Source organism: Sciurus carolinensis, chromosome 11, assembly GCF_902686445.1.
Source record: "Sciurus carolinensis chromosome 11, mSciCar1.2, whole genome shotgun sequence".
NCBI classification, from domain to species: Eukaryota; Metazoa; Chordata; class Mammalia; order Rodentia; family Sciuridae; genus Sciurus; species Sciurus carolinensis.
In genome coordinates, this window is record NC_062223.1 from 15,959,094 (window position 1) to 16,031,182 (window position 72,089).

Sequence of the window (72,089 nt, forward strand, 5' to 3'; positions counted from 1 at the left end):
TATCTGGAAACTCCCCAAATTCTACATCATACTTCTGAAGACACCGTGCTTCCACGCCACAAGGAAAATTAGAAAATGTTCAAATATGTTGCCGCCCACAGCAACAAACCTGAGGAAAGGAATCGGAGGTGGACTGGGAATGAACTACTTCTATTTCTGAGCTGCTTCCTTGCTTAGTTGCTTGTTCGCTAGTTTATAGAGGAAGAGAGGCTTTGCTTAGAGGAAGAGAGGCTTTTAGAGGAAGAGAGGCTTTGCTTAATTTTAGAGGTGCTACGCTTTCAGAAAGGCTATTTCTTAGAGGTCTGCTGCTTCTTCTTAGAGGTGCGTCCTGCATCCTGCATCCTAAAGGTGCATGCTAGAGGTGCATTCTTAGTTCCGTGTTCTGCGATCTGCAATCTGTGACCCAGAGGTGTGTTCTTAATCCTGCATTCTGTGAACTGCGATCACCTCCCAGGTGAAGAGAATGTCTTATATACACTAAGGCAGCCAATCAGTTTAGGATTAAGTAGCACGGTTGGAGCATGAGTCACGGTACCAAGAATGAGGAACATCTGTTGACCACTAGTGCAGAGGAGACATTAACCAATTAGGCAAAAGTAGATCATGCCGTGTTAACACTAATTATGCGCCACCTCTTGGCCCAATGCCAGTTGCCATTTTAGGGCTACTTAAACATGTTTCTGCACAAATGGAATGACAATGAAAATCCAAATGATTAAAATACACAGGATGCAACTCACACAGCGATAATCCGAAAATTCATAGCATTGAGTTCATGTGCCAAAAGAGGAACAGTCTCAAACCAATGCTTTGTGTTTCTACTATAAGCATTAGAAAAACCACAGTAAATTAATCCCAAAGTAAACAGAACAAAAGAAACCGTTAAAAAGAAATCAATGAATGTGAGTAGAAAAACATAAAGAAAATCAATAAATCAAAAATCTTTCAAAAGAAAGATCAACAACATTGATAAACTTGTAATCAAACTGACCATGAAATAAAAAGAGAAGACATAGTTTACTGACATCAGGAAGGAAATAGAGGACATTACTGCAAACACAGTAGACACTAAAAGCATGAAAAGGACAAATATCATCAGCACTGAACTCATACATTTCACAATTTGTCCTGTGACAACTCCAACTGACCAAAGGACACTGAAGAAGAGCACGTGACCTACAGTGTCATTTTTCTACTAGAGAAATTGATTTTGTAACTTAAAGTTTTCCAACAAGGAAAACTTGTCACCCCGATGGCTTCATTGGCCTTCTCTATAACACACGTAAGGAAGAAATAATAACAGTCTTACACCAACTCCTTCAGAATTGAGTCAAGAAGGGAGCACTTCCTAGCTTATTGATGAGGTCAGAATGATACTAATATCAAAACTGGATGTAGACATTACATCAAGAATGTCGTGGGAAGACCAGGAATGTCGCAGGAGCAAAAACAGCCTTCAGTTCCAGTGTTCCCTTCTGGCAGGATTACTGATGGCTCTCTTTCTCTCACACACACACACAAGCTGCTAAACATATCAAGGTTTACTGAAAGCAAAAGTACATTGGGAACAGACACCAGGTCTGTGTTCCTTCGGGGTCCTGCCTGTATACCTCTTTAAGAGTTCCTGATTTTATCAGGCCTGGGACTTAATTGAGACAAGCAAGGTGTTGTGGTGTGTTGATAAGTCCCTTTTTGTATGCTCAATTTCCATGGGGGTATTTGCTGATTGGTTTCTGTTTTAAGGACTGTTCTGTAGGTGGGAGGACGAGGGGTGTCCTCGTACTTCCCTGGTAGTTTGCAGGCTGCCCTGTGATCAGGGTTGAGACATCCTGTTCTCTTAAGAGAGCTGGCTGCACATCCTCCCTTCTTGAGAAAGGTGGTTTTATTCCCTTCTGTGACTGTTTCCCTGTGACTTCCCTTCTCATCATTTCTGCTTACCCCTATCCCTCCTACCTGCCAAAAACTGCAAAACTAGACCTCATGTGGACATAGATCCAAAAAATTCTCAAAAAAAAAAAAAAACACTATAAAGTGAAACTCAGTAATGTATAAAAGAAATGATACATTATAAACAAGAAGGATTTATCTTGCAAATTCAAGGCAGGTTAACATTCGTATATCCATCAATATAGTTCATCATATGTCAACAAATTAAAGAAGAAAAACTATATGATCTCTTCTACATTGGTGCAGAAAATGTGCTTGATAAAATTTAATATTTCTGACAAACATAAAATTCTCAGCAAGCTAGGAATAGAAGGGAATATCTTTAACCAGATAGTTTACCGGAAAATAAATAAATAAAAGGAACAAAACATTTATTGGAAATGTCTGCACCTAATATCACACTAAAGAGTGAAGACTGAGTTTGCCCTATACGATAGATAGCAAGGCAAGGATGTCCACCCTTACCATTCCTGTTCAGTATGGTAATCAACGTCCTTATCTGTACAAAAAGCAAGAAAAGGAGTTCCTGCTGTGACAGGTCTCCCTGACGCATCTGATTGTCCTCCGCCCGGAGGGCTGGCTGGGTGTGGGCGGTCAGTCGGCCCTACCTTTCCCAGTCTGACCTTGTTGGGGAGTGTCCCCTTCCCTTGTTGCTGGTCAAGAAGATCAAGGGGGCTTAAGACCCCGACATCTGGCGCCCAATGTGGGGCCCCTCAAGGCTGAACCACAGCCAAAGCGAAGAGGCAACTTCAAAACTGAAAGTACCAGAAGATCAGGCCAAGCGAGTTCTGAGGTAAGGGCATCCCTGCAAACATGGGGCAAACACACCACACATGGTGACCCTGTGCTCTCAGCTCTTAGACTCATGCTGAAGAGTAGGGGTCTTGAGTTGTCTGATAAACAGTCGGAAAAAGCCTGGGACACCTTTATTCGGGTGGCCCCTTGGCTTTCTGCTGCTAATCTTTTTTTGTTTGTTTGTTTTTGTTTTTGAACAGAAGTTTTAATTTTTTTAATTTATTTTTTTAAATTTATTTTTATTGTAAACAAGTGGGATACATGTTGTTTCTGTTTGTACATGGAATAACAACATACCATTTGCATATTCATACATTTACATAGAGTAATGATGTTTGATTCATTCCGTTATTTTTTCCTTCCCCCACAGCCCTCCCACCTCTCTTTTCCCTCTATACAGTCCCTCCTTCCTCCATTCTTGCCTCCCTCCCACCCCCCATTACATGTCATCATCCACTTATCAGTGAGATCATTCACCTTTTGGATTTTTGAGATTGGCTTATCTCACTTAACATGATATTCTCCAATTTCATCCATTTGCCTGCAAATGCCATAATTTTATTATTCTTTGTAGCTGAGTAATATTCCATTGTATATATATACCACAGTTTCTTTATCCATCCATCAATTGAAGGGCATCTAGGTTGGTTCCATAGTCTGGCTATTGTGAATTGAGCAGCTATGAATATTGATGTGACTGTATCTCTGTAGTCTGCTGATTTTAAGACCTTTGGGTATAGACTGAGGAGTGGGATAGCTGGGTCAAAATTCATCTGGAAGAATAAGAAACCCAGAATAGCTAAAGCAATCCTTAGTAGGAAGAATGAAACAGGGGGTATCGCAATACCAGAACTTCAACTATACTACAAAGCAATAGTAACAAAAACAGCATGGTATTGGCACCAAAATAGACAGGTAGATCAATGAATGAATTCCATTCCAGATGAATTCCATTCCAAGTTTTCTAAGGAGTCTCCACACTGCTTTCCAGAGTGGCTGCACTAATTTGCAGTCCCACCAGCAATGTATGAGTGTACCTTTTTCCCCACATCCTCTCCAACACCTATTGTTGCTTGTATTCTTGATAATCGCCATTCTAATTGGGGTGAGATGGAATCTTACGGTAGTTTTGATTTACATTTCTCTTATTACTAAAGATGGTGAACATTTTTTCATATGTTTGTTGATTGCTTGTAGTTCTTCTTCTGTGAAGTGTCTGTTCATTTCCTTAGCCCATTTGTTGATTGGGTTATTTGTATTCTTGGTGTAGAGATTTTTGAGTTCTTTATATATTCTGGAAATTAGTGCTCTCTCTGAAGTATGAGTGGCAAAGATATTCTCCCACTCTGTAGGCTCTCTCTTCACATTGCTGATAGTTTCCTTTGCTGAGAGAAAGCTATTTAGTTTGAATCTATCCCAGTTATTGATTCTTGCTTTTATTTCTTGTGCTATGGGAGTCCTGTTAAGGAAGTCTGATCCTAAGCCAACAAAGTGAAGATTTGGACCTAATTTTTCTTCTATAAGATGCAGGGTCTCTGGTCTGATTTCAAGGTCCTTGATCCATTTTGAGTTGAGTTTTGTGCAGGGTGAGAGATAGGGATTTAATTTCATTCTGTTGCATATGGTTTTCCAGTTTTCCCAGCACCATTTGTTGAAGAGGCTATCTTTTCTCCATTGCATATTTTTGCACCTTTGTCTAGTATTAGAAAATTGTATTTATTTGGGTTTGTGTCCGTGTCCTCTATTCTGTACCATTGACCTACCTGTCTATTTTGGTGCCAATACCATGCTGTTTTTTTTACTATTGCTTTGTAGTATAGTTGAAGTTCTGGTATTGCAATAACCCCTGTTTCATTCTTCCTACTAAGGATTGCTTTAGCTCTTCTGGATTTCTTATTCTTTTAGATGAATTTCATGATTGCTTGTTCTATTTCTGTAAGGTACGTCGTTGGGATTTTAATTGGAATTGCATTGAATCTGTATAGCACTTTGGTAGTATGGCCATTTTGACAATATTAATTCTGCCTATCCAAGAACATGGGAGATCTTTCCATCTTCTAAGGTCTTCCTTAATTTCTTTCTTCAATGTTTTGTAGTTTTCATTGTAGAGATCTTTTACCTCTTTGGTTAGATTGATTCCCAAGTATTTTATTTTTTTTTTTGAGGCTATTGCAAATGGAGTTGTTTTCCTCATTTCCCTTTCAGCTGTTTCATCACTTGCGTATAAAAATGCTTTAGATTTATGCACGTTGATTTTATAGCCTGCTATTTTGCTGAATTTATTGATGAGGTCTAGAAGTTTTCTGGAGGAGGTTTTTGGATCCTCTAAATATAGAATCATGTCGTCCGCAAATAGTGACAGCTTAAGTTCCTCTTTTCCTATTCGCATCCCTTTAATTTCTTTAGTCTGCCTAATTGCTCTGGCTAGAGTTTCGAGGACAATGTTGAATAGAAGTGGTAAAAGAGGACATCCCTGTCTTGTTCCCGTTTTTAAAGGGAATGGTTTCAGTTTTTCTCCATTAAGAATGATGTTGGCCATGGGCTTAGCATAAATAGCCTTTACAATGTTCAGGAATGTTCCTGCTATGCCTATTTTTTCTAGTGTTTGAGCATGAAGGGGTGTTGTATTTTGTCAAATGCTTTTTCAGCATCAATTGAAATAACCATATGATTCTTATCCTTAAGTCTATTGACATGATGGATTATGTTTATTGATTTATGAATGTTGAACCATCCTTGCATTCCAGGAATGAACCCCACTTGATCGTGGTGCACAATTTTCTTAATATGTTTTTGGATACAGTTTGCCAATATTTTGTTAAGGATCTTTGCATCTATATTCATCAAGGATATTGCTCTAAAATTTTCTTTCCTTGATGTGTCTTTGCCTGGTTTGGGTATGAGGGTGATATTAGCTTCATAGAATGAGTTCATTGACTACCACCTTAGCACTTCAGGTGGGCCCCTCAGGAGGAGCAGGGCTTAAGGGAGAGACACTTAGACCCCAGTGTCCTGATATGAGTGATCCATGATCCTATAGATGTCCCAATCATTATTATGAAGGGTGGTATAATGCTGTTGGACTACCATTAGCTGCACAGACTTAGCCTGGCTTTTCAGGAAATGGATAAGCTTATTGATTATGCAAGGCCCAAAGGTGAACACAAGGATAATGGTGATTAGCAGCCCCCTAAGTGGGAGGAGGTAGGGGAGCCACCCATATAACCCAGTCCAGAGGAAATTAGAGTGGAGCTCGCTCCTACAATGTTCCAGATCTCCTTGTAGGTTTTTGATTTTATCTTGTACAAGACCAGAGCGGTTGGCATAGAAACAGCACTCTTCACCAAAAGCCCTCCTTCCTTCGCTGTTGCAGGTTGACAGTGACCAAGAAATCAAGTTGAGCTTGTAGATCTAAGATGGTAGAGCTGCAAAGTGCAATGTTCGGAAGTCAAGGAAGTCCACTGTCCAAAGTCATGAGGTCAGAGACCCTAATCTTAATCACTGTTGTCCTATTTTCGCTACTGCACATTATACTCTTTCTTAAATGTCATTTAAAGCAGTTTACATATATTGACTCCTGAGTCTATATGAACACTAGTTAACACAATTTAGCATTATATCTAAACCATGAATTAAAGAAAGGCTGAGAGTTTTTAACTTTCCTTTCGTGTGACAAAGTGGCAAAATGCTTTCATGCTTAACCTTTAAACAAATCAGGCTCTCAATAACTTTTAGAAATACATTTAACAAATTTTACATATACCCTACTGATGACAGGTCCTACATACAATATTAAATGATAGGTTTACCATTACAGACAAGTTTAATTTGGAGACTCACAACTTGATGAATTTTCTGCTTTAAAGGCTTGTATACCTGGAAAATATGAACACATTTAATATACAAAAAATAATGTTTTTAAGTATGTTACTCCATGGAATAACTTTGTAAATTAATCAGATGTCTCTAACAAATATGTTTGAGTAATCCCATACATGTCAACTCTAATTCACTCATCTTATTGTAAAAAAAAAACCAAGATATCAGACAAGTGTAAAAAAAATAAGATATCAGACAAGTGTAACAACAGTATTTGCCATCTCTTTCCTGTTGAAGAAAAGTCCTAGAAAAATTGATGTTAGACATTTTATAAACATCAACATTTTATTAGTTTGACCACCTAGAGACTTGTGAGTTAATTTTAAAGACATTTTACTTCTATTAGTTTACCCAATTTAAATTGAAGCTTTTTAAATCACTTGAATTAAAAATATTTGGATCCATTTTTAAATTTTAATTTTAGGAGCGCTCAGTTTTGATACAGACAAAACATGACATCAGACAGCATGACATACAAATAACACAAAATCAAAGGCCTTGTAACTTTATAGGTGAATCTCCATTGCAATGTAACAGATGTTCAAAAACTCTAGTTAAATAAAAAAATAGAAATGATCAAAAAGTCATGAGCTCAAAAAAAATGTAGAATTCAAAAAAAAAAAAAAACAAGAGTCCTGGAAAAATGATATGGCCATTAATTACTTTAGTAAAGCACCATAAAATTTACTTTTGCTGGAATTCAGGTAAGACTCTTTTTGCTCTTTTTTTTTTTTTTTTCCTTTTTTTTTTTACCCTTAGGTTTGAGACGGTCTCCTACTGAGCCTTCAGGCTTTCTCTATTTACATTTCAATGTAAGCCTTGACTGAGATCTGGATCTGAAAGGGGCTAAAATGTTCTAGCAGAAACTTGATGCCTAAGGCATTTTAACCCTTATTCCTGGTTAGTAATCAATTCAGGATTGGATGCAGAATATTGTGAAACAATTATCTCCCAGTACTTGTGGGAACTGGGGCTACTATATCATACTCCTTACTGGGACATGTCACTGATGGTTGGGCTGGTTATGCCCTCCACACCGGCATATGTGGGACCTCGTGGCAGGAGGACTAGGTGGGCTGGGCTGGGGAATGGAAGCAGAAACAGCTGAGTTGAAGTTGGAGGAGGAGGAGGGATTAAGAGGGGGAGAAGAAGGAGGCGTTTGAGTTTGCAGGAAGAGCATAGAAGTGCAAGAAAGAAGAGAATTGAAGATAAGGAATCCCTTTCCATCTGCCCACTCATTTGAGGAAGCTGTGTGCCAATATCTTTGGTAGCCACAATCCAATTTCCCATGGAGCGATCTTTCATCCCTGCACAAGCCAATTTGTGATCAGTAGTCATTCCTTCCCAAACTAACATTTTAGCATTTACCAGGAAGGCCATAAAGGGAGTGGGGAGGTTAGAGTCAGTGAATTCTTGCCCAGTATCATAAAATGGTCACTGGGAAGATTTCCCGCCATCCGGAAGCAGCAGCTCTTTGGGGAGAAACTTGGAGCCCCCTTTGGGAGGTCCTGGAGAGAAGCAGGCCTTAAGGGTGGATAATGTAGGGCAGACTCCCAGTGGGGGACCCTCCCCTAAACTGATTTCCCTCTTCCTATCAAGTTGTTCTACACGATCCCATGTGGAGCAGTCAGGCAGCCAAGGGGCTGCCTTAGTGAGGGCCTTACAGGTCTGAAATGCCTGGCTATCTGAGAGTTCCAATCCTCTACATCTAAGGAGAATCCTAAGGGAGTCAAGGGAGGGGTCAGACTTGGAATTGGACTGTCCCATATTTTATGGGAGTACACTCACCCGGAGTCCCTTTGACCTGTCAGCGACTTTGTTGTTCCTCACACAGGGCACCAGTTGTTGCTCCCTGTCTGGCAACAAGGTCCAATGTACCTCCTCAGGGCCAGCCTGAGGAAAATACGGGGGCGAACAGGATGATGAGTATCAGTGGCAAAGGAAACACACCAGAGCTGGGAGATCTGTCAGCACACGAGGCACAGCAGGGATCTCATTTATTGAGGAAGTCACACAGCTTTTATGTAGGGTGGAGCTAGGTGGGAACCAATCTGCTTAAAGGTCAGCAAGGCATGGGGGCGTTCACGCAGGTGAGAGTCCCATAGGACTATATGGCAAGCACAAGCTGATCACATCCGCAGAACTCTTGTTAACCAATCCCTGACGGTGGTCCGATTGATCGTCATTAACTATTGAAACCGCCTTTGAGGCCTTAATCTAACTCACTTGCCAGGGAGTAAGGAGTCAGCCTGAGTTAGTTAACGTGTCATTAGTCCCAACACAATATGATGTAAAAATGTGCAAGAACATACAAAGGCATTCCTGTTGTTTTAAGTGGTGATTCTTATTTGAAGAGAATGCAAGTTCCCATTTTAATATTTTGCTTTGAGACAGAAGAAAGGGCACCAGTGCAGGGAGCCATCCACAACTGTATGAGAGCCAGGCAAAGTTCAAGCCATTAACACGAATGCCTGACCTCAGGAACACAGTCAGATATCCACGGTTCGAGGTGGCCCGAGTCATGTGGTATTCTGCGTTAGCTCACAGGTCAGGTTCAAGTACAACGCTGCAGATGGGAGTGACCCGCTAGAGCCATATGGCCTGCTTACCTGCACCCCTGTCTTGTCTTATGATAGTTTTCAGGATAGTTAAGTAAATACCCCTCTCTGTAGAGAGTGAATTTCGTGTCACATGATGAAAGATTCCTCTGTCTTCTTTCTCTCAATGAGCTATTCACACGTGTGCTTTCCACAAGAGAGGGTCACATCCTACCTGTAATTTTCCTCTTATGAATTCCGCACAAGCAGTCACTGTTCCAGGCCCCAATAGTCACTCATGATCCACGTGGGCAAGGGAAAGAGTTCCTGTCAGAGGGGTGGGCTGACAGCAAAATAAAAGCTATGAAATTTCTCCCACTTCTCGATTTATACCCAAAAAATTTAAAATTAGCATACTACAGTAACACAGTCACATCAATGTTTATAGCAATTCAATTCACAATAGCTAGGTTGTGGAACCAACCTAGATGCCCTTTAACAGAAGAATGGATAAAGAAACTGTGGTCTATATACACAATGGAATATTACTCAGTTATAAAGAAGAATATTATGCAGAAAGGCTCTCACTGGGTGGCCTGCTCCAAGAAGTTGGCTGTGGAAGGAGCCTACCACCAGAGGGAGCAGGGCTAAATCAATTTCAAACAATGAAAAAGAAGAAGTCATCAAAAGCCTACCAAAAAAGAAAAGTCCGGGCCCAGATGGGTTCTCAGCCGAGTTCTACAAAACCTTTAAAGATACTCCTCAAAGTATTCCATGCAATAGAAGATGAGGGAACCCTTCCAAACTCATTCTATGAAGCCAATATCATCCTGATACCTAAACCAGACAGAGACACATTGAGGAAAGAAAATTTCAGACCAATATGCTTAATGAACATCGATGCAAAAATTCTCAACAAAAGTTTAGCAAATCGCATACAAAAATATATTAAAAAGATAGTGCACCACGATCAAGTGGGTTTTATCCCAGGGATGCAAGGTTGGTTCAACATCCGGAAATCAATAAATGTCATTCACCATATCAACAGACTTAAAGTCAAGAATCACATGATTATTTCAATAGATGCAGAAAAAGCATTTGATAAAATACAGCATCCCTTCATGCTCAAAACACTCTAGAAAAAATAGGGATAGTGGGAACATTCCTTAACATTGGAAAGGCCATCTATGCTAAGCCCATGGCTAATATCATTCTAAATGGTGAAAAACTGAAAGCATTCCCCCTAAAAATGGGAACAAGACATGGATGCCCTCTTTCACCACTTCTATTCAACATTGTCCTTGAAACTCAAGCCAGAGCAATTAGACAGACCAAAGAAATTAAAGGAATACGAATAGGAAAAGAAGAACTCAAACTATCCCTGTTCACTGATGGTATGATTATACATTTAGAGGAACTTGGAAATTCCACCAGAAAACTTTTAGAACTCATAAGTGAATTCAGTAAAGTAGCAGGTTACAAGATCAATGCTCTAAATCGAATGCATTTTTATACATAAGTGATGAATCTTCAGAAAGAGAAGTTAGGAAAACTATCCTATTCACAATAGCCTCAAAAAAAAAAATACTTGGGAATCAATCTCACAAAAGAGGTGAATGACCTCTACAATGAGAACTACAGAACACTAAAGAAAGAAATTCAAGAACACCTTAGAAGATGGAAAGACCTCCTATGTTCTTGGATAGGCAGAATTAATATTGTCAAAATGGCCATACTACGTAAAGTTCTATACAGATTCAATGCAATTCCAATTAAAATCCCAATGATGTACCTTACAGAAATAGAGCAAGCAATCATGAAATTTATCTGGAAGAATAAGAAACCCAGAATAGCTAAAGCAATCCTTGGCAGAAAGAGCGAAGCAGGGGGTATCACAATACCAGATCTTCAACTCTACTACAAAGCAATAGTAACAAAAACGGCATGGTATTAGTACCAAAATAGAAAGGTGGATCAATGGTACAGAATAGAGGACACGGACATAAACCCAAATAAATACAATTTTCTCATACTAGACAAAGGGGCCAAAAACATGCAATGGAGAAAAGATAGCCTCTTCAACAAATGGTACTGGGAAACTGGAAATCCATATGCAATAGAATGAAATTAAACCCCTATCTCTCACCGAGCACAAAATTCAACTCAAAATGGATCAAGGACCTTGGAATCAGACCAGAGACCCTGCATCTTTTTTTTTTTTTTTAATTCTTTTTTTTTCTCATTTTTTTTTTATTGTAAACAAATGGGATACATGTTGTTTCTCTGTTTGTACATGGCATAAAGGCATACCATTTGTGTAATCATAAATTTACATAGAGTAATGTTGTTTGATGCATTCTGCTATTTTTTCCCTTCCCCCCACCCCTCCCACTCCTCTTTTCCCTCTATACAGTCCTTCCTTCCTCCATTCTAGCCCCCCTCCCTAACCCTAACTCTAAACCTAACACTAACCCCTCCCCCCCATTATGTGTCATCATCCACTTATTAGAGATATCATTTGTCCTTTGGTTTTTTGAGATTGGCTTATCTCACTTTGCATGATATTCTCCAATTTCATCCATTTGCCTGCAAATGCCATAATTTTATCATTCTTTATGGCTGAGTAATATTCCATTGTATATACATACCACAGTTTCTTTATCCATTCATCAATGGAAGGACATCTAGGTTGGTTCCACAATCTGGCTATTGTGAACTAAGCAGCTATGAACATTGATGTGGCTGTATCTCTGTAATATGCTGATTTTAAGTCCTTTCGGTATAGGCCAAGGAGTGGGATAGCTGGGTCAAATGGTGGTTCCATTCTAAGTTTTCTAAGGAGTCTCCACACTGCTTTCCAGAGTGGCTGCACTAATTTGCAGCCCCACCAGCAATGTAAGAGTGTACCTTTCTCCCCACATCCTTGCCAACACCTTTTGTTGCTTGTGTTCTTGATAATGGCCATTCTAATTGGGGTGAGATGGAAACTTAGGGTGGTTTTGATTTGCATTTCTCTTATTACTAGAGATGTTGAACATTTTTCCATATGTTTGTTGATTGCTTGTAGATCTTCTTCTGTGAAGTGTCTATTCATTTCCTTAGCCCATTTGTTGATTGGATTATTTGCATTCTTGGTGTAGAGTTTTTTGAGTTCTTTATAGATTCTGGAGATTAGTGCTCTATCTGAAGTATGATTGGCAAAGATTTTCTCCCACTCTGTAGGCTCTTTCTTCGCATTGCTGATAGTTTCCTTTGCTGAGAGAAAGCTTTTTAGTTTGAATCTATCCCAGTTATTGATTCTTGCTTTTATTTCTTGTGCTATGAGAGTCCTGTTAAGGAACTCTGGTCCTAAGCCAACATGTTGAAGCTCTGGACCTACTTTTTCTTCTATAAGATGTAAGGTCTCTGGTCTGATTCCGAGGTCCTTAATCCATTTTGAGTTTAGTTTAGTGCATGGTGAGAGATATGGGTTTAGTTTCATTCTGTTGCATATGGATTTCCAATTCTCCCAGCACCATTTGTTGAAGAGGGTATCTTTTCTCCATTGCATATTTTTGGCCCCTTTGTCTAGTATGAGAAAATTGTATTTATTTGGGTTTGTGTCATGTCCTCTATTCTGTACCATTGATCCACCTTTCTATTTTGGTACCAATACCATGCCGTTTTTGTTACTATTGCTTTGTAGTAGAGTTGAAGATCTGGTATTGCGATACCCCCTGCTTCACTCTTTCTGCCAAGGATTGCTTTAGCTATTCTGGGTTTTTTATTCTTCCGAGACCCTGCATCTTATAGAAGAAAAAGTAGGTCCAAATCTTCAATATGTCGGCATAGGATCAGACTTCCTTAACAGGACTCCCATAGCACAAGAAATAAATGCAAGAATTAATAACTGGGATAGATTCAAACTAAAAAGCTTTCTCTCAGCAAAAGAAACTATCAGCAATGTGAAGAGAGAGCCTACAGAGTGGGAGAAAATCTTTGCCACGCATGCTTCAGATAGAGCACTAATTTCCAGAATATATAAAGAACTCAAAAAACTCTACACCAAGAATGCAAATAATTCAATCAACAAATGGGCTAAGGAAATGAACAGACACTTCACAGAAGATGTACAAGCAATCATCAGATATATGAAAAAATGTTCAACATCTCTAGTAATAAGAGAAATGCAAATCAAAACTACCCTACGATTCCATCTCACCCCAATTAGAATGGCTATTATCAAGAACACAAGCAACAATAGGTGTTGACGAGGATGTGGGGAGAAAGGTACACTCATACATTGCTGGTGGGGTTGCAAATTAGTGCAACCAGTCTGGAAAGCAGTGTGGAGATTCCTTAGAAAACTTGGAATAGAACAACCATTTGACCCAGCTATCCCACTCCTTGGCCTATACCCAATGGACTTAAAATCAGCATACTACAGAGATACAGTCACATCAATGTTCATAGCTGCTCAAGTCACAATAGCCAGATTGTGGAACCAACCTAGATGTCCTTCAATTGATGAATGGATAAAGAAACTGTGGCATATATATACAATGGAATATTACTTAGCCATAAAGAATGATAAAATTATGGCATTTGCAGGCAAATGGATGAAATTGAAGAATATCATGCAAAGTGAGATAAGCCAATCTCAAAAAACCAAAGGACGAATGATCTCGCTGATAAGCAGATGATACATATAATGGGGGGTGGGAGGGGTTAGTGTTAGGGTTAGATTTAGGTTTAGGGTTAAGGTTAGGAAGTGGGGCTAGAATGGAGGAAGGAAAGACTGTATAGAGGGAAAAGAGGAGTGGGTGGGGTTGGGGGAAAGGGGGTAAAATTTCAGAATGTATCAAACAACAGTGCCCTGTGTAAATTTATGATTACACAAATGGTATGCCTTACTCTCTGTACAGAGAATCAAAATGTATCCCATTTGTTTACAATAAAAAAAAAAAAAGAATAATATTCTGGCATTTGCAGATAAATGGATGGAATTGGAGAATAGCATCCTAAGTGAAATAAGCCAAGTCCAAAAAAAACTAAGGCCGAATGTTTTCCCTGGCAAGTGGAAGATGATATATAATGGGGGTGGGGAGGTGGGGGGGTGAGAGAAGAATGGAGGAAGTTTGGATTAGGTAGAGGGAAATGAGAGGCAGGAGGGGGCAGAGGTATGAAAGATGGTGGAATGAGACAAACATCATTACCCATGTATATGTATGATTACACGAATGGTATCGATCTACATCGTGCACAACCATAGAAACGAAAATTTGTACCCCGTTTGTGTCCAATAAATCAAAATGCAGTTTGTAAAAAAAAAAAAGAAAGAAAGAAAGAAAAGAAAAGACAAAAGGCAAGAATATCTTAAGAGCAGGGCAGGGATGGGTTGAGCCGTCCGGAAGGGTCTGGTTCTAACAAAGGAGGAACCCGCGCTTGCTTTATTTGTATCAGTACAGATCAAAAGGGACCAGTAGAAGCGTCTTGGAGAGAAGCCTGACACGGGTGGGCTAAGCAGGCCATTGGCTCTAGCGGGTCACTCCTACCTCCCATTCTTGCACGTGAACCTGACCTGTGAGCGAGCGCGATACCACGAGACTCAGGTGTTCTGTAACAGTGGATATCCAACCTGAGTCCCTGAGGCCAGTGTTCCTGAGGCCAGGCATTCCTGGCTAAGGGCTCCCGCTGCACCCGGTTCTCGTGCCAGACGTGATGGCCCCGCACTCTGGCCGAGAGAAGCTAGAGCTGCCAGAGGAAAGGAAGAGAATCAGAGAACCTTCCTGGCAGCCTTCACCAAAACCGGGTTTCAAAGATTAACGAGTTCTTGACAGACTGACAAGAGCCGGGGCACATTCTAAGGCGAAAACAGACCAGTAAAAGGTATATGAAGGCAAATAAGAAGAATGTTAGGTAAACATAACTATTATTCTTCACTATAATAACAGTCTGGCTATCTATGTGCATCGCATTGTAAGTCCTAAATCTGTACAATTCAATATCAAAATCAAATGAAAGATGAAGTGAAGAAATTTAAAGTAATCGAAATCTAAGAGTGAAATCATATTGGCTCTCTTACTGTGATCTCAAAAACAAAAATGGTCAGTGGTATTGTGTCTGAGTTGTGCGTGCATTACTGTTTAAGTTATTTCCAATTATTCTACCCTGGCTGAATAATTGTCTGCTGGCCCTTCCTTCGTCATCTCTTATTTGTTTAACACTGAGAGATCTTTTTTTTTTTTTTTTTTTTTTTTTTTTTTTTTTTTTTTTTTGCGGTGCTGGGGATTTGAACCCAGGGCCTTGTGCTTACGAGGCAAGCACTCTACCAACTGAGCTATATCCCCAGCCCAACACTGAGAGACCTTTTAAAACAAATTTTATGTTTTCATTTTGCTGGAAATGCAATCTATTTTTTACATAATACATTTGGGTTTATGTTTTAAAAACATCACTCATCTTCATTCTGTAAAGTTTCATCATGTGCACACGAAACTCCTAATACAAGGCTACCTGTGTCAATTTCAATATTGTCACGTTCACAATACATTTATAATGAAGCTCTTTGAAATAGAATAGGATTTATTCTTGAAATTGAAACTTGATTTTGACAATAACACTCTTCTTTCTTCTTAGAGTTTTGGCATTATAGAACACTTCTATGATTTCCAGTACACCTTTGATTGATTTTAAATTATATTACAACGTAAAAAACATTTGTTTCAGCGGAGTTTCTAAAAAATAAATTAAATAATTGAGTTCCTGACTTGCTTTTTATGTAAATTATTCATAAATAGTGATAATTTTTGAAGAAAAATATCCACATATAAGTTTGTAAAATAGGAATATAATGAAATGCTAAGCAACAATATTGAGATATCTTGGTATAAGCAATTTGGCTTATTCGCTGGTGCCCAACCAAACAGGCCATGACAGATGACCTTGATCACTACACCAACACCTACCAGATCTATTCTAAAGAGCTCAAGAACCGTCAAGAATCCCTTTTCTCATCAGACGGTATTAACTGGAAATAACATTTGCAGATCCAAAATAAGGGGACTGGAGTGTGTGCAGGCTGCTGGACCCTGTGTTTACTTCTGTAGGGCCACTTTCCTCCCTTATCACATTCCCATATAACTCTTACCTCCTCCCCCCAAGCCTCAGAATCTCAACCTAGTGTCCACTGCTTGAATTGGCTGCCACCAACTCTTCAGGGTAGCAGAATTCAAATGTTGTGCAGTATGGGGTTTACATTAGGAACTGTGAACAAGGTAGTTACTTGCTTGCTGAGAATTCGTGATATATTTTTTCAGACCTACTCAGGATGCCTTAGGTTAACTGAATTTAAGAACACAGCTTGCCCTCTGGCCTCTGTTACTGGAATGATAGCTCATTGCTCACTGTGGCATGCACCACCTCCCAAGTCACCAAGGAGGACACCTCCTGTGACTATCTGCTTGCCCCTTGCTTTGTGACATTGAGTTAGTGACATAACTCATCTATCACTCAGTTTCCTCAAATATAAAAGTGAGGATATTAAATGAACTTAAGATACAGGGTCAGTGTAAGGATTGAATGTGTTTTTAGACAATGTTTGGGTATACAGCAAATGCACAATCAAGATAGACTATTATCATTTAAATGCCCCTTATTTCTGTTTTGGATAAGAAAAGACCTGCTCAGGGAGTGACTTGGAAATGGTCACTCAGTGGCCACAGAAGAGGCAAGATTATCCTTTGAAAACAGTCCACAGAGGTTGACTGCCTCAAAATAAACAAACAGAATAAACCCAAAACTCTGCATAAATCTATCAGCTTGTACTAATAATCATTGAAAGATCATTCCCCCAGATGTCCCAAGTGACTAATAGTTCCAACCTCATCACATACTTTTTGTCCTTTATTGTTTTGGTTGTGATGTTGTTATTCCAATATAAGGTCACACCATTTTGACCTTCCATCAAACATTCCCAAGAACTCTTAACAGGACTGGGGAGATAGCTCAGTTGGTAGAGTGCTTGTCTCTCAAGTGCAAGTCCCTGGGTTCAATCCCCAGCACCGCAAAAAAAAAAAAAAAAAGAACTCTTAACAAGCACTTGTTTAGGTTCTAAGCACAATTCCCATCTTAACTCCATAATTTACTTTGTCCCAGATATTACTAGTGCAGTCAATTTAAAGAACTTCTGGAAATGCCTACTTCTTTAAATTGACTGCACTAGTAATATCTGGGACAAGTAAATATACATTTTCTATTTTTCAGGTACTTAACAAAACATTCCACATATGTTAACCTATTTAACCTTTTTAAAAAAGACCTTAATGTTAACATAAAATAACAACTTTGCTTTAAAGGAAAAAGAAATAATTTATTCTGAACCAAATATCAGCAACCATGTCCCAAGTACCCAGACTCAAGTTACCCTGAATGATGTGTTCTACAGATTATATGAACTTTTATAGCCAAACAACAAAATAAGTCAAATCAATATATTCAATAAACACACTGGTGAGAGTATTAGGTAGGCAGGTTACAGCAAAGTGGGGAAATCTATTCTAAGGGTTTCAGATGTTGTCTTAGCATTCTTTCCTTTAGGATTGGTGGAGTCTGGTTGTCTGCACCAGATGTAAATAAGCTTTACAGTATATTCTGAAAGGTTTATTTAATTGTCATGAGAATTTCAAGTCACATACAAAGGTAAAAGTAAATGGTTATTTTTCTGAAGGGCCTGAGATATCCCAAGTTCATTTTTGGTCTGGACATATAATATTCTGCGTCCCCACGATTGCAAAGTTCTTTTTTCTTGACCAAGGTCAAACAGTCTGTAGGATCTTTAATACAACTGTGGCTCCTTCAGGGAATTTCAGATTCACACTAGCAACAGTAGATACCATTAGTCACCCAAGTACAGATGATAAATCCGCAGCACAGAGAGGTTAGATGTGGTAGTTCTGATTATAATGCTGACAATTTGATATGAGAGTCCAGGTGCAGAGTACTCTGCTAAGCCACCTCTATCATTCCTGTCTGCACCAAAGCTCAGCCTGAGGACAGTGGCTTTTCTGAGACTAAGAACTCTTACTGCAGAGAAGTAGAAGCTTCTCTGAGATCCCTGTTTGTGTCTAAAGTCAAAGAGTGATTTCACTATTTATCTCATTTTCCATAAGAACAAGAATAATCATAGAATCAAAGCATGTTAGAGCAAGAAGAACATTTTAAAGACTGAGACATTGTCCAACACAACAATCTCTTCTCAGAAATGGGGAACCTCCGCCGCCCGGGGAAGTTAAATGACTTGTCCAACACAAAAGGGAAGTAGACATCTGAATCCAGACCTTCATACTGCAAGTCCAGTGGTTTCCTCCAACTTATAATTGAGCACGGCGAGTGTGGGGAGGATGGGTGAAGGAGCAGTGGTCAGGTGTCCAAGGTCAGGGGAATAAGAGAATCTCAGCCTGTGGCACCAAATCAGCCTTTTGTGGGGCAGAAGCTCTGACAAAGCAAGTGAACTCAAACATCCTTTCCTTAGAAAGAAAGGTTAACCCATAACAAGCTGTAAATGTATTTTTTGTGTGTGGGGGGGTGGTACCAAGGATTGCACTCAGTGGCACTCAACCACTGAGCCACATCCCCAGCCTTATTTTGTCTTTTATTTGGAGACAGGGCCTCACTGAGTTGCTTAGCACCTTACTTTTGCTGAGATTGACTTTAAATTCACAGTCCCCTTGTCTCAGCCTCCCAAGTGGTGCACCTCCTGAGTGGCACACACCTGTAATCCCAGCAGCTTGGAAGGTTGAGGCAGGAGGATAGAGAGTTCAAAGCCAGCCTCAGCAATGTCTAGGTGCCAAGCAACTCAGTGAGACTCTGTTTCCAAATAAAATACAAAATAGGGCTGGGATGTGGTGCAATGGACAAGTTCCCCTGAGTTCAAACCCTGGTACCATCCCCTCCCCACAAAAAAGAGTTAATGTTTCAGACCTAGAGTAGGCAAGTGATTTTTTAAGATTCAGGTGATAAATATTTTTAGGCTTGTCAGCAAACCATCTCTGTGAGAAGCAGCCACATTTACAGCATGTAACTAAGTGATGGGCTGTTTTCCAGTAAACTTTTATTTTGGAATTATACTGCCCTTTTGCTGACCACTATTGTAGCTCCTGGGCTGCTTGAAAGTATGGAGAAAACCCTCTGGGACATGGTGCCCAGCTATGGTATGTAGGCACAATTTAGCTTTCTGGGTCTCTCTACTTCTAACCAAATATCTCTTCAAACCCAAAAGAGATTATTAACTGCTTTGGAAAACAAAAAAAGAATTGGCACATCGAAAGATAAGGACAGTGACAAACCCTCCTCTCTTGATTATTTTGTGCAATAGAGTTGGAATTGAAATCCTTTTCTATGCACTCACCCATTCTGGGTATCCTTGTGTCAGGATAGCGAAGCAGGTGTGGTGTAGGGAGTGCTTCGGATGAAAGGCTCTGAGATTACGTCTTCTCGCCACCATTCAGTAGTTTATGTGACCAAGAGGGAGACACTTGACATCTCTGAGCAACAATTTCCTTGACTTTTAAAATGTGACTGAACAGTGCCTATGGTGAAGCACTGTCATGAAATTTAATTGAAGAACCAAAGGCCAGGGAGAGCAGTTTTTGGAAATGATGGAGAAACTTTCAGGCAGTCCATATAGCAGGTTTCCTGCTCTGCATATGTGTAAATAAGGAGTTCTGGTTTTACAACTAATTTCCCCCGGTGCCTCTGGTCCCCATCTCACTTCTGTGGCTGGTAACTGGGAATGAGGAAAGGTGTGTCGCCTTACAATCCCATCTTCCTTCCAGTCCCTGGCCTGCTGGTCTTCTGGAAGCAGAGCAGAGAAAACTGACATTCTAGAAAGAAAGGCTGAGAGGACACATAAAATCAGCCTCCTAAATTTGCATTATCAGCTCCCTGAATGTAAGACTTTCGGGAGGAACTGGATGCTCCCAACCCCACACCAGCCAACACTGTTTTTATTTTCAACTTAGAAGAACAAAGTCCACAAAAATATACAGGTTAATGATTTCTGTAGAAATTTTACCAAACACACCCTGCAGGTCCTAATTCTATGTATCAGAATGCAGAGAATGCCAGAGTCTGGAACCGTCTGCTGCTTCTCATTTGTTCCTGAAAACCCTACTGTGTAGACACTGCTTGCCAGGTAAGTTTTTTGTTGTGTCTTGAACAGGTTTTGGTAACGGAGTAATGCTGGGTCAGAATGGATTTTGAAGAGTTCCTTCAATTTCTGTTTAATAATTTGAGTAGCATTGGGGTTAATTCTTCTTTAAAGTTTGGTGAAATTCAACAGTGAATTCATCCAGTCCTCAATTTTTAATTGTTTGGATACTTTTTATTACTGTTTCAATATCATTACTTGTTGACCTATTTAGGTTTTTCATTCTTTTGGTTAAGTTTTGGTAGGTCCTGTATGTCCAGAAATTCATTCATTTCTTCTAGACTATAATTTATTGACATATTGTTTGTCAAAATATTCCCTATCAAATATCCTTTGAATTTCAGTGGTGTCTGTTTCCCTCTTCATCTGTTATTTTATTTATCTGGCTCTTCTGTCTCTCTCTTCTGGTGAGTTTAGCTAAAAACTTGTCAATTTTGTTTATCTCTTAAAGAACCAACTCTTTGTTTCACTGACTCTTTGTGTTGTTCTTTTAGTCTCATTTTTTAATTTTTGCTCTGTTATTGTGTCTTTCCTTCTACTGATTTTGGCTCTGGTTTTACTGATTTCTTGTTTTCCTAAATCTTCAGATGTATTATTAGATTATTTATTTGAGATCCCTCTCTCACACACACACACACACTCTCTCTCTTTGACATAGTCACTCACTGATACAGTACTACTTTTGCTGTGACCCACAGTTTGAGTCAAGGAATTTTTGTTTCCCTTCTGATTTCTTCAATGACACCATTATTCATTCAATAGTGTCTTGATCAATATCCATGTGTCTATATAATTTCTGAGATTTGTCTTGCTATAGATTTGTAGTTTCATTCCATTATAATCATATAAGATAAAAGAAATTACTTCATATTTTTGAATTTGATAAAACTTGCTTTGTTACCTAATATATGGTCTATTTTGGCAAAAACTCCATGTGCTGATAAAAATAATGTGCATTTTGTAGCTTTGAATGGGATATTCAATAGACATCTACTGAGTTGATTTAATCTACAGTATAAATTAAATCTAATATTTCTTGGTTGATTTTTTTGTCCTGATAATCTATCTATTGGTAAGAGTGGGGTATTGAAGTAACATGCTATTATCATATTGGGGCCTATCTCTCCCTTCATGTCTAGCAGTATTTGTTTTGTAAAATTAGATACATGCACACATACACATATAGATGTATATGTATATATGTGTGTATGTTTACAGTGATCTGTGCATATATATTTATGATCACTCTAATTTCTTGGTAAATTTTTCTCTCAATGATTATATAATGACCTTCTTTGTCTCTTCTAACTAATTTTTGCCTTAAAATCTCTTTTGTTAGAAATAAGTATAACTACTCCTGCTTGCTTTGGATTCCATTTGCTTGGAATATTATTTTCAATCCTTTCACTTGCATTCTGTGTTATGGTTTGGACATGAGGCAACCCTCAAAAACTCCTGTGTTAATGCAGCAATGTTTGGAGGGCAAATGATTGGATTGTGTGAGCTGTAATCTAATCAGTTCATCCTAGTTTAAATGGGCCAAGTAGTAACTTTAGGCAATTGGGGCATGACTTCAGGAGGTGGGTCATGTTTACTCATTAGGGGTGTGCCCTAGCAGCTGTGTTCATTGGTGCCCCCTTCCCCTCTCTCCCTGTTGTTCCCAGCTGCCCTGTCCTGAGCAACTTGCCTCTGACACACCCTTTGGCCATTTTGAGTTCCCTCATCTTGAATCCAGAGCAATGGAGTCAGCCTACCATGGACTAAACCTTTCAAACCATGAACCAAAATAAACTTTTTCCCCTCTAAGTTTTTCTTGTCAGGCATTTGGTCACAATGACATAAAACTGATTATCATAGTCTGTTTGTCTTTGCAGTTGGGGTTAGTTTCTTGTAAGCAGCACATTGTTTGGACCATATTTTTTTAAATTCATTTAACCAGTCTGTGTAAGTAGAGATTAATACCATTTACATTTGGGGTCATTATTGAAGGCATGTACTTGTTGCTGTTATTTTGTTTTTTTCCTTCTTATTTTTTTTTCTTTTCTATTTTCATTTCTTATGCTCTTATTCATCTTAAAAGTTTGATGGTTACATTGACAAGTTGGATTCTGTCCTATTTCTCATTTGTGTGTCTACACTTCTAATGGGATTTATTTTTTATGAGCTCTTCTGATTGTGTTAATCTTTCTCTTCTTACAGGCTTCCTTCAAGTATCTTTTGTAATTCTAGTCAGGTGTTCTTGAATTTCCTTAGTTTATGCTTGTCTTGGAAGGTCATCATTTCTCTTCAATTCCGATATAGCACTTTTGGCAGGGGCTATTTTCTTTCAGGACTCAAAATACATCATTCCATTCCCTTCTGTTCTTTAGATTTTCTGCTGAGTAATCTAATTGTAGATTTAATTGTAGGTCTAATTGTTTTGATTTTAAATGTGAGTTGTTGCTTCTCCCTTACAAATTCTAATATTTTTTTCTGTATCCTATACTTTTGGTAATTTATAACATGTTGTGGGGAGGTTCTTTTCTGGTCACACCTATTTGGGATTCAAATGCCTTCTTTACTTGGATGTCTATGACTTTCCCAAGATTTATAAATATGTTCTGCTATTATTAGTTAGATAGGTTTTAAATACCCTGAGACTGTAGCTTTTCTCCCTCAATTATTCCAATTATGTGGACAATTGAACTTTTACTATTTTCCCTGAGATCTTGTATGTTCTGGTCATTCCCTTTTTTCTTTTGATTGTTCTCGTTTGTTTGTTTGTTTGTTTTTTCTATTGATATTGACTCTGTTACTTGAAAGTGGTTCAGAAGCTAGCAATTCCAATTGTAGTTAAGGGCCTGAAGCTTTGATTCTCTCTTTAGATATTGGTGAAATTCCTGTGTTTCATGTGGAAAGCTGAGGGCTGGGACCACAGCTTCTGCTCTTTCTCAAGACTCACATACAGTCGGGTCAGTGGTGTCTAATCTGACAAGGTGTGGGACTGGCCAAGGATGAAGACCCTTACACAGTGTCCACAACACTTGTGTTATTTCTTTTCTTTTCTTTTTTTAAACAGTTAGAGTTAGCTTTTTTTAAAAAATTTTTTTAATGTAAACAAATGGGATACATGCTTTTTCTCTGTTTGTACATGAAGTAAAGGCATACCATTTGTGTAATCATAAATTTACATAGGGTGATGTTGGTTGATTCATTTCCCCCCCCACACACCTCCCACCCCTCTTTTCCCTCTATACAGTCTTTCCTTCCTCCATTCTTGCCACCCTCGCTAACCCTAAACCTAAACCTAACCCTAACCCTAACACTAACCCCTCCCACCCCCCATTATGTGTCATCACCTACTTATCAGCGAGATCATTCATCCTTTAGTTTTTTGAGATTGGTTTATCTCACTTAGCATGATATTCTCCAATTTTATCCATTTGCCTGCAAATGCCATAATTTTATCATTCTTTATGGCTGAGTAATATTCCATTGTATATATATGCCACAGTTTCTTTATCCATTCATCAATTGAAGGACATCTAGGTTAGTTCCACAATCTCGTTATTGTGAATTGAATAGCTATTGAACATTGATGTGGCTGTATCTCTGTAGTATGCTGATTTTAAGTCCTTGGGGTATAGGCCAAGGAGTGGGATAGCTGGGTCAAATGGTGGTTCCATTCCAAGCTTTCTGAGGAATCTCCACACTGCTTTCCAGAGTGGCTGCACTAATTTGCAACCCCACCAGCAATGTATGAGTGTACCTTTTTCCCCACATCCTTGTCAACACCTATTGTTGCTTGTGTTCTTGATAATAGCCATTCTAATTGGGGTGAGATGGAATCTTAGGGTAGTTTTGATTTGCATTTCTCTTATTACTAGAGATGTTGAACATTTTTTCATATATCTGTTGATTGCTTGTACATCTTCTTCTGTGAAGTGTCTGTTCGTTTCCTTAGCCCATTTGTTGATTGAATTATTTGTATTCTTGGTGTAGAGTTTTTTGAGTTCTTTATATATTCTGGATATTAACGCTCTATCTGTAGTATGTAGTGGCAAAGATTTTCTCCCACTCTGTAGACTCTCTTCACATTACTGATAGTTTCCTTGGCTGAGAGAAAGCTTTTTAGTTTGAATCTATCCCAGTTGTTGATTCTTGCTTTTATTTCTTGTGCTATGGGAGTCCTGTTAAGGAAGTCTGATCCTAAGCCAACATGTTGAAGATTTGGACCTAATTTTTCTTCTATAAGATGCAGGGTCTCTGGTCTGATTTCAAGTTCCTCGATCCATTTTGAGTTGAGCTTTGTGCAGGGTGAGAGATAGGGGTTTAATTTCATTCTGTTGCATATGGTTTTCCAGTTTTCCCAGCACCATTTGTTGAAGAGGTTATCTTTTCTCCATTGCATATTTTTGGCACCTTTGTCTAATATGAGAAAAATGTATTTATTTTGGTTTCTGTCCATGTCCTCTATTCTGTATCATTGATCTACCTGTCTATTTTGGTACCAATACCATGCGTTTTTGTTACTATTGCTTTGTAGTAGAGTTGAAGATCTGGTATTGTGATACCCTCTGCTTCGCTCTTTCTGCTAAGGATTGCTTTAGCTATTCTGCATTTCTTATTCTTCCAGATGAATTTCATAACTCCTTGCTCTATTTCTGTAAGGTACATTATTGGTATTTTAATTGGAATTGCATTGAATCTGTATAGCACATTTGGTAGTATGGCCATTTTGACAATATTAATTCTGCCTATCCAAGAACATAGGAGATCTTTCCATCTTCTAAGGTTTTCTTTAATTTCTTTCTTTAGTGTTCTGTAGTTCTCATTGTAGAGGTCTTTCACCTCTTTTGTGAGATTGATTCCCAAGTATTCTATTTTTTTCAAGGCTATTGTGAGTGGGGTAGTTTTCCTAACTTCTCTTTCTGAAGATTCATCACTTATGTATAAAAATGCATTGGATTTATGAGCATTGATCTTGTAACCTGCTACTTCACTGAATTCACCTATGAGTTCTAAAAGTTTCCTGGTGAAATTTCCAGGTTCCTCTATATATAATCAGTCATCAGCAAATAGGGATAGTTTGAGTTCTTCTTTTCCTATTCGTATCCCTTTAATTTCTTTGATTTGTCTAATTGCTCTGGCTGGAGTTTCAAGGACGATGTTGAATAGAACTGGTGAAAGAGGGCATCCGTGCCTTGTTCCAGTTTTTAGGGGGAACACTTTCAGTTTTTCACCATTTAGAATGATATTAGCCAAGGGCTTAGCGTAGATGGCCTTTACAATGTTAAGGAATGTTCCCACTATCCCTATTTTTTCTAGTGTTTTGAGCATGAAGGGATGCTGTACTTTATCAAATGCCTTTTCTGCATCTATTGAAATAATCATGTGATTCTTAACTTTAAGTCTGTTGATATGGTGAATGACATTTATTGATTTCTGGATGTTGAACAAACCTTGCATCCCTGGGATAAAACCCACTTGATCGTGGTGCACTATCTTTTTAATATATATTTGTATGCGATTTGCTAAAATTTTATTGAGAATTTTTGCATCGATGTTCATTAAGGATATTGGTCTGAAATTTTCTTTCCTCAATGTGTCTCTGTCTGGTTTAGATATCAGGGTAATATTGGCTTCGTAGAATGAGTTTGGGAGGGTTACCTCCTCTTCTATTTCATGGAATATTTTCAGGAGTATTGGAATGAGCTCTTCTTTAAAGGTTTTGTAGAACTCGGCTGAGAACCCATCTGGTCCTGGACTTTTCTTTGTTGGTAAGTTTTTGATAACCTCTTCTATTTCATTGCTTGAAATTGATTTATTTAAGTTGTGTATGTCCTCCTCGTTCAGTTTAGGTAATTCATATGTCTCTAGAAACTTGTTGATGTCTTTGAGGTTTTCTGTTTTGTTGGAGTATAGATTTTCGAAATAGCTTCTAATTATTTTTTGTATTTCACTCGTGTCTGTTCTGATATTTCCTTGCTCATTCCAAATTTTAGTAATTTGAGTTTTCTCTCTCTTTCTCTTTGTTAGTGTGGCTAAGGGTTTATCAATTTTGTTTATTTTTTCAAAGAACCAACTCTTTATTTTGTTAATTTTTTTGATTGTTTCTTTTGTTTCAATTTCGTTGATTTCAGCTCTGATTTTAACTATTTCCTGTCTTCTACTACTTTTGGTGTTGGTCTGTTCTTCTTTTTCTAGGGCTTTGAGCTGTTGTGTTAAGTCGTTTATTTGTTGATTTTTACTTCTTTTGTTGAATGTGCTCCATGAAATAAATCTTCCTCTAAGTACTGCTTTCATAGTGTCTCAGATATTTTGATATGATGTGTCTTTGTTCTCCTTTACTTCTAAGAATTTTTTATTTCCCTCCTGATGTCTTCTGTTATCCATTCATCATATAATAGTGTATTATTTAATCTCCAGGTATTGGAGAAGTTTCTGTTTTTTATTCTGTCATTTATTTCTAATTTCAATCCATTATGATCTGATAGAATTCAAGGTAGTATCTCTATCTTCTTGTATTTGCTAACAGTAGCTTTGTGGCATAAAATATGGTCTATTTTAGAACGAAAGTGTATTCGTTCTTTGTTGGATGGTATATTCTATATATGTCTGTTAAGTCTAAATTGTTGATTGTGTTATTGAGATCTATGGTTTCTTTATTCAATTTTTGTTTGGAAGATCTATCCAGTGGTGAGAGAGGTGTGTTAAAATCACCTAGTATTATTGTGTTGTGGTCTATTTGATTTCTGGAATTGAGAAGGATTTGTTTGATGTACATGGATGAGCCAATGTTCGGGGCATAGATATTTATGATTGTTATGTCTTGCTGATTTATGCTTCCCTTAAGCAGTATGAAATTTCCGTCTTTATCCCTTCTGACTAGTTTTGGCTTGAAGTCCACATTATCTGAAATGAGGATGGATACTCCAGCTTTTTTGCTGTGTATGTGCATGGTATGTTTTTTCCATCCTTTCACCTTTAGTCTGCGGGTATCTCTTTCTATGAGATGAGTCTCTTGCAGGCAGCATATTGTTGGATCTTTCTTTTTAATCCAATCTGCCAGTCTATGTCTTTTGATTGATGTGTTCAGGCCATTAACATTCAGGGTTATTATTGAGATATGATTTGTATTCCGAGTCATTTTACTCATTTTTGTTTTTTGACATGATTTGGTTTCTCCTTTATTTGGCTATTCCTTTAGGCTTGTTCCTCCCGTTGCTGATTTGCATCGTTTTTTTTCATCTCTTCCTCATGGAATATTTTGCTGAGAATGTTCTGTAGTGCCGGCTTTCGTTTTGTAAATTCTTTTAGCTTTTGTTTCTCATGGAAGAATTTTATTTCGTCGTCAAATCTGAAGGTAAGTTTTGCTGGGTTTAAGATTCTTGGTTGGCATCTGTAAGGTATAAAGCCACCTTTCTCTCCCGCTACAGGAACCACCTGTCAATCTGCATTATGCCCGTCTCTCCCCTTACAGGAACCCGGCCTTCTACGCCCGCCTCTCCCGTTACAGGAATTTCCGGCTTATGTTGCCGTAATCTTCCTGCCTCCCACATTACATTCTAATATGTCATTGGTCCCTCAGTCAGTCCGTAATAATTCTCCTCCGCGATTGGTTCCTCCCAGCCCGGGAAATTCTGATAACTGAGGAGAAACCCTGCACCATCTTTTTCTTTTCCTTCTTCCCTTTTCCCCTTAAAATAAAGTTCCTCATGTGGGACCTGTGTCTGCGGAGCGTTTTTCTGGGAGTTATCGACGAACCAAAACTGCCCCTAACATCTGGCCTAACATCTGGTGCCGAAAGACCCGGGATGGGTTTTTTCCGCTGACTAAGCAAGCGGAATCCCATCTGATGGCTCCTGCGCCTGCAGATACAGGCTCACCTTCCATTTACCTGGATGCCCAGTTTTCTGCATACAACACCGGACTCCAAAATTGGTGAGTTCCCCTTAGGCAGGCCCCTGACCACTTAAACACATCTCGGCCACCCGCAGCTCCCACCGCAGCCCCCCCCCTTATTTGAGAAGCAGCCATCCCCACGGTTCCCTCCACCGGCTTGCAGCTCTCGCCGATCGCCTGCGCTTCCCTCTCGCAGCCTTCCGCTGCTCGCCTCACGGCTCCCTCTCGCCGACCCGCAGCTTCCCCCTCGTGGCTCCCACCGCTCAACTGCCGAGGTGTGGGGGTACCTCCTTGGCCTCCATAGTTCGTCTTAGTTGCTGGGTGGATGCCTGAATTTTATGGTGCTGAGATTCTTTCTCAGGGTTTGAAGCTGGCTCTCTTATTTCCCCGCTGCATCTCGCTCGAAATCCTGGTCAGGTCTTCAGACTCTCTCTTGGCTGTTTGCCCGGTTAAACATTGGTTTCAGGTGATGACCAAACCTTTGTTCTAACCCTTCGTTGCCTGGCACTGTGGTTCTTGGGACGCCAAATCCACTAACCAGGTGGGTCTCAGCTTACCATGGGATTCGGGATATCCAGCCCAGCAAACTCGCCCCTGAGGTGCTTATTAAATCATCTCAAACCCCTTCACCTATTCCCTGAATCAGAGCTAAATTGTCCTTTAGATAGTAAGTCAGAATGGTTTATTTATGACACCCTAAATTCTAGCTTTGTACTAGGTATAATTGTATGCCTAATTGTACTAGTTATAATTAAATACATATGTGGGCAACCTGGTGAATGGAAAGGAACTTTTCCCCTTCATGTTTTTTCTTTCTTTCAGGCTAAACCTAATCTCTGCTCTCCCCAAAAACCTGAACCTGTTCTCTTGGCTTCTCCCCCACCTTTTAACCCTTCTTTCCCTTCTGAGTTCAATCCAGCTGATGAGTCGTCTCCTTACAAGCCTCCTACTGCAGAAACCCTTGTCCATTCTTCTTCTTTGCCTCATTCTGTTTCTCCTTCTGCTCCTCCATTCAGCCCACCAAGTCCCCCCACCACGCGGTCCCGTGCACATATCTTAGCCCCTTTATGGGAGGTGGCTGGCGCGGAGGGAGTAATCAAAGTTCATGTCCCCTTTTCACTGTCCGATCTGTCTCAAATAGAGAAGCAGCTAGGTTCCTTCACCTCCAAACCTGCAACCTTCATTAAGGAATTTCAGTACCTTACCCAGTCTTATTACCTTACCTGGCATGACATTTACATAATCATGTCCAACACCCTAACCACTGAGGAACGCAGGAGGGTCTGGGAACAGACGCGCAATTATGCAGATGACATTCATCAGTCGACCCCAACCCATCCCATTGGGGCTAAAGCGGTACCAAATATAGAGCCCCTATGGGACTATAATACTGAGGCTGGGTGTCTACAGTGAGATAGGTTTCAAACTTGCATCCTCGCAGGTCTGCGAAAAGCTACTATTAAACCCATTAACTATGATAAACTTCAGGAAGTAATACAGGACAAAGATGAAAACCCGTCAGCATTTCTAAGCCGCCTTACAGAGGCCATGCTTAAGTACACCAACCAGGATCCCGAAACCCCAGAGGAACAGCAGCTACTTATGACTTATTATTTTTCCCAAAGTTACCCTGACATAAAGGTGAAATTGAGGCAGTTGGATAGGGGGCCCCTTACCCCACAGCCAGAGGTTCTAGCAGTGGCATTCAAGGTGTATAATGGAAGGGAAGGAAAAAAAATAATTAAAATACCAAATGCTGGCCAAAGCCTTTCAGCCAGCTAGACCTGCCCAACTGTCCACCGCTAGGGGCGCCCAAGCTCCCAGAAGACCTTCAAGCTCATGCTTCAAGTGCAGGCAAGAGGGCCACTGGGCACGAGCCTGCCCCAACCCCCGGCAGTCCCCAAGTCCTTGTCCAAAATGCCACCAACCGGGACATTGGGCAATGGATTGCCCTGTTGCTCAGAGAAGTGCCAGGTCATCCTTGGCCCCTCCCTCCGGCGACTTGCTGGGATTAGCAATGGATGAATGAAGGGGCCCAGGACTTCTGCACCCAATGACCATCACTGCTCAGGAGCCCTGGGTGACCCTTACGGTGGCAGGCAGGCAGATCCCTTTCCTTATAGACACTGGAGCCACATTCTCAGTGCTGCGGGAATTTTGGGGACCCACTTCCCCTGCCAAATCCTCTATTGTCGGGGTAGAGGGAAAACCATATAATCCCCTACAAACCCCTCCAATAAGTTGCCATGTAGGACAAATAGGCTTTACTCATTCCTTTTTAATAATTCCTTCATGTCCCATTCCCCTTCTGGGAAGGGACATCCTAACCAAATTGGGTGCCTCTATTTCCTTCTCACCCACCATGCGCCTTAGACAAGACTCCTCTGCTATTCCTCTCCTTATGACTCTACAGGAATATACAGCTCAAGCAGCAACTGTCCTCCTCTGATATCTCATTTCTAAAGGAACTCTCTTCCTCATGTGATGTCTGCCTGCGAACAAATCCTACAGCTGTCAGGCCCCCCATTTTTCCGACTCACCAAGCCCGTGGCACCATTCCAGGGGTAGACTGGCAGCTTGACTTCACTCACATGCCCACAGTAAGAAAGTCTAAATACTTATTGGTTATGATAGACACCTTCTCAGGATGGATTGAAGCCATCCCCACCTCCAACAAAAGGGCAATAACTGTCTCTACCTTCATCCTTCATGAAATCATCCCTCACTTTGGAGTACCTACTTCCAGTCAGATAATGGACCTGAATTCATTTCCCAAGTCACCCAACAACTTGCCAAGGCTCTCGGGGTCCCTTGGCATTTCTACATTCCTTTTCACCCAAAGTTATCAGGCAAAGTAGAAAGAGCAAACCGAACTCTTAAAAATGTTTTAACCAAGCTCTCTTTAGAACTTCACCTCGACTGGGTTAAACTCCTGCCCCTTGCTCTTCTGCATCTTCGCTCACTCCCAAAGAAACCAACTAATATTTCCCCTTTCAAGCTAATGTACGGTCATCCCATCCTGCCACCTGGAATAGTGCCCCTTCCTTCCCTTCTTCCTTCTCAAATATCCATTCCTCTCCTAAATCACATTTGAGCATTTCTATGGGATTATGCTGACTCCACCCTACCCATACCTTTATCTGGTCTCCTTACCCAACCTCTTCAAATAGGAGACCAAGTTCTTATTTCTCCTCCTCAGGAAGCTACAATCCCTCTATCGCCCAAGTGGCAGGGACCCCATACAGTGATCCTAACCACGCCAACAGCTGTCAAGGTACAAAATCTACCAGGATGGCTGCACATTTCTCGGGTTAAGCTCTATTCTCGGTCTACTAACCCTTCTCCAGCTCCTAATCCACAGGCTTCTTCCAACCGATACTCAGCCACTCCTGTGGGACCCCTTCGTCTCAGACTGAAGATCATGATGCCCTCCACCCTTCCTCCCATTCCAGAAATTGGGAGCCAGACGATACCAGACAACCATGCCCAGCCATGAGGACTGGAGTCCTGCTTATAATTTTCCTAACCACTGAATTTTCTTTCCAATAGAATGCCGGCCGAAGAGGGGAGCCCCCTGTCTTTTACTTCCATGTCAATTAATCAACTTGTATTGCAGAAATATCAGGATCTCAAAAAAAAATTGGAGCCTGGCTGCAGATGTGCCTCCAGAGAAACTATCAAGTCTCCAGTTCTTCCTGCCACAGTGATACCAGTTCTACGTCCACACCCAACAGGAAGTAATTACAGAAGACTGACCTTCATCCATGTACCCAAAAAGAAAAAAAAAAATTTTTTTTTTTTTTATAAAAAAGGAAATGGGGGAATGTAAGGTATAAAGCCACCTTTCTCTCCCGCTACAGGAACCACCTGTCAATCTGCGTTACGCCCGCCTCTCCCGTTACAGGAATTTCCGGCTTACGTTGCCGTAATCTTCCTGCCTCCCACATTACATTCTAATATGTCATTGGTCCCTCAGTCAGTCTGTAATAATTCTTCTCTGCAATTGGTTCCTCCCAGCCCGTGAAATTCTGATAACTGAGGAGAAACCCTGCGCCATCTTTTTCTTTTCCTTCTTCCCTTTTCCCCTTAAAATAAAGTTCCTCGTGTGGGACCTGTGTCTGCGGAGCATTTTTCTGGGAGTTATCGACGAACCAAAACTGCCCCTAACATCTGGCCTAACAGCATCCATTTTCTTTCACGGCTTGGTAAATGTTGTTCCAGGCCCTTCTAACTTTTAGGGTCTGGATTGAAAAATCTGTTGATATTCTTATTGGTTTCCCCCCTGAATGTAATTTGATTCTTTTCTCTCTCAGTCTTTAAAATTCTGTGTTTATTTTTTATGTTAGGTATTTTCATTATAATGTGCCTTGGTGTGGGTCTGTTGTAATTTTGTATATTTGGAGTCCTATAAGCCTCTTGTACCTGGTTTTTCATTTCATTCTTCAGATTTGGGAAATTTTCTGATATTATTTCATTGAATAAATTGTTCATTCCTTTGGTTTGTTTCTCTAAGCCTTCCTCAATCCCAATAATTCTTAAATTTGGCCTTTTCATGATATCCCATAATTCTTGTAGATTCTGTTCATGATTTCTTACCATCTTCTCTGTTTGGCCAACTTTGTTTTCAAGATTAAATTTTTGTCTTCAATGTCTGTGGTTCTGTCTTCCAGGTGTTCTATCCTATTGGTTATGCTTTCTATGGAGTTTTTAACTTGGTTTATTGTTTCCTTCATTTCAAGGATTTCTGGTTTTTTTTTTTTTTTTCAGTATCTCTAACTCTTTATTGAAATGATATTTTGCTTCCCGTATTTGGTCTTTTAACTGTTGATTGGTGCGATCATTTAATGCCTGCATTTGCTCTTGCATCTCCTCCTTCAATGCCTGCATTTGCTCTTTCATCTCCTCATTAGCTTCCCTGATCGTTTTAATTATGTACATTCTGAACTCCCTTTCTGACATTTCTTCTGCTGTGCTGTCATTGGGTTTTATTGATATAGTATCTAGGTTTGTTTGGGACATTTTCGTCCCTTGTTTTCTCGTATTGGTCAGGTATCAGTGGAACACTGAGATATTTCAGATTTCCTCTATTGACTTATAGTGTCCCTGTAGATTTCCAATGTATCACCTCTTAGCCTTCAGTAGCCTGAAGTCTTGGAGGAACTTGATAATGTAGTGCTTCCGAAGAAAGCTGCCCCTAGTCCGCTGCTGGGGGCTGGTTCTGCATGGAATTCCTCTCACTGGGCGGTCTTGCTCTCAGAAGCTGGCTATAGACAGGGCCTTCCTCCGCCTGAGGGAGCCCGGCTGCTCAGGGAAAGCCTCCACTGTCCTATCTTGGTCCCAGAAGCCGCCTGTGGACCGGGGTCCACCACTGGGTTTAGGGCTTGGGGTTGTCTCTATGCGGAAAAGCTCTCACTGGGCGGGCCTGCTCCAAGAAGCTGGATGTGGACACCGCCTGCCGCCGGAGAGTGTAGGGCTGCTTGGGGAAGTCTCTCGCTGCCCTGCCCTGGTCCCAGAAGCCGCCTGTGGGCCAGAGTCCGCTGCTGGGTCCTGGGCTTGGGGTTGGCTCTGTGCATAAAAACTCTCACTGGGTGGGCCTGCTCCTAGAAGCTGGCTGTGGATTGAGCCTGCTCCCAGAGAGAGCAGGGCTGCTTGGGGAAGACTCTTGCTGCCCTGCCCTGCTCCGAGAAGCTGCCCCTGTCCAGGCCTGCTACCCGGGCCGAGCTTCACCGGGTGGGAGAGACTCACCCCATGGCTCCATGTTGGTCCGAGTCTCTCAATGCCTCCCCTTCTTGAATCCTGAGTTCTGGAGCAATAGGAAATACAGTCACCCTCTAGTCTGCCATCTTGGATCCCCCAACTTGTGTTATTTCTGCCTGAGGTTTTTCTGGGTGTGACTGTCCTCCACAGTTATGGGGGAGGTCAAACTCCCTCCCCTAATTGTACCCAATGGAGAAAAGATTGGGCACCTTGGACTTTTTCTCCCTCATTGCTTAATTTGAAGGGTCTGTCAGAGTTCAAGCCCGAGTAGGTCCTGACTGGAGCCAAGTATACTGGGAGTATAGCTCAGGGGCAGAGCACCCATCCAATATTTGTGAAGTCTCAAGCTCAATTTCTGGCACCGTAAAAAAATGAATGAAAAATAAACCAAAAACAACAAAAGATGAATGACAACAGTAAAGAAAGGGGGAATGAAATAAAATAAAAAGGTTAAAAACATTAAAATTGAAGTTGAAAAAGAAATTAAAGAAAGCAGAAGCATGAAAAGGGGATATGGAGGAAAAGAAAAAAATACAAAGAGGAATAAAGAAAATGTATAAGTAATACCCCCCAGGTACTTGATGGATGTGGGGGAGGAGGAGAGTGAATGGTTATAACCTATGCTGATAAAAGCTTCTTCCTGGGTCTTCCTAAGCTATGTGGTCCATGGGCAGAGCAAAGGCTAGAGGATACTCAACACCCAATTTTGTCTGTTGTGGTGCTTGCCAGGTGATGTGTGGGAGTGATTTTTGACTAAACATGATTGGAATTTCTCTCGGCTTATATAGAGAAGGAGGCCAAGGTTGGAAGATTGCAAGTTGAGGTCAACCTGGACAATTTGGCAAGATCCGGTCTCAGGATATATATATTTTTACCCCATCAAATTACAATGACATTCATCACAGAACTAGAAAAAAAAAAAAAGACCTAAAATTCATTTGAAAGAATAAAAGACGCAGACTAACCCAAAGAAATTCTAAGTTAAAAAAGCAAACCTGGAGGCATCTCAATACCTGACTTCAAATTATACTACACAGAGATGGTAATGACGATAGTTGTTAAAAGCAACTTCATCCCAAAAGATGCACCTAAATATTTTTTTAAATGTTGGTTAAAATAAATACGCCTTTCATGGATGAAATTCACAATAGCATAAAGAAGTGAAGAGAAAAAATTTCAGAGAGTCTTTAGTTTTTGGCCAATTTCATCCTTCCTTGGGGGTTGGTGAGGACTTTGGTTAAGTGACACTGATTAAAGGCCCTGAAGAAGGTCTTGGGTTGGACATGAGCCCAGCACCTGCTCTTCTTCTCAGGGACCTTCACAGAAGTGGAACCTCAGGGCCTTCAAGGTGCCTTTTCAAACTCCCAGGCTGCACAGCAGGGCTAAGACTCTAAAGTGACTGTACCTTCCCGCAAGGCCGTCATATTAAAAGCGGGAGATTCACCTCCCCTGTGATTTCCTAAGTTTCAGGTAGGGTTGTGTGGATCTCAATCCTGTTGGTTGCATTGCAATGGTCTGAGAGTCTGTGTATCCACATGCATATGTTGAAAACTCACCCCCAAGTTTAAAATATTAGGAGATGGAGGCCTTTGGGCAATGCCTCACGAATATAAATTAATCTCTCCTGTAAGGGATTAGTGTCCTTTATGAGAAACCCCTGAGAGCTAATTTGTCCCTTTAGCCCTGGCATGACATAGCTAGAAGGTGCCAGAAAGCAGGCCCTCACCAGACTCTGACTCTGCTTGTGTCTTCATCTTGGACTTCCCAGGATCCAGAAGTGTGAGAAATGAATTCCTGTGGTTTATAAGTCATCCCGTTTGTGGTCCCTTGTTTTGGCCGTCCAGACAGATGGTGACGAGCATTTCCTCATTCCCAACTTTTGTTGTTGTAGTTGCTCCTCTTTTGAGGCTTAGATTCCTGCCAAGATGCTCTACTTGCAGGGTCTGCAGCAGCTGCAGCTGCTGGAGAAGTCCTTGCTGAAGCACCTCCCGGAGTCCTTAAAGGTGAGAGTGGGACATTCTCTGGGAAACAAAGAGCTGCAGCTTAGGAAGACAGAGGTGGGAAAGAAGGCAAGCTTTTACTGAGCACCTACACAGTGTCATGTTGTACCTTACATAGGTCACATCGCCCCTCGAAGGGAGCCACATATGTTCATATCCCAGAAGAGGAAGCAGGTTACAGTAAGGTGACTTGCCCAATATTAAAAAAAAAAAAAAAAAAGACTGCTCTTTGCTAACCCAAAGAAACATTTCAAGCCAGGTGCAGCAGCACATGCCTGTAATTCCAGCGGCTCAGGAGGCTGAGACAGGATTGCAAGTTCAAGGGTAGCAACTTAGTGGGGCCCTAAGCAACTTAGTGAAACCCTAACTCTAAATAAAATATAAAAGGAGGCTGGGGTTGTGGCTCAATAGTTAAGTGTCCCTGAGTTCAATCCCCGGTACCAAACAAACAAACAAAACAAAGTCAACAAGAAAAAATTTTTATTGTTTACTTTCAAAGAATGGCCCTGGAAATTTCCCGATTCCTCTTTAAAAGGTCGATTTAAGTGCATAATTTTTAAATATTTGTGTGAGATGAGAAGCTAACTACCATGCATTTTCTTGGAACAGTTCAAATATTATTGCATCAAAAAAAAATAGGGAGACCTAGATATAATTATTCACTGCAACGAATCTGTTGCAAAAGTGTTGGATTATGTACCTTTTACTTATTTTACATTTTTTAACATATTTTTAACATAATTGACATTGGTCAATTATGAAAGTGGTAACTGATTTTAAAAAATCTCTTTCTTCCAATTAAAATTGTAGCTAGATTTATTCAGAACAGGCCAGCACCAGAGCCAAATGGGACCTCAGGGGACAGAAGCTGTAGTAACAACGGCGAGCGCTCATTTGACATTAATATATGCCAGTCACTGGGCTTTATTTATGAACCCATATAAACTTAAAAACACTCCTAGGAAAAAGATATTGCTGTTCTCCATGTGTTATAGATGATGGATCTAGGGCAGTGACAACTTGAATAACTTGCCCAGCTGGGGCCAGAAGTATAACTGACACAACCCATGTCAACTCCCCCTAGCACACCTGCCTGTTTTGAGCAAAACAGGAATTTAAAACCCAAATTCTGGCAAGAATTCAGAGAAAACAGATCACCAGTTTTCTGCTAATGGAAATTTGAAATGGTACGACCATACCAGAAAAAGAATTTGCAAGTTTCTTTAAAACACTAAACATGTAACGATTGTACAACCAGCAATTTTCCCTGAAGAAATGCAAGTTCATGTTCACACAAACATATATATATATATACGAACGTCTAAACAGATTGAAGTACAAAAACCGGAAACAACGCAGATGTGCTCCAGTGGGTGAAGGGTTAAGTAAACAGTAATACAGTCATGCTGGGCAAAAATAGATCAATAAAGAAGAATCTACTATCAATACTTGCATAATTCTCTAGATGAATTAAAGCCCATCCCAAAAGGTGGTAGAAAAATCTAGTTCCAAAAGTTTGCATTTTGTATGATTCCACTTACATAAAATTACAGAAATGGAGTATCAGTTAATGGTTGCCAGTGGTTGAGGAGTGGGTGAGGAGTAGGGAGCTAACGGATGTGATTTTAAAGGGTCATACGAGGGATCCTCATGGACCATGTTCTGCATCTTGGCTGCATGGACATCTCTATTCTGGTTGTAATGTACTATAGCTTTGTAAATATTACTAAGGGATAAACAGAGCAAAAGGTATGAAAGCGACCTATCACTTCCCACAGCTGCATGAGAGTCTAATTATCTCCACATTAAATGTATGGTTAGAAAATAAAAAAGTAGATTCACGAGCAAGACATAAAGTTCACTTCACAATAATGGCAAAGAAAATAGACAAGGGCGAGGCTTCTCATCTTGGAGGCGAGGATGAGGGCTGCTACAGCTGAAAATTCTACAGCTGCAGAGCTAATCATTCTTATTCACAAATTGTATTTTTTAAAATATTTTATTTGTTGTTTTTAGTTATACATTACAATAGAATGTGTTTTGACATCTCATACACATGTGGAGTATAACATCCCATTTTTGTGATTGTACATGATGTGGGGTTACACTAGTCGTGCATGTATTGGTCTTAATATTTTACTATCTGAATATTTTTTTAAAGATATTTTTATTGAAGCAAACAAGTAGAACCCACAAGCCATTTGACAGAGATATTTATTAGGTACCTTCCAATTGTAAAAATTTAATTGTTTCGTAGAAGTAAGCCTCCTCCCGGTCAGACGCAAGCTCTTCACCATCTCTGTGTAATATGCTAACACTCTCACTTTGTTGAACTGTTTCAGGTTTACGGGACGGTGTTCCACATGAACCAGGGAAATCCCTTCAAGCTTAAGGCCCTGGTGGACAAGTGGCCTGATTTTAATACTCTGGTTATTCGTCCCGAAGAGCAGGTAGGTTGCCCGGTGAGAAGCGAGTGTGCCTCTGTGTCCGTGTCTGCCAAGTGCCCTATCAGAGGCCTAGCAGGGAAACAGAGGCCCCAGGGAAACAGAAATGAGCTACAGTGATGCCAACAAGTTTATGTCCTCAAGAATCTCACGCCCTGGAGAGCAGAAGTTCCTAAATGAATCACAGCACAGTGTGAAATGGGCTGAAACAGAGGTATAAACAAAACACAGTAATGGCACAGGGAGAAAGTACGTGATACACTTTCACACTCATTCGTTATTTTATTTTGTTGACAAGCCAGTACCCCAACCAGCCTTTGCTGATGCTGAAGACCAAATGGAATGTGTTATTTCTTGCATTCGGTCTGTGGGAATGATAGACATTGAAAGAGCATTTCCTAGGCTCGATTTTTATGTTGTAATAAATCAGATCCTACTTCCATTTCCCACTGTTAGCCTAAGGGGAAAAATATTTCCTGTCTTTGAAAACCACTGGCCCTGAAATCATACCAACTCATTCATCCTCGGCCACAAACTCTCCCTGTAATGCTTTCCTACTGAGAGGCTGCACTGCCTGGTAACCAACTGTTCATAGTGAAGTCAGTGAAACAGGGCAGAAGGAAATCACTACATGGGGCCAGCGTTACAGGGAAAGAACCGGAGTTGCTTCCTAGTGGAATTTTTACTAAAACTCAATGTTGAACATACATTTAAAAAAAAAAAATTTAAGGCAAGGCTGGAAAATTGCCAGTGTGATCCATAGCATCATGACTGAGTAGCAAGTGTATTTTTTCTTCAATATTTCTTGATATTGGAAGATTTAAAAAACTTATAAATGAGTCTATACTGGTTGAAGTGATTTTTTTCCTTTTATCTGTTCCTTTGTATTCAAATAATCCTATCCTGGTTTCAATAAATTTGCTAGTTGTGTTTGAATAGACATGTTCAGGAATGCAGTTCTTCATTTGCTTGATGGATTGGAGTTTGTTTAACAATGTTAAGTCTTATTTTTTTTTTTTTTAAAGAAGGCATATATTGAGTTTATGATCTTTTTATTTGGTTTCACCATTTATAGATGGGTCATCTAGCCTGTTACCTGTATGGATTATAATAATGACATGCTCACAGTCCAGAGCAAAATTTATTCTTTTAGCTACAGATTTTTCTTCCTGGTTGTTATTTTAACTTTTCTACATGCAACAGTAGAGTTAGGATATTTTTTCATTTTAAACAGAATAAGGGAATCCTTGACTTGATCCTAAATAAATAATTTCTAAGAAAGTCGAAAAAAAAATACCCAGAAAATACTAGTTTTTGTATTTAAAAATATCATAATATAAAGGCGTACTGAAAACCAGTATGACAATCACTAGCTACAAACATTTAGGTTCATTCTTCTTTTCTTAACCTACATAGGAAATGACAGATGACCTTGATCACTACACCAATACTTACCAGATCTTTTCCAAGGATCCCAAGAACTGTCAGGAATTCCTTAGCTCACCAGAAGTCATCAACTGGAAGCAACACTTGCAGATTCAAAGTAAGAACTGGAATGTGTGCTGGCTGCTAAAATCTCCTGCTTGAAATCACTTCTGGGGTCACTTTCCATTTTGTTAAAAATTTTTACAGACTGCATTTTGATTCATTGTACACAAATGGGGTACATCTTTTCATTTCTATGGTTGTGCATGATGTAGGCTCATACCATTTGTGTAATCATACATGTACATAAGGTCATAATGTCTGTCTCATTCCACCATCTTTCATACCTCCACCCGCTCTGCCCTCTCATTTCCCTCTATGTAATCTAAATTTCCTCCATTCTTCTCTCACCCCCACACCTCCCTATCCCCATTATATATCATCATCCAGTTATCAGGGAAAACATTCAGTCTTTGGTTTTTGGGGATTGGTTTATTTCACATAGCATGATATTCTCTAGTTCCATCCATTTATCTGCAAATGCCATAATATTATTCTTCTTTATGACTGAATAATATTCCACTGTGTATATATACCACAGTTTTTTATCCATTCATCTGCTGAAGGGCATCTAGGTTGGTTCCACAATCTAGCTATCAGGAATTGAACTGCTGTAAACATTGATGTGGCTGCAATACCCAAAGGACTTACAATTGGCATTACACTAACGTAGCCACTTTCCATTTTGAATAAGCCCCTTGCACACCACAACCTTTCCTCCAGGATCCAGACACTCATTCTGCTGTCCGTTCCTCAACCTGATACCCCCTTAGTGAAAACTTGTCGACTACAATATGTAAGGTTTAAGAAGGAAATTTTAAGTAATATGTTTTCCTAGGAGGGAAGGACTCATGATTTATTCTCTGGAGTGCCCAGGGCCTATTAAAAAACATGAGTGTGGGAGTAAAGCTTCTCTCTGTCCCATTTCTGTTTTGTCACACTGTCAAATTCTCATTGGAGTATCTTAGTAAATAAGAATATGTTCTCTGGAGTCAGACTACCAAGACTGTAACCTCGTTGGGTGCTGTTATTAGCTATGTGATTAGGGTAAGTCACATCCTCTCTGTGGGTCAGTTTCCTTATGTGTAAAATATTATTATAAAATATTTATGGAGTATAAAATAGAACCCAAAACATAGAGTCCTTGAGGGTTAAATGAGATCTTGACTGGGAAACGCTTAGCAGTTAGTTTTTCAAACCTTCTCCAAGTAGCAATTTAAAGCCACCATCATTGATTAGCTCACAGTTGTGTGAGTCAGCACTTTCGACTAGGTTCAGCTAGGTTGTTTGCCCTTCTCACCTCGATTGACCCGTGTAGCCACAGTGAGCTGGAGGGTGGTCCCTGAGCTGGTAGGAGCAGGTTCATCTTGGTCCCAAGCCTGGCTTGTTGACATAGGTTTGTTTGTACTGCTTTTTAACTACAGTGATGGAAATAGATTGGGCAACAGGCAAAGGTCACAGAGCACTGAGGAGCAGAAAGAGAACACTGTAAAGCTGCTTACTAAATCACATTTGCTATTTTTCCATTGGCTAAACTGTGTTACTTGGCTATGTCCAGAGTCATTTCAGAAAGAAAATCAGATTAGTGAAGTAGGAATAATCTGGAACCATTATAGCAACCATCTATTGCATTGAGTGCCTAGAAATTGTCCACAGGATTTTAGTTACTATCCCTGCACCTCATCTCCTTTGGCGATCTTTACTGTACTGTGATGTATTCAAGACTTGTGATATTATGCTAATTTAAAATTTTAAAATATATGGGAGTGATGTAGCCATTATCATCTAAAGCTTATATCATGACGGAACACATGGTTTGTTGATTTGTCCACATACCCTCTGACTTCTTTGGGCAGCTTTTCCCAGACACTAATAAATGATACTTCATGTGATACCTCATTTTCCCCATGTAGGTTTACAGGCCAGCCTGGATAAGGTGATAAAAAATCTTGTAGCTGTCCATTTGGGCCAAGTCAAGCACACACAATGCTTCCTCTACTTGATACAAGATACAGCAAAGAAACTGACTCCTTCGCTGCTGGATGGAAAGAACTCACCTCCCAATGGCTACAAACCCAAGTCCCTGTAAGTTCGAAGGGAGCCACACTGCACCATTCAGTGCTCACTACTGAAAATTCTTTTTCAAAGAATTTTGTGTCAAAAGTATTAACACAAACTAGAAAGGGCTGAAAACAACAGAAATTTATTCTCTCACGGATTTGAAATCCAGAAATCCAAAAACAAGGTGTGGGCAGGGCCAGGACCCCTCCTGAGGTCCACAGGGGAAACTCCTTCCTTGCCTCCACCAGCTTCTGCTTTCTCTGCCCTATAGATGCTGTGTCGCTGTGGTCACTAAACAATCACCTTCACCTGGCACACGCTCCTCTATGTGTCTTCTCCTCTTTTGTCTAAGGACACTTGCCATCGGATGTATGATCCACAGGATTTCACACTGAGATTCTTAACTTAAGGATCCTTGCATCTGCTGAGATCAGTTTTCTGAACGAGATCCCATGCACAAGTTCCTCACCTGGATCTTCCCGGGTCCACCATTTAACCTGCTATCCTTTCCGACTTCTCTCCCAGCTTTGGCTCTGACCTCCTTGGGATCTATTTTCTGCAAAGTAGCTTCATAATCTTTTTAAAATTTAAATAGGACCATGCTCTTCTCCTGCTTAAAAGATTCCAGTACTTCCCATCTCACCTCGAAATACTTCTGAACTCTTTCTCAGTCCTGTCCAAGTCAGTATCCATTGACCTTTCAGAGGTCATCTCTTCTCTTATTTATTTCCTCTGACAACCCGGACCTTCCTCTTGTCAAAAAACTAAATTGCAAAAAAATCAGTTTAAAGACATCAAGTGACTTTTATTTGTGGTTTTAGAATCAGGCGCCATTTCAAAACAAACAAAATACCTTTTGTAGGGGGGTCAACTGAAGAGAAGAGTTAAAGAAAGCAGAAACAAAGAACAAAAAGCAGATTGATCATTTCAAAATTATTCTCCTTCTAAGGTAGGCACAGGGAGACAAAACAAGAGAAAATACCTGACTGGTTAACATCAGGTTACTTTTTGTAAGGATTAAAGCAGAGGGAACTTCATGCTCATTCCATTGAAACCCAGCTGTATGAAAAATTGGTGGTTATGGCTCTCTCTCCCCATGCTGAGGTCAGATAGCAATTTGTTCTAGGTTTGGTGGCCTGGAACTTTAGTACTGGTGATCACATTTTGGTCTTTAGTATTGGTGATCACATTTGGGTCTGTGTGGCCCAGTGCAAAACTTAGTCCATAATAACAGGCTCCCGTAATTTTTGTTGAACTCTTCCTACTTGATCACCACAAGCACAGGCCTTTTGAATGAGCTCTCCTGTCTAAAATGTCTCCCCCTCACCCACCCAGTGTTGACACCCAGGATTTCTCTTGTTTTTCAAGACTATTCAAATGTCACCTCACCACTCTCCCACCCAGGAACTCAAGTCACTTACCAGTTATGCTCCGCACATGACCCAGTTGTGCTTTCTTCATTGTGCTTATGATTATTTGAGACGATTTATTTAACTTACTTATTTGCTGTTTAAATCCCCAACAATATTGCAGGGATCCTCCCTCTGTTGTTCACTGATAGATTCTCAACAGCTTATATAGTACCTGGCGCATAACAGGCACTTAATGTTTAATGAATTCTCTTCATAAAACACATGGGTTCCAATAAGAATAATTTGAACAAATTATATATTCTTTCCCACTGATTTTTTTTGATGTAATACAGAATAGAATTAAGAGCTATGAGTAGAGATTTGATCTCAAGATGCTCAGTCCCACTGCCTTCTGTGCTTTCTCATGCCTGGAAAAGTTTGATTCACGTGATAAAGGACTTGACAACCTAGCAAGCACCTCCATGTCTAAAGCCTCCTTGGATCTGCGTGTCCCTTTGAGATAGACAGGAAGGAGGTATGACCTTCATTTTCTCCACAGAAAGCAGGCTCTGGTGATGGAGTGCTTGCTCATGGTGTGGATGGTGAAGTATGGCATAATTGGAGCTGGAGAATAGATCTCCTAATCCCACACCCAGCCTCTTTCCAGCATGTTCCATGGCCCCTTATACACTGCTGAAGTCCTTAGACTTCTGTGTTGTAATATTCTGCTTCTTTCAAGATTACACTTTCTCATTTGTTCAACACAACAGCCAAGGCCCTCAGACACCAACACTAAGGTTCCACAATTCTCAGCACTGACTTTTCTGCTCACTAGAAAATTTTCTATGAAACTTTTCTAGGTCAAATGAGGATAATCGGGCCTGAGCTAACTAACTTGCAGGCTATAGTCAAAACCAAATAAAACGACTGTAAATAATTTTAATGTACTGCTTACTATCTGCCCAGTACTCATACTAAGCACCTACAAACATTGGCTCATTGAAACCTAATGGTGATTTTCTAAGGCGGTGTGTTTATCATCCCCAGTTCGTCAGATGAGGAAAGGAAGAAAGTGAGAGATTAACTAATCGACCTAAGCCATACAAGCAGCGTTGATAGGAACCAGCAGTCTGTCTACATCCTTGATAGGCTCCTGTTTACCTCTCAGGACAATTTGCAGGGAAACAAAATATTTCAACAATGCGTGTGATAGTAAGGATTGGTCTTCTCCTTTGCTCCCAACAGCAACCAAGAGATGTTTAAACCCGCATCCCTGGATATTACCCATGCTGCCTTGGTGAATAAATTCTGGTATTTTGGTGGCAATGAGAGAAGTCAGAGGTTCATTGAGCGCTGTATCCGGACCTTCCCCAGCTTCTGTCTGCTGGGGCCTGAGGGGACCCCTGTGAGCTGGAGCATGATGGACCAGACGGGAGAGCTGCGAATAGGAGCCACCGTACCCAAGTACCGAGGCCAGGGTCTCCTTTACCACATCGCCTGTTGCCAGATCCAGACCCTGGAAAAACTTGGCTTCCCCATGTATGCCCACGTGAGTAAGGTCAACCACATGGCACAACGACTGTCCAGCAGGCTGCGTCATGTCCCCATGCCCTGTGACTGGAACCAGTGGAACTGTGTGCCTCTGTGAAAACAGCCCTGCACACAAGGCATGGGGTGAGCGGCTTTGCACATGGCTGCAGAAGAGGATGGGTAAACAGAGGGAAGAATAAATTGTAGCAGAGTGGACTGTGAGCTCTAGGAAGTGGGAGTGAGTGGTCAGCAGCAGAACCGGGGTTCCTGCCCTCAAATGGCTGGTGGACTTCGCTTTGTTTCCTTAGCATGAAGTTGACCCAGTACCGCTGCTCCCCGTACCCCAGCTCCCACATTCCCAGGATCCTTGCTTGCTTTCCTGTTTGGCTCTCATTGACCCTTGTGCATTTGCCAGGAAGTGGATTCTATGATTTCCCACTCTGGCTTCCCATAGCTTTTATTTTATTGACTGGAGAACAGCCTGTCTTCTGAATAGATCTTTTGAAAATCATTTTTTCCCAGAACACTTCCTAGGCTGTATTATAATCACGTGAAATATATTACACATGCACACATGCACAATATATGCAAAGTCATAGTGATAATAATTAAGAAGACACTCACTAGTAATATGTTTTCAGCTCATATCAATATCTTTTGCAATGAGTTATCTTTTTCAGTTCATACCCCAGGAAAGAGAATCTAACATTGCTTCTAAAAGCTGAGCTTCCTTAATCCCCTCTGGCAATCCTGGTATAATAAAGAGATTCTAAAAAAAAAAAAAAGATTCTTTGTTTCTTTGGTTGTGGAAGCTTAATCTACATGTGGTTCGTGAGAGGACGTGGATGTAGGGAGAGGAGGAAGTGAGAGGACTCAAACCAGGGAGGTGGATATTTATTATCAGGGGCCGGCCTGTGGGAAGCTTTGTACAGGGTTGGAGACTGGGTTCCACCTGGCAGCAGCACACTGGTTTGAGATAGCTGAACCCTCTGCAGTGTGAGCAAGGGCCATGTAGGAATCTGACTGATAAAGGAGGCCACGGGAGAAGCCATTGCTGAGTCTCCCTGGAAGACTGTTTCAACAGTGTGAGAGGAGTAACACCTACTCAAAGGAGGAAAGAGAGGAAGAGACCCTCACCAACCTGAGACTTGGGATCATCCCAGTCTAATTCCTCAACACTTGAACATCAGCTAAAACAGCACCTCGGAACTGACCTGAAGTCAGCCAGAGAAGAGGGAGGGGCTCTGAGATATGGAAGTAGGGAGAGGAGAACCTCCTGATACTGAGAGAAAAAGAGAGTCCATAATACTAAGGGGGCCGGCGGGGGTAGGGGGGCAGCACAGAGAAAGAGAGAGAAAGAGAGAGAGAGAGATCTCATTACTCCCAGGTTACAGGAACTATATCTTGAAATTCAGTAAGGAAGAGGAATATTGACTTTGCATTATCAGTTAGCTAACATCAAATAAAGTTATCTGAAAGCAGTGCTTATATAGGCATTGAAATCCTGTAACAGGGATTAGGACATTAGTGCCTCTAGTCCAAACCTCAAAGCCTGAGGTCATTTGTCCTGAGGCTCCAAGCAATGACTTCAGAATGTCTTCAAGTCTACACTGGGGTTGCTGTGAACGACAGAATATCTACTTTCTGCACTAGACTAAAGCTGCCAGAGGATGAGGAAAACCAGGGATCCTTTACCCCTTTAAACTCATTTTCAAAAATTCATTTTGATAGAACTTTCTCATTCTACTTCCAAATCAATGATAAGTCTGTCATTTTTAATGATTCCTTTTAAGAACCTGTAGGTTGGGTATAGATTCATTTATAAACTTAGTTCATTAAGTAATTTTAAACGTTCCCAATTTTATTTATAGATTTTATTTTCCTTATATAGATTTTAATTCTCTGGTAATGAACAGTACCATCCTAAAAAGCAAATGATTTTTAAGAATCTAATAATCAAATAAAAATACATCAAGATGCTAATGATGCCGGTAGCCGGGGATGCTTTATAGAATCCCCACCGCCACTCCAGCACCATGACTCGGGGAGGTATCGCTCCACAGAAGCCACCTCTGCCCTTTGTCAAACCTCTTTCTGGCCTTCCAGATTCTCCTTTGAGGTCTCAGTGAAACCTGCCATAACCCCATAGAGCTTTTGCATTCTGCACACCTGCAAATCCAGCATCACGTGGCTGCCAAGGTGGACTTCAGACGTGAGCTGTACCTGGGCCCACTGGGACCATGACTGTGAGCTGAGAAACAGATTCCAAGACCATGGAAAACGGCCTGGACTCAGTCTCGGAGACGGTTTTGTTCTGGAAGGCCCCTGGGCATCTGATGGGAGGCGCATCCTTGAAGGTGTCTGAACGGCCCTCAAAGGTTTTTCCAAATTGTCCTGGTACCTAGCACTCCTGCTGGTCTCTTTCCTCGGCAGGTGCTTGGCCACGCCATCCTCTCCCAAATGTGCATTTTTTTGCCAGGCTGCCAATTTTCCAAATTTTTCTACTGTATATCATTTTGCTCTCAAGTCTCTTATAAATGTCATTAATAGCAAATACAATCACGCCACGGCCTGAATGCTTTGCCATTCAGAGATTTCTTTCATAAGTATTTTATTTTATTTTTTTTTCTCCTTAAAAATTTTAATGCTTGTTAACCAAGGCAATAATGGACCCAAATAAATGTTTACCACCCAAAGTTGGTCTTTAGCTTTTCTTGGATAATCAGAAGAAGAATTGCTGTAAATAATTTTAATAACTCCTTATACTTATCATAAGTATTTTAGATCATTTCCTTTAAATTTGGCCTCCCATAAAGCTCCAGAGCACAGAAATGATGCAGCTATGCTCTTTGTAACAATTTTCCCATTTCCAGTGGATCTTCATTTCCATCGGAGACTAGATCCCTAGTCTCCTTGTCTTCTGATTCCTCAGTGGAGTTGCCTGTAATGTTCTGCGTACAGCATGCTAAGCCTTTTCTAGCCTGCTCTTCCAAATTCTTCCAACCTCTATGATCCAATGCCAAAACTGCCATCACCATTCTTTTTTTTTTTTTTTTCATGAAAATATCAAGGGTTTATCATATTTTCAAAAATCTCGAAACATTACTACATGCATCACATTCTTGAGTAGTTATGGTAAACACCTCACTCCTCTGTACCAATTTTCTGCATCAGTCTGTTTTGTGTTGCTAATCGCCGATACCATAATCTGGATGTTAAAGGCAAGAGTTTATTTTGGTTCATGATTCTGGTCGAAGCACAAGGACCAGCATGAACAAGAGATGACGATAGGAAAAGGGAGAAGTGAGACAGTGACCTTGAGAAGGCCGAGTGGGGACGCTGTAGCAGGCCCCAGGCAAGTGGAAGAACTGGCTTCAGTAAGTCCATAAAGCAAATAAGTGTCACTTGTATTAACTGAGGGGTTTGGCAGGAGGGGTGGGACATGTGCTGGGGGCTAAGCAGACATCTGAGGGGATCCATGGAAGTTCTTTTTAAGGGATGAGAAACAGAAGACTCATAGACATAATCTCCAGAGGAGCCAGGGTCTTCTAGAGGGTGTGGCCTTAATTTGCTAAGTCAGAATGATGACCCAATGATGTTGCAGGGGTCCACTGGAAGCCCCATGACCACGTCTGGAGGCCACACCCCAAATCTCTGATGGATACTAGCAGGTGCTGCCACTAGAATCACAGCCCCTGCCCCCAGTGCCACTAGTCTGCTTAGCCAAAGACCCTGGAGAGTGCGAATGTTTGATGTAGTCTATGTCTTGTTCCTGTGCCCTTTCTGCAAAGGGTGTCAGGAGGGTCTGTAGCCAGTATTTTCAACTGCTTCAATCTGGGAAACCACCTTGGCCTGGTAAGGCAGGGAGATTCTCCAAATATCAAAAGGACTTTCAAATATTGGGTGCAGAAGAATTGTAAATTCTAGGGGACAGCATCCCTTCTCCACCCCCACCACCTAACTAACACCACAAAGTATTGCATTTATATTGAAATGAATCCTAGGTAGCACATCATTCTGCCTGTAGATACTTCATTAAGCATCTTTAAAAGATGACTTTAAAAAGTATACCCAAGGGCTGGGGAGATAGCTCAGTCGGTAGAGTGCTTGCCTTGCAAGCACAAGGCCCTGGGTTCAATCCCCAGCACCCCCCCCAAAAAAAAAAAAAAAAAAGAGTATACCCAATATAAATAACACAGGTAAAATAAATAGTTGTTTCCTAAGGTTCAGTCAGTGTCCAATTTCCCCATCCATGTCTATTTATAGTTGACTCATTTCAACCAAAATTTGAATAAGGGTTCTAAGTCACTGTTTTCTTTTTATTCAATTTATTTTTTGAAGATATCATGTTGCTTGTCTTACAGACAAAATTTCTAGATTTGTTTAACCTGCTTTTCTGCATCATAGAAGTTGTTTAACTTGTTTAATTTTTGCATTCTAGATGTAAAAGTTTGGTTGCATTCAGATTTAATTGTATAGGAAGAATATTTCAAAACTGTGACTTTCCACTGCATCACATCAGGGATGTGCATAAATGTTTTTGGGCACGGTTAGATTTATATGATTGATCCAGCTATTGTCAGACTTTTCCAATCATTATAAGTTTCCTTGTCTGCCATTTACCTTGTTGTTTTAGCAGTCATTTACCTAAATGCACTGAGTTATGAAATGTTCACTGGTTTCAGATTAATAAATTCAATTTTGAGAGCAATCTTGGGTGGGACCTAAGAATCTCCCAGTACTGTTAATGATGTTTGGAGAATCAAACTTTTTTCCCCTGTGGCAAGTTATCTTTATTATTTATTTATATCCCATTACCAAGACCATATTATTCTACAGAAATGATTAGTTATGACTAATGCATATTACATTGTACCATTGCAAATTTCACTGACCTCTATAAATATGGTAGAATATTCATGGTTCATGTTTGTAAGAATAATAAAATCACCTGATGTTAACAATCTTATCTGCCATTACCATTTAATATGTTGGACCTGAATGAAGACAGACTCAAAGCTGTGATCTGTATTTCCCTCATGTAATAGGGTATTGCCATAGTTTCTTTGAACCATAGAAAAACCGCAAATTATTTATATAAAATTTACTATTTTTCAATACTGGAACATACAGTATTAGAGTTTTCCCAGCAGTCCGTTCTTCAGCAATTAAATATTTAATTGAATGAAGTAAAAATGCAAATTAAAGAATTGATTAGGAGTCTAAAGAGTTTAAACAGAAATCAGTGAAATTGTATGAAGACTGAGAATTCTTCTGCAGTACACATAGCAAGAGTACCACAGATTGTTGATTCTTTTGGAGTGTATGAATTATTACTACTTGATATTACTACTTGATAATTTTGAATATTAATGTTATATTCAAAATCACAACAAGTCTATCACATTTCCCAATTTCTGTACAAGAAGGACTACTTTTATCAAATGTAGGGAATGCAGCCAACAGAAATACAATATGCTTCTTTTCAATTTGCCCTGAAATTTTACTTTAATTTCAAATGAAAGACTCTTGTCATATATTTTTAATACATTCCTATATTCAAAAAATATAGAATGAGAAGACAGTGGAGATTTCAAAATGACAGAAAAGCAAAATTTCATTTCACCCAAGCAGATAAACATACTTCTATTCATGCTGATTCTCGAGGCCATCATGCAGAGGTAGGTAACCTTTGGCCAGAGTTTTTACAACTCTAAAATGGGAATAAGATTATCTCAAAAGTAGAACTGAAAGAAATTATTATGGCTCATTGAAATAATTTTAAAGATATTTACTTGAATTCCAAGTTGGTGACATTATCTACTTGACTAAGGGATTTAGAAAATGATTTAATCTTCAATGAGTTCAATATCTTTTTTTTAAATTTATTTTTATTGTAAACAAATGGGGTACATCTTGTTTCTCTGTTTATACATGAAGTAGACACGTACCATTTGTGTAATCATACATTTACATAGGGTAATGGTGTTTGATTCATTCTGTTATTTTTACCTCCCCCGCACTCCTCCCACCCCTCTATACAGTCCCTCCTTCCTCCATTCTTGCCTCCCTTCCACCCCCCATTATGTGTCATCATCCACTTATTAGCGATATCATTCGTCCTTTGGTTTTTTGAGATTGGCTTATCTCACTTAGCCTGATATTTTCCAATTTCATCCATTTGCCTGCAAATGCCATAATTTTATTAGAGAACCAAACTTTGAGAATCACTTCTCCAAGTCAAAATCTGGGTCCAGGCTAGGCAGACCATGTGGCTTCCAAGCAATTGGGGTCACACATACAATTTCCCTCAAATCCACATACAGTAGGAACATATACTAAATTTCTGTAAAGTCAATTGCAATAGTTTCTTTACATTTGTTTCAGCTACCAACTTAAAAAACATTATTTGTTTCATTTTGATGTTATAGGATCGATTTTTAATTTGTTCATTTCATATTTAAGAAAAATATTTACATGATTTCAAAGTCAAATATATAAGGAAGGCACAATCAAAGAAGTCTAGACTTCATTTCTATTTTCTATATTCTTTCATGTTCCAAGCCCAAATATGATAAGCATATTTATTAATTTTTAGCTTATCCTTCCACTTTTTAAAATGAAATAAAATATACACTCTGTTCTAACTTGTGTTTTTTCCTGAGATTTATATTCCTGAAATATATCTCTGTGGGGCGCAGAGGGTCCTGGGGATTGAACCCAAGGGTACTCTACCACTGAGCTACATTCCCAACCCTTTTATTTTGAGACAGGGTCTCACTAAATTGTCCAGGCTGGCTTGAACTTGGGATCCTCCCAAGTCGCTGGGATTACAGGCACGCACCACTGTGCCTGGCCTAATATATTACTTAACAGCAAATATATTCCTCCTCAATCCCTTTTTTGTTTCCATTTTTAAATGTGTCATAATTTATTCCACTAATCACCTATTGTATTAGTCAAGGTTTTCCAAAGAAACAAAATTGGTAGGAGGGAGATATAGATGATACCAACATAGATAAAAATATAGATAGATTTATTATAAGGAATTGGTTCACATGACTCTGGAGGCTGAAAATTCCCAAGATCTGTAGTCAGCAAGCTGGGGTCATGTCCAGGAGATCCAACTGTAAGTTCCAGTCCTCAGTCAAGAGGAGACTGATGTCTCAGCTCAGCCAGACAGGCTCGTAGGTAACATAGCTGCCTGAAGTTGCATAACCTTTGGAGCAAACTAGAAGCTGAACACAGTACTTAATAGGAAAACTGGGAGATGAGGTGTCCAAAGTGGGATATTATGCTCTGACGTATTTCTAGGACTCTAGAAATCTCCATGTTTGCATAAGGCTGTGTGCACTTCCTAGCATGGTGGATGTGCTTAGGAAAGAGCAGAGAATGCTCTCAGCTCTCTCCTTTGGCTGACCTTGAGACTCTTAAGGACACAGGAAGTGCAGATTAAGGCAGAATGGTAAACCACCTCCTTAAGCATCAAGGCAAGACCTAAAACAAACACAAAGCCCTTGGCAAAGGCTGGGAGATGGGAGCTAACCAGTCCAAGACTTCAGTGGCCAAACATGACAGCCTTCATGATTGTACCCAAAACTACCAAATTTTATACTTTACTAGGGCAATATTTATAACGTGGATTATATGGCAATAGAAACCGAACATTAAAAACTAAGAACATAAGATACATCAGCTACAGCAAAAATGGGCAAAGGTATGAAGGTATCCACAGGAGGCATATCAGTGATCAGGAAGCATGTGTAGAGCTGTGCATTCATCATCGATCTTGTGTCAAATTATTTCTTTCCCATTAAATGAGACTTAAAAGAAAAAAATTGGAAACTGGCCTTGAACTAAACCAGCAGTTTTTCTTCTCCCTGGTCAAGGAAGGCCACATCCTGTACTTTTTTTTTTTTTTTTTTTTTTTAATAACGCTGGTCCTTGATCTTGTCCAAAGACCATCCTGTTCTTTACCCACAAATTTAGAAATCTGTATAAACTTATTTTCCCATATCATTGTTGACCTAGGTAAATACCACATAGAAGCCAGCCCAGTACCATAATTTCACTTCTTTACCTTAGTTACAGAGGGCATATTTGTGGTAGGCCTGGTACTTTCCTCCAGTGACCCCAAACATGCCCTTTTCTTGAAACTAAAATTGTTGATTCCAGTGGGTGGTCCCTGGGAAGTCAAGGACCTCCTGTTAATCTCCTGAATTCTGGGAATAGATTTGGCAAGTGTTAGTGAGTGGTCAAGATCATCTTCCATCCTCTGGACTGATGGGAAAAAGAAAAGGCATGGACTTTGAATGCTGGAAATCCATACAGATATTTTTCATTCCAACTCTACCACCAATTTCACAGGAGGATGGGTTCTCTCCAAATAAGAGAATAATCATACAGCCAAGGGAAAACAAATATATCCTCTAGCTTCACTTGCTTTCAACTGACTTAAAAATTATTAATTTTGGAGGTCGTGCAGCTGAACATTCTGTATCTAAGCTTCGAATCAGATTTCTGCACACAGACATGTTAATTATTTATAGATGTTTGTCAAACTGGTAATTCAAGATTAGTTATCCCTATCTTATCTAATCTTTCTCTTCCCCCTTCCAAGTTGAAGATGCCAAGATAAAAGTAACTGAGATATTTTCAAGATTTAAGATTCGCAAGGTTGGGGAGAGAAAAGATGGTAGACAAGAAGCACTCAGCATTTACTGGAAGCTTCCAAAGATTGAACCAAAACAACAGGTTGGTGGCTACATGAGGAAGTGGGATGGGAGTCCAGGGAAGCACTGGAGAGCAACTTGACAGAGAGTCAGTGACCAGGTAAAACCCAGAAATAGTGGTTTCATAGAATAGTAAGATAAACAGAACACACCAGCATCAAACTCTTGGCAACTGGGTAGGGAAGGGGAAGCCTCCCTTCTACAGATTGAAAGGGAGAATCCTGGTGTTCTAAAGGTGTGCACACTCCACTATCAGGATTCTGTATAGCAAGCCAGTGCAGGTGGATTCAGACACTGAAGTGAAGGAAGTCATCTTAAGAAGGGTTCCATTGTCCTGGCTTGCAGAATGGAAGATCAGAACCTCCTGCACTTTTTATGTTTCCAAGATCAACAGCCACTTTTCTTCACTGGGTCAGCAAGTGCCCACCCTGAGAGTCAATTGGACCCAGGAGCATGACAGTGATATGGATCTGCTGAGAACTCTGGGGTGTGGGAGGCACCATCTGACAATCCGTCAACTGAACGGAAGTGGAAGGGTATTCATCTAAAATCGGCAGTGGGAACTGGGCCATAGGGAGCAACACCAGCTGTGTGTAGGTTCACAGTGGGGCAGGGGCTGGGAGCACTCTGACGGGCACTGGATCGAAGGTGGTGCTCACAGTTCCCTGCCCCAGTGCAGGTCCTGCAGACCTGTTCACCTCTTCCATGCTCAGAAGCATTTGGAAGATACATCACTGTGGCTTGAACCAGTCTGGATTCCAGTCTGGATCAGTTCACAGACTCCATAGGCAAGAGGGTTGGCAGGGGCTCCTACTTTAGTCAGGTCCCCCATTCCTGGGGTACAAAGAACAGAGGTACTGGTATGAGTCCAGCCTTGCAGTGGACAGCTTCCCTTAGCACTGTCAGTGTGCAAGCAGGGCAGAGCTCAGCCCTAACTAGAGTGGCCTGTTCACCCGGAGCTGAGAGAAAAACAGCCAGACTGTATTTGCATCCTCTCTCCTCCATCCCCCATATCTGGTGGATTCCTAAAATAGATTCCTTAAAAGAAGTACCTTCATTTTAAATTCCTTAGGAAGGAGGAATCTTAACCCTCTGTGTGTATTTGTTTGATTTTGATTTTGTTTTTATTATATGTTGTTTTGTTTTCCATTATGTGTTTGTTTGTACTTATCTAGTTTTTTGTTTTTAAATTCTTTAACATATATATATATATGTTTTCTTCTTTCTCATTTTTATTCCTTTATCTTCTTTTTTCTTTCTCTTACCAGTTCTTTTTCTGTCTCTCCCCAACCCACTTTTATATTTTAGTATTAATATTACTTTCATCGATGTTTCATTTTTTAGCCAATTCTAGATTAATAGTCTCCCTCTCTTTCTTTGGTTAGTGGGAGAAAACTGAAAGCATTCCCTGTAGACTCAGGGATGAGAAAAGGACATTCACCCTTACCACTCCTGTTCAATATGACACTTGACATTTTAGCTAGATCAATTAGGCAAGAGAAAGAAAGAAAAGGGATATGAATAGGAAAGGAAGAGGTCAAATTAGCCCTGTTGGCAGAGAACAAGATCCTATACTAGAAGACCCAAAAGATTCCCCTGGAAGACATTGAGATCTGATAAGCAAGTTCAGCAAAATAGCAGGAAACAAAAATCAACATACAAAAATCAATTGCTTTTCTATACACCAATAATGAGCCCACGGAGAAAGAAATTAGAAAAGCAATTCCATTTATTATAGCTTTAAAAATTTCTAGGACTTAACCAAAGAGATAAAATAGAATAAAACAACATTAAAAATCATGGAACACCGAAGAAAGAAATTGAAGAAGACATAGAAAAGGGAAAAATCTTCTATGGTCATGGATTGGCAGAATTAATATAGTGAAAATGACCATATCTCCATAAAGTGATCTACAGACTTAATGCAATCTCCATCAAAATATCAATGACATTCTTCACAGAATAAGAAAAAGAGAAAACAGTGCTACTCTCAACAGCCCAAATATTGCTGAGCAAAAAGAGCGATGCTGGAGGTGTTACAGTACCCAAAGTATATTTCAGAGCCATAATAATAAAATCAGCATAGTACTGGCATGAAAACAGACAACCAGGCCTATGGAATAGAAGGGAGGGCACAGAAATAAACTGAGGCAGCTGCAGACATGATTCTTGACAAAGGTGCCAAGCACAAATGTTGGAGAAGACAGTCTCCTTAGCGAACGGTGCTGGAAAAACTGGATAGCCATATGTAGAAGAGTAAAACTAAATCCAAATCTCTTATCCTGTACAAAAATCAATCCAAAGTTGACCAGAGACCTAAGTATAAGACCTGAAACTTTGAGATTACTAGAAGAAAATAGGAGGAACACTTTTTTTAACGAGTATTCATAGCAACTTTATTCATAATATCTGTGAATTGGAAATAATCCAAATGCTTATCAAGTTCTGGAAGAATGAACACATTGTGCTATAGTCATACAACTTACTACCACTCAGCATCGAAAAGGAATGAATTATTGATATATGCAAAATCAAGATGAGCCTAAAAATATTACACTAATTAGGAGAAATCAAATGTAGAATTTACAAGCTACACTTTAAGACATAGGTACTGACAATGAATTCCTGATTCGGATCCCTGTGGCTCCATAAATAATATCAAGAATCAAAAAATGGAAGTACATCAAATTAAAAAGCTTCTCCCAGCAAAAGAAACAATTAACAGAGTGAAGAGAAAGCCTACAGAATTAGAGATGTCTTTGCCAACTACTTTTCTGATAGATTAATATCCAGAATATATAAAAAAGTTAAAAACACCAAAAAAGTTCCCCCAAACAAATAACCTAATATATAAATGAGTAAATAAACTGAACAGACACTTCACAAAAAACAAAGTATAAATGACCATTTTTAATATTAAAAAAATGGTTCAACACCTTCAGCCATCAGGGAAATGTGAGTCAAAACTACATTTAGATTGCATCTCACTCTAGTCAGGATGGTTAACATCATCAAGAATGCAAAAAACAATAAATACCCGTGAGTATGGAACACTTACTTACATAATCGATAAGTGTAAATTAGCACAGCCCCTATGGAAATCAGTCCTGAGGTTCCCCAAAACCTAAAAGTAAAACTACTGTATGATTCAGCTATACCACTCCTCCACGCATACCTGAAGAGACCAACATCAGCACGCTGTGGAGACACCTGCATGCCCACGTTCGTGGAGACACGATTCATGATAGCCAATTTAAGGAATCAGTCTAAGTGCTCATCAACAGGTGATGGGATAAATAAAATCTGGTAAGTCGGGATCCATGATGGTGAAATAGACAGAGCCTGCGTTCCTTGTTGCTTTGTGACTCGGGATTCAAGCAGAGGAAATATTGTTCTCTGTGAGACAGTCCTTGCTGCCCACCGATGACCTGCTGTTTACCCCCCATTTGTCTGCCAAAATCACCAGCCCTTTGCCAGTATATCACCTGCCTTTTGTGTGCAGATCAGTCACTCACTGCCCCCAACCACCTGCCAGTTGACCATTTGCCTGTCTTTTGCCTGCCCATCACCTGCTGTTCAACGTCCACCTGCTGAGTACCTGCTGTTTGCCCACAGACCATCCACAGACCACCTACGGAGTACCTGCTGCCTGGAAGTCCATTGTCAGTGTACCCACTGGTTTGGTTACATGTGGCCACCACCATCTTGGGACACTGGTCAGGGCCTGGGAGTACAGCGCCAAGGGGCCTGCAGGTTTGCTGCACCCACTGCTGCCATCTCGGGGCACGGCTGCCTCAGTCTGGGGACACCAGCCAGGGTCTGGAGATCTATTGTTGGGGTACCTGCAGGTCTGATTGCACCTGAGGTCTTCCTTCTGGGTGTGCTAGTGGTCACCCTCTGGCTACCTCTTTGCAGGGTCACCCTTTTGTGTGAGTGCATCCCTGGTGGTCTCTCTGCAAGTTGGAATTGCATTGGGATGGTGGGACTGCAGCAAGACAGAACCTGGGGAATCTGAAGCCCAGGTCCGTCAGATTGCAACTAGGTTCGCGTGGGCCAGTCGAGGCCTGGCACACCTGTGAAAAGCTGGAGACTAGGGGTAGTTCCCTGGAGGAAGTGCAGGTTGGAGAAACTGGTGAAAACTGAGCTCTCTCCAGCTCAGTGAGTCCTTCAGTGCACTGTGAAGGAAGGGGCCAGTTACAACAGGTGGGAAGACTAGAAGAGGGTGTGAGGGCATCTTGAGATCAGCTCACCTAGCCAATCAGTCTGGCACCTACTTGACTGGAGCAACCATTAAACTTCAGACAAGCCCACCTATCAGAGGAGAAGGGAAGTTGAGAAAAATTTTTGAAAGCCAATGGAAGCATTTGGTCAATATTTCATAGAGACTTTTTCCCCCACCACACACACACCTCTACCATCTTTGAATTCAAATATTTCTCATGCATCAATTTATTGAAGACTGGGATGTCTGAAGAGTATATTACAGTTTTTTTGTATATTCTCATATTTTTACCTTTTAAAAAAAATCTGTATTTTTTCTCTCATCTATCTGTCTCTCTGGGTTCTCTTTCTCACTTCTCTCATGCTTCCAGCAGCCTCTATTAATTCCTCCTTCTCTTTTACTATAAACGTTTGCCTCTATCTTCACTCCTTCTCCCTTATGAACATCACACCCTACACTACTTTTGTTCCCTCTTTGTCCATCATTTGTAAACCCTTTTAGCAAACTTAGTGTTTATATTGTAGATAATAATTGGAACACATCATTTCTGTTTATTGCAACAGAACTGTAGACACCTTAATAGAAGCTATTTGGTTTAAGGTTGTAAGGTTGTGTATTGCTTGCATGGGTGCTGTTAATATTGGTCTCCCCCTTAAAAGTGAGGTACTAGAAGACTTCAGGGACACTATAAGACTACTGTACTTCCTCAGATCCATACCACTATATGAGAACACACACAAACAACATGAAAAAACAAGGGAAGAAAGCACCTCAAACAAACCATGATGTTCTTTCAATAGACTCCATAGACAACACAGTAGAAAACATGTCAGAGAAGGAGTTTAGAAGGGACATAGTTAGACTCATCTTTGAAATAAAGGATGGTATTGGAGAGAAAATACAGGAAGTGGAAGACCACTTCAATAAAGAGGCAAAGATTATTAAAGGGAATCAAGCAGAAATCCTTAAAATGAAGGAAAAAATAAACCAAATTAAAAATTCAATGGAAAATATCACCAATAGACTAGACCACTTGGAAGACAGAACCTCAGACAATGAAGACAAAATATATACTCTTGAAAATAAAATAGACCATACAGAGAAGATGGTAAGAAAACATGAACAGAACTTCCAAGAAATATGGGATATCATGAAAAGACAAAATTTAAGATTATTGGAATAGACAAAGGCATGAAGATACAAACTACAGGAATGTACAATCTTTTCAAGGACATATCAGAAAATTTCCCAAATCTGAAAATGAAGTGGAAAATCAACTACAACAGGCTTACAGGACCCCAAATGTACAAAATTACAGCAGACCCACACCAAGGCACATTAGAATGAGAATGACTAACATACAGAATAAGGATAGAACTTTAAAGGCTGTGAGAGAAAAAAATTAAAATTACGTATTGGGGAAATCAATTTGGATTTCAGCTGAGTTCTCAACTCAGACCCTCAATGCCAGGAGGTTCTGGAATAACATATATCGAGCTCTGAAAGAAAATGGATGCCAACCAAGAATTCTATATCCATCAGAATTAAACTTCAGATTTGAAGATGAAATAAAAACCTTCCATGATAAACAAAAATTGAAAGAATTCACAACTAGAAAGCCTGCACTTCAGAAGATTCTCAGCAAAATATTCCATGAGAAGGAAATGAAAAAAAAAAAAAAATAATGAAAAGTAGCAAAGGAACTACCCTAAAGGAGGAAAGGCCAATAAATGGAGAAACTAGGTCAAGTTAAAAACCAAAACTAAACCAAAATGACTGGGAATGCAAATCATATCTCAATAATAACCCTGAAAGTTAATGGCCTAAACTCATCAATCAAAAGACATAGACTGGCAGATTGTATTTTTTTAAAAAGACCCAACAATATACTGTCTTCAAGAGACTCACCTCCTAGGAAAAGGCATCCATAGACTGAAGGTGAAAGGTTGGGGGAAAACATATCACTCACATGGACTGCGTAAATAAGTGGGGGTTTCCATCCTCATATCAGACAAAGTGGACTTTAAGCCAAAGTTAGTCAAAAGAGACAAAGAAGAACATTTCATACTGCTTAAGGGACTCATACATCAACAAGACATGACAATCATAAATACTTATGCCCCAAACAATGGAGCATCTATGAACATCAAACAAATTCCTCTCAATTTCAAGAATCAAAGAGATCACAACACAGTAATACTGGGTGACACCTCTCTCACTACTGGATATATCTTTCAAACAAAAACTAAACAAGAAACTATAGAATGAAATAATACACTAAATAACATAGACTTAACAAACTTTTATAGAATATCTCATTCCTCAATGAGCTAATACACTTTCTTCTCAGCAGCACATGGATCCTTCTCTAAAATAGACCATATAATACTCCACAAAGCAACTCTTAGCAAATATAAAAAAAAAAAATACTACCCTGTGTTCTATCAAATCATAACAGAATGAAACTAGAAATCAATGATAAAATAAAAAATAGAAATTACTTCAACACTTGGAGACTGAATAACATGCTATCGAAAGATGAATGGATTGCAGAAGAAATCGGGGAGGAAATAAAAAAAATTTTTAGAGGTAAACAAGAACATGAATACAACATATCAAAATCTCCGAAACACTATGAAGGCAGTGCTGAGAGGTAAGTTCATTGCATTGAGCTCATATATTAAAAGAACAAAAACTCAACAAACAAATTACCTAACATTACTTCTCAAAGCCCTAGAAAAAGAAGAACAAATCAGCACCATAAGCAGTAGAAGACAGGAAATTATTAAAATCAGAGCTGAAATCAATGAAATTGAAACCAGACAAACAATTCAAAAAATTGACAAAATGAAAAGTTGTTGTTGAAAAAAGTAAATAAAACTGTTAGACCCTTAGCTACACTAATGAGGAGAAAGAGAGAAAACTCAAATTACTAAAATTTGTAATGAAAAAGGAAATATCACAAGGGACACAACTGAAATACAGAAGATAATCAAAAACTATTTTGAAAATTTATACTCCAATAAAATAGATAATCTCAAAGACATCAACAAATTTCTAGAGACATATGAACTACCCACATTGAATCAGGAGGACATACATAATTTAAACAGATCAATTTCAAGGAATGAAATAGAAGACACCATCAAAAGCCTACCAGCCAAGGAAAGTCCAGGACCAAATGGATTCTCAGATGAATTCTACAAGACCTTCAAAGAATTAACACCAATACTCCTCAAACTATTCTGTGAAATAGAAAAGGAGAAAACCCTTCCAAACTCTTTCTATGCAACTGGTATCAACCTGATACCAAAACAAGACAAAGACACATCAAGGAAAGAAAACCTCAGATCAATATCCCAGCTGAACACAGGTGCAAAAATTCTCAATAAAATTCTGGAAAATCACATATAAAAACATATTAAAAATAAAGTGCACCACAATCAATTGGGTTTCATGCCAGGGAAGCAAGTTTGGTTCAACATACAGAAATCAATAAACATAATTCATTAAATTGATAGACTTAAAGACAAGAATCATATGATCATCTCAATAGATGCAGAAAAAGCATGAGAAAATACAGCACCTTCTCATGTACAAAACACTAGAAAAACTAGGGATAGTGGGAATATACCTTAACATTGTAAAAGCTGTCTATGCTAAGCCCACGGCCAACATCATTCTAAAAGAAAATTGAAAGCAATCCCTCTAAAATCTGGAACAAGACAGGGATGCCCTCTTTCACCACTTCTATTTAACATAGTCCTTGAAACTCTAGCCAGAGGAATCAGAGAGATGAAAGAAATAAAAGGGATATGAATATGAAGAGGAAAAGAAGAACTCAAACTATTTGTCTACTACATGATTCTATATTTAGAAGACCCCAAAACTCCATAAATTAATTCAGCAAAGTAGAAGGATATAAAATCAGTACCCATGAGTCAAATATATTTCTATACATAAGTGATGAATCCAGTGCAAGAGGAATTAGGAAACCTACCCCATTCACAATTGCCTAAAAAAAAAAATCTTGGTAATCAACCTAAAACAAGAGCTGAAAGACCTCTACAATGAAAACTACAGAACACTAAAGAAAAAAAATTGAAGAAGACCTTAGAAGATGGAAAGACCTCCCATGCTCTGGAATAGGCAGAATTAATATTATCAAAATGGCCATACTACCAAAACCATTATACAAATTTAAAGCAATTCCTATTAAAGTCCCAATTACATTCTTCATAGAACTAGAAAAAGCATTCATGAAATTCATTTGGAAAAACAAGAGACCCAGAATTGCCAAACCAATCCTTAGCAAGAATGAAGCAGGAGGCATTACAATACCAGACCTTAAGTATACTACAGAGCCATAGTAACAAAAACGACATGGTATTGGCACCAAAATAGACAGGTAGAGGAATTAATGGAATAGAAGACACAGAGACAAACCCACATACATACTGTTATCTCATACTGGACAAAGGCGCCCTTAACATTCACTGGAGAAATGATGGCCTCTTCAACAAATGGTGCTGGGAAAACTGGAAATCCATATGTAGCAAAATGAAATGAAACCTCTATCTCTCACCCGGCACAAAAAATCAACTCAAAGTGGATCAAAGACTTAGGCACTAGAACACACACTCTGTGCCTAATAGAAGAAAAAGTAGGATGAAATCTCTACCACATCAGCTCAGGAACTGACTTCCTTAACAAGACTGCTAAAGCACAGGAAGTAAATTCAAGAATCAATAAAAGGGATGGACTCAAACTAAAAAGCTTCCTCTCAGCAAAGGAAACAATCAATAACATGAAGAATGAGAGAAAATTTTTACCACAAGCACCTCAGGTAGAGCATGAATCTCCAGGATATATAAAGAACTCAAAAAAGTTAACACCAAGAAAAAAAAAAAAGAAAGAAAGAAAGAAAGAAAAAAACAAATAACCCAATCAATAAATGAGCTAAGGAACTGAACAGACACTTCACAGAAGAAATACAATCAATCAATAAACATGAAAAAATGTTCATCATTTCTAGCAATTAGAGAAATGCAAATCAAAACTATTCTAAGATTTCATTTCAATCCAGTCAGAATGGTAATTATCAAGAACACAAGCAACAATAAGTGTTGGTGAGGATGTGGGGAAAAAAGGTTCACTCATACATTGCTGGTGGGATTGCAAATTGGTACAACCACTATAGAAAGCAAAATGGAGATTCCTCAGAAAATTTGGAATGGAAATACCATTTGACCCAGCTATCCCACTCCTTGGTCTATACCAAAAGGACTTAAAATCAGCATACTTCTGTGACACAGCCACATCAATGTTTATAGCAGCTCAATTCACAATAGCTACACTATGGAACCAATTTAGATGCCCTTCAACAGATGAATGGATAAAGAAAATCTGGTACATATACACAGTGATATATTACTCAGCCTTAAAGAAGAGTGAAATTATGGCATTTGCAAGTAAATGAATGGAGCTGGAGAATATCATGCTAATTGAAAAAAGCCGGTCTCAAAAAACCAAAGGCCAAATGTTTCCTCTGATAAGGGGATGCTAATCTATAATGGGGGAGGGTGGGTGGAGAAGAGTGAAGGAACTTTGGATTGTGCAGAGGGGAGTGAGAGGAGAGGAGGAGGTATGGGGATGGGAAGGACAATGAAATAAGGTTGACATTATTACCCGGTGTACCTGTATGATTATACTACAATAGTGACTTAATCCTGTTCGGTCAGAGGAAGAAGAAGTTATGCTCCATTTGTGTACAATGTGTCAAAATGCATTCTACTGTCATGCATAATTAATTAGAACAAATTTTTTTTTAAAAAAGATAATAGCCAAAAAAAAAAAAATGTGGTAAGTATGTACAGTGGAGTATTATTGAGCCATAAAAAAGAACAAAACAATGTCATTTGCCAGAAAATGGATGGAACTGCAATAAAATGTTGAAGTCAGATAGAGAAAGATGCAGGGAGAGAATACTGAAAGCAAAGGGAATAGGAAGTATTCTTTTTGGCCTGAGGCAAAAGAAAGTTGGGGATGTGAAATAAGAACAAAGTACTGAATAACCTGGAGTACACGTGTGTTGAAGAGGATGGTGAGAGCAGAGGCCCTGGAAGGTCATCACGGAGGGCATATTCATCAGGACCCTCTGGGCTAGGCTGCGACAACCCCAAATCCTAGAGTCTTAAAATGACAAACAGAATCTCTCACTCAATGACCTTTGAGGTTAGATGGAGACTCTGTCCCAAGCCTCTCCGTTCTGGGTGTGTTCCAAATGCAGCTGGCCCTACGGCAAAGAGCAGACAGCACGGGAGGCACACGCTGATCCTGCAGGCCTCCGCCCCAAGTGGCCCACGTAACTCCTGAAGGTGCTTCATGGGCCAAAGCGAGTCGCACAGCCACACCCAGCTTCGAAGGCCGCAGGAAAGCGCCATCGCATCGTAGCAGAGAAAGACAAGCGATAGGAATGCGGAGTCTACCCAAGTCCGCCGTCGGGTCCTCTCACATCCATCTCCGCTCTCGCCTGCAGGAGGCCCGCACAAAACCCCAGTCCGGGGATGACGACCTGAAAGTCTGGCCCAGTTGCTCTCTGCGATGAGGAGGAGCTTTCTGCAGTTTGGCAAGGCTACCGTGACCCGATCCTTAATCAGACACTAATCCAGGTGTGGCTTACAGATGTTACAGGTGCCTTACAGATGTTGTTACTAGCTACAGATGTTGCCCACATCCCTGGGTAATGTGTTGGGGCGGGGGGGGGGGGGTTTCATTCAATCAACCAAAGGCCTTGAAAGAAAAAAAAAATGTTTTCTAGAAAATAAGAATAATTAAAAATCATATTTTTAATTTCTGAGTTTCTATAGCCTGCTGGTTGGTCCTACCATGCCAGACTCACCAATCCTCCAATTATGTAAGCCAATTACTTTTAAAAAATATATACATACATACACATATATATTTAAACTGTGTATATTTATGTTTTATATCTATATTTAGACAGATTTATATGCATTGGTTCTGTCTGGACAGCCGTGACAGATTAGGCTCTCTGATCTTGGATACCTTGAAAAGTTTCTTTCAATTCTTGATATGGCTTCCCTTGGCTTTCCCTTGAACTGAAAAAAAAAAAAAAAACAAAAAAAAAAACAAGTTATTTGTTCTCACAAACCTACTGTATTATAGAGAAACAAAATAACCATAATAAAAGCTTGTAATTAGGGAGGGGAAAATCGCAGATGTGGAAGCTAGCGTTCTACCTGGGGCAGGCATTGCACCGGCCCCCTACGCTGGGGCTGAGGGATATGTAGTTGATGTGACCCTGACTTAGAAGTAATCTTGATCTTCCCTGCTCTGTTTCTTTTCCTGCTATTCTCTTTGGTCACATCTTAAGTCGAAAAAGCGGGTCACTTTAAAATTCTTGCAATCACAGTATATTTCAAACCCGGCTTCGTAGAAAGTCTTTCACACATTCAAGGCAAGAACGCTTGCAAATACCAAGGCAGGCGCCTGCTGGGTGTCGAACAGCAGAGGGCGCCAGAGGCAGCCTGGCCGGTAGGCAGGATCCCAAGCAACAGAATGTTGAAAGAAGCCCAACACCTCTCAGGTTAAGTTGTTGAAGCATCCAGTGACCTTAACCTACTATATAGAACCAACAGATTTTTCCTATCATTTACTAAAAGTAAATTCTGAAAAGTTGAGACGTCAGGACATGAGAGAATTATAAGAAGTGACATCTTGTCCCAGGAAGAGGGCTCAAAGTGGGCACTGCCAGAAAGCAAACCGTCCTTCCCTGAAGATGAGCTCCTGGTGCCACAGCCATCTCTAGCCAAGGACCGAAGACACAAAGGGACGAAGGTGAGGTTTTGGATAATGAGTCAGTTGGGGAGTGGAAATGTATGGAAATGCATGAAAATTTAGCTTGGGTTCACCCTTCCCATCGCGTAACTACCAAGCTTTCTGACTGGAGGTTGGGGATGGGGATGGAGAGGGGTTGGTAAGTCTGGCATGTTAGGGCCGGATAGCAACTGGGTGAGACTTTCAGGTTGTCACCCCTGGGGTGGGGTTTTGTGTGTCCTTGTGCAGGCAAGAGTGGGATTCAATATTCAAGGATTAGGGGACAGACTTTGGTAGGCTTCAAACATTCTAACAGGTGGTTCCAGTTCTCTTTCTCTGCTATGATAAGACTGCACTTTCCTGCCTTTTTAGAAGTTGGGACTGGCTGTGTGACTCGCTTTGGCCTATGAAATGCATTTAGGAGTAATGTGTGTCATTTTGGGTAGAAGCCTTGAGAGAGGTTTTATCTGTTCTGCATGTAGGTAAGAGTATTCAGTCAGCACTGAGTATAAGGGAATTTCCACGAAACCACGCCGGACAAGGGAGATCACATAAGGGAGTTTATTAAGCAAAAAGTGTCTCCCTGCAGGGTAAGAGAGAAAATGAGAGGAAAAGAGAAAGGAAAAGAAAGGGCATGCGCTAGAGAGAGTGGAAAGCCAGGAGGATAGAGAAAAGTGAGGAGGACAGACAGAATGGAAAAGATGGTGGGGAAGCTACAGTAAAGAAATTGAATTCCGCTGGGCTAACAGGGGACCAATATCGGAGAAGGATACTTGCAAGCTGACTGATGAACCAATAGCAAGCTAGGATGTTCACAGATTGACAAGTGGTTGGGAGGCGGGGAAAATGACTGCACCTGATGGGCGGGGGAGCAGCTTCATACATTACACTGAGCAAAGATGAATGTTTACGGAAAAAAAGAAATCCATCGAATTAAAGTAATATGTAGTATTCTTTTGGTTTCCCTTTTTTAAAAACTTTTTTATGAAGATGTATTTTGTACATAAAAAAACTTAATACCTGTGGAATATAAGATATTTATTAACACATGTTTTAATAAAGTTTTTCTGTGATTAAAAGAAGTTTTGGAAACAAAGGAATCAGAATGAGAATTATGGAAAGGCAAAATAAAACTATAATAGAACTGTCTTTCATCCCTCCTTTCTTTTAGACTGATAAAGGATGAATACATTTGGTGGGATCTGCTGTTGAGGAGAGGGTAGAGAGTTGGGTCCCCTCTACCATACTGGAAGGAGTGTACAGCCTTGGGAGGCCAGTTTTAGAAGTCATGTTTTCATGAAAAGAAACGTTGCTAAGGAGAAATGAGGCTTTTAGATTTTTGCTCTGGGTCCACAGACTTCCCAGGGTTTCATTTAAATTCAGGGAATCTCTGACTGAAGAAAAAAATTGCATCTTTGCGTTCATTAACTTCTGCCCAGAGTTTAGCATTTCCTTCAATCATGAATATATGCCCCAAATTTACATTACCTCTGACTGTCATGAATGGTGATGAGATTATTTCCTAGTTGCTGATAATAACTGAAATATTATTCACTCTTACCATATTGAAAATTATTACATAATTGATAATTATGCAATGAACATTTATATTCATTATGAGACTTTGCAGCTACATCTTATCTAATTACTCACCATTTTTAATTTGGATGACTGTAATTTCAATATAATTTTGTTTTCTCCATAATTTGTGTGTTTTGATTTATTTATTTGATATTCATGATTCATGCTCCTGAGTAGACATCCAGAGGCTTCGCTAGACTGCCAAAGTCCCCGTTAAATTTAAAAGCAATGCTTCAGGTGGAGAGGGGCTCGATAAGCTACTCACGACCAACTTTTAATTATGTAGAGGAAGTCTCAGGAAGGAAAAAACTTAGCCATAGTAGGAAGTGAAAAGAAAAAGACCTCAGTACACTCTCTCTCTAGATTGTTTTGTCTTCAAAGCAATTTGGAAGTTATGGCTTCTATTTCTAACCCCCCTCCCTTCCCTTCATTCCCCTTTGTCTAATCTACTGAATATTGGTTCTCCCCCACCCCGCCCCACTTACCGTAGGTTAGCTTCCATATATCAGTGAAACATTCAACATTTGGTTTTGGTTTTCATTTAGCATGGTAGTCTCTGAGCCCATCTATTTACTTGCAAATGTCACAAAAAAAGTCATCCTTCTTTATGGCTGAGTTACCCTGCGTTGTGCATATATACCACAATTTCTTTATCCATTCATTTGTTGAAGGGCGTCTAGTTTGGTTCCATAGCTTAACTATTGTGAATTGAGCTGCTGTAAACATTGATGTGGCTGCGTACCTGTAGTATGCTGATTTTAAGTCCTTTGGATATAAACCGAGGAGTGGGACAGTTAGATCAAATGATGGTTCCATTCCTAACTTTTAAGGAATCTCCATACTGCTTTCCAGAGTGGTTGCACCAATGTGTGTTAGACTTCTTTTATTTATTTATTTAATTTTATTTTTTTTCGACTTCTTTTAAAGCATCCATTATTCATTCTCTCTCTCTCTCTCTCTCTCTCTCTCTCTCTCTCTCTCTCTCCTATGCTGAAAAGTGAACCCAGGGTCTTGCAGATACTAGGCAAGTGCCCTACCACTGAGTTATATTTCCAGCTCCAAAGCATTCATTATCTTAAATTAAATCTCTGCTCTCTGTCCATCAGACACTTCTTTATTCTTCAAATGTTCTTCAGACATAAGTCTCCATTTGTTTTTAAGAATTCAATCTCAAATTAAATAGATGCGATCAGGTGGGGCTCCTTTGCTTTTTGTCCGTTGGTTGCTTCACGTGATAGCAAACTGTCCTTTAGAAAGATCTGCGAGCCTGATGAATGAGCCAATTAGGGGCCATGGGTGGGTGAGGATGGGGTGCATCCTCCTCTGGCTTGACTCTCACACCCTGGCGTCCTCCTCCTCTGACTGTCGTCTACACCTGCCTCAGGGCTGGACTGGGCTGTCAACCTTCCTCCACTGTAGGATCTAGTTCCCAATCTGCTCCTTACTCCATTTTCTCCCAATTACCCAAACACTTTCTCAGCTGGCTGACTCTCCAGTTGGCTCATCCCCTCTGGAGTGATTTGCTCTAGAAATGCTGCAGATTCTTGTGCTGTAAATGCATGGGTGGGCTCGCTGTTCAGTGTGGGACTTGCTCCGTAGACGCTGCTGGGCTCTTCCCTGGGACCCCTGCAGGAGAAAGCACGTCATCAGAGCACAAGATGAAGAACCAGGCAAACAGGAGAGTAGTTCCCAGCTCTCTGCCAAGCTCGGCTTCCAGAAGAAAGCCTGGTCTCCACAGGAAGCCCTTTTCTGGGGAATTCATCAGAAAACTACTTAAAGACCTTTGACCAATAACTGCTTGCACTTTCTTTTGTTCTTTTCTTCCTTTCTTTCTCTCTTTCTCTCTTTCTTTCTTTTGCCATTTTTGGATGATTTAACCTCAGTTACCTTCTGCTTCTCTTGCTCTTTTGGTTGCATATCTTTTACTTTCATCTTAAATATGCCTGGACAGGAAAGAATGAACTTAGCAGGCCTAGTTTGCTGAGACCCTGCACATTCTACAGAAGACTGGCCCATATCCAACATCTCTGAGTAGATAATTTCTGAGTCCTCAAAAACATCTAAGGAAACATCAGGAACGTGAAGAGAGAGCCTATAGAATGGGGCAAAATATTTGCCACCTGCGCCTCAGATAGAGCAGTCATCTCCAGGATACATAAAGAATTCAAGAAACCTAACACCAAAAAATAGCCCCAACAATAAATGAGCAAAGGAACTGAACAGGCATATCACAGAAGAAATATGATTAGTCAACAAATATATGAAAAGGTGTTCAACATATCTAGTAATTAGATAAATGCAAATTAAAACCACCCTAAGATTTCATCTTACTCCAATTAGAATGTCTATTATCAAGAACACAAACAATAATAGATGTTGGCATGGATGTGGGGGGAAAAGGCACACTCATGCATTGCTGGTGGAGTTGCAAATTGGTGCAGCCACTCTGGAAAGCAGTGTGGAGAATCCTCAGAAAACTTGGACTGTCCCCACCTTATGATCCAGTTATCCCACTCCTTGGTTTATACCCAAAGGAGCAGCCACATAATGTTTATAGTAGCTCAATTCACAATAGCTAAGTTATGGAACCAATCTAGCTACCCTTCAACAGATGAATGGATAAAGAAAATGTGGTACATATACACAATGGAATATTACTCAGCCATAAATAAGAATGAAATTATGGCATTTGCCAGTAAATGGATGGAATTGGAGACTATCATGCTAAGTGAAATAAGCCAATACCCCAAAACCAAAAGTCAAATGTTTTCTCTGATGTATACTTGCTAACACATAATAAGGGGGAGTGGAGAATAGAAATTAATTGAATTAGAAAAAGGGGAATGAAGGGAAGGAAGGGAGGAGGGAATAGGAAAGACAGTAGAATGAATCAGACATAACTTTCCTATATTTATACGAGAATACACAACCAGTGTAACTCCACATTGTGTACAACCACAAAAATGGGAAGTTATACTCCATGTATGTATAATTCGTCAAAATACACTTTACTGTCATGTAGATCTAAAAAGAAGGAATACACACACACACACACACACACACACACACACACAGAGACATCTTGCGTGGGGCTGGGGTTCTTGCTCAGTGGAAGAGGGCTTGCCTAGCACATGTGAGGCACTGGGTTCCTTCCCAAGCACCACATTAAAAAACTAAATAAACAGAAACATCTTGCCTGATAAGAATGTCTTTGTGTACCTGAAAAGTTGGTGCACACCAGGTACTTTATGCTAGCCACGTGGTTAGGATTAACCCTGCTTTTATTCACCTGTGACCTGGGGCCACACCTACATCCGTTTGGCCTCTAGGGTAGAGTCTGGACTGGTAAGCAGGTGAGATCAAACACGGGAGCTCTCATGCCTAAGTGAATGAGCCCCGACAACAACTCTAGACACCAAGTTTTAGGTGAGCTCTCCTGGCTGGCAATAGTGTGTTTGTGTTGTGACATGACCCTGGGTAGAGAACAGAGCACCCTGTGAGCCCTCTGGGAGAAGACGGCTGGGGGATCAGGCCCGTCTTACCTGGCTGCTGCCCTGGGCCCCTTTCTTTTTCTTTGCTGATTTTATTTTGGAGCCTTTCTCTGTAAGGCCGTACTGTGAACAGAAGAGTCTTTCTGAGTGTTGAGTTCTTACAGAGAATCTTCAACCTGAGAGCTCAGGATTCAGCCCATGGCGGTGGATTCAGTGATGATTTCTTGAACGTGACGCTAAAAGCATAAGCAATTTAAAAAAGAGAGAAGAAGGACTAGAATCAAATTCCAAAGTTCTATGCATGAAGAGACACAATCTACAGAGGGCAAAGGCAGCCCCCAGGGAGGAGAAAATAGATGTGGTATGTGGAAGTTAGTTCAAAATAAGAAGAAAAAAAATAACAGAAAGCAAAAGATGGGGAGGATTCTGTTTTGAAGAAAGAGCCGTGGAGTAAAAGAAGGGGCTTGAGGGGGAAAGAGGAGGGATGGGAATGAGTCTGACCTCACTCTCTTATGCACACGTGTGAACAAACCACAGTGAATCCCACCATCATGTCCATCCACTAACTATAAAAAAAAAAAAAAAAAAAAAAAAAACTATAAGCAAAGAGCAAAAAGCTCAGTAGAGGAGAGGGAAGGGAACAGGGGAGGCAGAAGGGAGGGAAAGGGGAAGCACTGAGGACTAGATTAGAATAACTTACATTCCTTGCTTTTATACTTACGTCAAAATGAATCCTAATGTTATGTACAACCAGAGGAGTCAATTAAAAATATATTTTTTTTGCTAGTTTTTTTTTTATTGTAAACAAATGGGGTACAACTTGTTTCTCTGGTTGTACATGAAGTAGAGGCATACCATTTGTGTAATCATACATTTACATAGAGTAATGGTGTTCGATTCATTCTGCTATTTTTCCTTCCCCCACCCCTCCCTTCTTCTTTTCCCTCTATACAGTCCCTCCTACCTCCATTCTTGCCTCCCTCCCACCCCCCATTTTGTGTCATCATCCGCTTATCAGCGAGATCATTCATCCTTTGTTTTCTTGAGATTGGCTTATCTCACTTAGCATGATATTCTCCAGTTTCATCCATTTACCTGCACATGCCATAATTTTATTATTCTTTATAGCTGAGTAATATTTCATTGTATATATGTACCACAATTTCTTTATCCATTCATCAATTGAAGGACATCTAGGTTGGTTCCACAATCTGGCTATTGTGAATTGAGCAGCTATGAACATTGATGTGGCTGTATCTCTGTAATATGCTGATTTTAAGTCCTTTGAGTATAGGCCAAGGAGTGGGATAGCTGGGTCAAATGGTGGTTCCATTTCAAGTTTTCTAAGGAGTCTCCACACTGCTT

The 72,089-nt window shown here is 40.1% G+C and overlaps 1 protein-coding gene across 3 annotated transcripts; it reads left to right on the plus strand.

Annotated features, from left to right (window-relative positions):
• The first annotated feature begins 20,089 nt into the window (after window positions 1–20,089).
• LOC124958958 (glycine N-acyltransferase-like protein Keg1) lies at window positions 20,090–45,617 on the plus strand. 3 transcript variants are annotated; one of them, XM_047517572.1, is made up of 6 exons: window positions 20,090–20,331; window positions 35,879–35,990; window positions 38,330–38,437; window positions 39,848–39,974; window positions 41,830–42,001; window positions 44,575–45,617. In XM_047517572.1, the coding sequence occupies exons 2-6, from the start codon at window positions 35,913–35,915 to the stop codon at window positions 44,975–44,977; spliced, it is 888 nt and encodes a 295-aa protein (XP_047373528.1). In that variant the 5' UTR covers window positions 20,090–20,331; window positions 35,879–35,912; the 3' UTR covers window positions 44,978–45,617. The 3 variants fall into 3 exon arrangements, with proteins under 3 accessions (XP_047373528.1, XP_047373530.1, XP_047373529.1); XM_047517573.1 differs by lacking the exon at window positions 20,090–20,331 and adding an exon at window positions 35,256–35,457; XM_047517574.1 differs by lacking the exon at window positions 35,879–35,990 and having other exon boundaries at window positions 20,278–20,331.
• The last annotated feature ends 26,472 nt before the right edge of the window (window positions 45,618–72,089 follow it).

Excerpts from the sequence above, each read along its gene's own strand:
- LOC124958958 (XM_047517572.1), top strand. The coding sequence starts at position 35,913 with ATGCTCTACTTGCAGGGTCTGCAGCAGCTGCAGCTGCTGGAGAAGTCC. Across the intron at positions 39,975-41,829 it reads GCAACACTTGCAGATTCAAA|GTTTACAGGCCAGCCTGGAT; the intron begins GTAAGAACTGGA and ends TTCCCCATGTAG. Across the intron at positions 42,002-44,574 it reads GGCTACAAACCCAAGTCCCT|CAACCAAGAGATGTTTAAAC; the intron begins GTAAGTTCGAAG and ends TGCTCCCAACAG.